This window comes from Triturus cristatus, chromosome 1_2 (assembly GCF_964204655.1).
Source record: "Triturus cristatus chromosome 1_2, aTriCri1.1, whole genome shotgun sequence".
Classification (NCBI taxonomy): Eukaryota; Metazoa; Chordata; class Amphibia; order Caudata; family Salamandridae; genus Triturus; species Triturus cristatus.
This window is the reverse complement of record NC_140580.1, coordinates 642,624,870-642,696,958: the sequence shown is the minus strand read 5'-3', so window position 1 is coordinate 642,696,958 and position 72,089 is coordinate 642,624,870. Positions and strand designations below refer to the sequence as shown.

General features: G+C 46.4%; 1 protein-coding gene across 1 annotated transcript; it reads right to left on the bottom strand.

The window, feature by feature from the left end:
* Positions 1 to 15,587: 15,587 nt before the first annotated feature.
* On the bottom strand, positions 15,588 to 70,571 carry LOC146867772 (uncharacterized). The gene is made up of 4 exons (XM_085615075.1): positions 70,278 to 70,571; positions 58,866 to 58,922; positions 25,868 to 25,924; positions 15,588 to 15,888 (listed from the first exon to the last, which is right to left on the bottom strand). The coding sequence occupies exons 1-4, from the start codon at positions 70,554 to 70,556 to the stop codon at positions 15,757 to 15,759; spliced, it is 525 nt and encodes a 174-aa protein (XP_085471201.1). The 5' UTR covers positions 70,557 to 70,571; the 3' UTR covers positions 15,588 to 15,756.
* Positions 70,572 to 72,089: the final 1,518 nt, after the last annotated feature.

Genomic DNA, 72,089 nt, shown 5'->3' with positions numbered 1-72,089 from the left:
TGTTTGTGTTGCCTTTTGTACTTTTCCTATAAGGTGGTTGACTGCTAGTACATTTGGAGTTTCTTCTTCTCGACTCATGGCTTTCCCTGTGTGACTTAGTATGATGTTGGGATTTTGATTGAGTTGTTTTTTCCCCACTAAGTATTGTAAAATCCCGGTTTGAGTTTCAAGAATTGTGTCTGAATTGTCAAGAGTTTTCTCGAGTAGGGCCAGCATAGGTTCCAAAATTCTCTGTAATGAGAAGAAGGCGCTAGATATTGTTTCTCGGCTATTCGGGCATTGAGGTGTATTGAAGAATATTGATTATTTTGATTGTGAGCAGTTTTCCGTGCAGACCGTAGCATTTGTTGGGGTGCTAGTGAGTGGTTGTAGGGGCTCTTTTCCTATTAATGGAGACAGGTGAGCAAGGCCATATGAAAAGTTTATATCTTGTAGAGTGAAATCGGTATCTAGAATTGCAGGGGGAAGTTCTAGAGCTATATTTAAGTGAGGTTGTCCCTGGTCCCCCCCGCTGGCCGCCTCCTCTTTTTGGTCTGTTTATTATCTTGTTTGTTTATCATTGGGTTGACGTTAATGTCCACTGATTGCGCTTGACCACAGTCCTTTTCCTTTGTCCTGGGTTTTCCTTGTATTTGTGGCCTCTGCTCCACAGGTGCTATTTGGTCACCTGTTCTAGGGGTAATAGTGAAAAATGTAATGTCTACTGATCCTGGGATGGCTCCAATGTGGGGTGCTTTGTATGTACTCTTTCTCAATGATTGTGTAGTACCAAGTCTTTTCATGTGCACTGTATGAGACCTTAGCTTCTTATAGGCCATAATTGTAAATTGCAGAGGAGAATTAAAGAAGTTACCTTGTATGTGATCAGAAAGTAACTGGGAGTGGGGGTGGGAGGGAGTGGGAAGGAAGTGGAGAATGGAGTGGGGCGAGTTCAGCAAGGCAGAGAGGAGGTAGAGCAATGCAATGCAATGACATGGTGTGAGCGCAGTGCAGGATAAGAGAGCAGGGCACACTGGGCACCGCAAGCTGCACCCAACCTAGTTGGGCCGCCTCTGCGGTGCACCTGGGCGCAACACTTCGGGTTGGCCCTAAAGGCAGCCACGGTCTCCCGCAGTCCCGCTTTTATCTCTGCCTCTGCCTCGATGCGATGCGGCTGCGATGGCCTCTCCGTGCACAATTGGCTCCCGTGGCTTCCGGATACCGGACTCCGGATTCTGCAACTCCTCGGCTCTTTGGCTCTTGGGGGTCTCTCCGGGGTCGGCTGCCGGCTGCCGGCTTCTTGCACCACTCGCACAGCACAGGCTCAGGCTCAGCACAACGCTGCGCCTCTGTAGAGGGTATCACTCCAGGAAAAGGCTTCGTATGGGAGGACCAAAACTCATTTTTGTGGAGCATGACATGGTCTTGCTCAAAGGTAAGAAAACAGTGATAAGGGGTGAAATAAAGATAAAAAGATCCCTCTAGAGTGAGAAGAAAGAGAGGAGCTGTAGAGTGGCACAAAGATGCAACTAAGCCACTTTCACATTCAGCAACTTCGGTATCCAGCTGCATTGGAAACTGCTGCCAAGAAAAACATTGATACAACAAATTAAACATTATTAGAACATTTCAGTGTTGAGCGCTCCATTGAAGACAATAGAAGACAATAGAAGCTGGGCTTCTAATGGCCGGTAGAATCCCGGAGCATCAACATTCCAATGTTTATTCACAGCAACAGCTGTGAACAAAAGCATCAGGGAGCCCGAGGGAATTTTAGCCCAAGCGGCCTCCCTGAGGCCTTAGTTTTACAATTTAGAACATTCTGCCCTCTATGGGTGGAAGATTCCTATAGCCCTAGAGGCCTCCAAAGCGGGCTCTACTGGCCAATAAAGGTCTGCTCCCTTGTTAAAGGCCCACGCCTTTGGTTCGGGCCTTTAACTCTAGAGCAGGTCTTTAACCGCTGGTAGAGCCTGCTGAGGTGGGTTCTAAGGCAATAGTAGTCAACAGTAGTCATTATGCATTATTTCTTCCACTCATCTTATACGTAGGCCTGGGTGAAATTTAAATTATGCAAGTGTGATTCAGGTAAAATTTGGTTTTATTCTGTAGTTTTGTATTTCTCTTGTTATGCAACATTCCTGAAATAATACCATTTTGCCACTTCACGGAATTATGTGCCATTCGGTGTAACATTTTACCACGAATGTGCCTTTCAGAGTAAACACATTACTATAAATGTGTAGAAACAACAGAAAGCAATTGGCTGTGTTCTCTGTGCTTTTATTTTTGGCACAATTGTTTGTGCTTAATGTAGTTTCTGCATCACAAATTGAGGCGAAGACGCATCTTGCAGTAAAATATGCCACTAAATAACAGATTGCATTTCACTTAATTAAGCGTGATGTTGCTAAAATGTCACATAATTACGTGAGAGTGAAACGTTTACACCCTTACTTTTGTGTCACATCAATATCACACTTTGGCCATGGTTACATATCCAACATTATGTTACAAAGCATGTATCTATGGCCAGTTGATACCTATTCTAATGATGAACGTCGGTGGTCTATCAGAGTATGGTTTTTCCGCTGGGGATATCTCAATCTCTTTAGGGGGCAGGTACCTGCTCACTTCACTGATAATGAACTGTTCCTGCAGTGGCTCCCTTAGACACTGCTCTTGCTTTCTTTTCACTCTTGTCTTTCTCACAGCACTGTTGATATGTATTCTGTGTGTACTTCATGCGACCCTGTCAGGTCAGTCTGAACAAAGTTGTTAAGAATCTCATGCTATGTTTAGTCCAGGTCAGGTTTCCTCACACCACATTTGGTTTCCATGTGTAGTGGGGAATTCTAAGTTTCAGGCCATTTTCTTAAGTCTGATTCCTGTTTGTCTAAAATGTGACCTCCCCCCAACCAATGCTTTTCAGCTTAGCTTTATCAGCCTCTTCACCAATGTCAGCAGATCTGCTTGTGTTTTCTTATTTTTTGGGTCCAGGAATGAGTCCCAATATGCAAACCTTGGAGGTCTATTCTAATGGTCTATGTCTCACTTCACAACTTTTAGAGTCTCCCTCCAATCCATCTCAATTCCAGGTTTCTCCCAAAGCATATGGTAAAACTCACACTAGCCACATCACACCTAGGACATAGCAATGATGCTCCTGCAAAAAATGTATTAATCTTCTGAGGGTTTATGTAAGTACTTGTCGTACTTTAATCTCTGGGACCGCGTAAGGGACAGGGCCCCACCCCTGTCTATCCTGGTATTAGCAAACCGCAAATGGCTAATGCGGTATGTACAAGTGCTTTGTATAACGTTCTAGCTATGAATGCACTGTGTACACGTTGTTTTACGTTACTTCGCGGGTTCCATTTTGGAAGCGGTGGCCATCTTGTCATTGCCCTCACATAGGCTATAATGGAGCAAATACGGGCCTCACAGTACATGTGCTTTCCTTTGACTTCTCTGTGACCTGGGCAGCTGGCTCTGCTGCCCCAGGTCAAACTGGTCTCACGAGCTCCCCTTCCTCCGTCCACCTATGATTAGCATCAGGGCTTGACCCATCATAAAACCCTTTCATTCTACACGAGCCCCCGGCTAATCACTTTCACACCTGACTGTTCCTGCTTTATGACTTGTTTCTATCAACAGGAGCTGCCCGAGTTTATTGGGGCCTATCGATATCTAATGTGGGATCTGAACCTTACTGTGTAAATCATTGTGGGCTGGCTCAACTGGAATGTGGGATGGTCATCATGACTCTGCTCTTTCGTTTGAACTGTACACTTGTTTATTGCCGTATCATAAAACCTAGGAATGTATGCTTGAGGCAGGAAAAAGCGTATTTAAGGTGAAGTCCGTTTCTATGATTTTCAGCAGTCTCCTGAGAACATACACGCTGTTGTACTTCTAGGATACCTGTAATTGGTCTGCAGCCAATAAACGATCTTTGACTTCACCCAGAAGACTCTGTGTTTCTGTAGGTCCGGAACAGGGAGAACCCAGAAGTCATAGGGTGTGTGCCCCTGCACCGCTGGGACTAAAATACCCAGTACTTCATACTATGCATAAAATTAAATTGTATGTATTTCATATGGCCATTACTAGACTCTCTGGGAATAGCATCTATCAGTCTCTCCCCCTTCCTTGTCTTTGATCGGTTTGCCAATGCCTGGTGACCAAGGGGCATATTTACAACGAGGCGATAAAACATTATCGCCGCTTTAGCGGCCGTTTTCGTCCGAAAAGCGACGATAATTTTATCGCTATATTAGCAAGGTCACGCTAACGCGTGAAACCTTGCTTTAGCGTGGGGATTTCTAACGCCCAACTTTGCATCTCTAATGAGATGCAAAGTGGGCGTTCCTGACCTGGCATGAGAGGAGAAATGTCGCAAAACGACATTTCTCCTATCATCAAGCCCCACGCTATGAAGCATAGCATCAGGAAAAGTAGCGATAACACCTGTTACTTTCCTAACACCTGCTTCAGGACTGACTTAGCCATGATATCCTATGGAAGGAAGTTATCATGGCTAAGTTTGTGAGTCCCTATCAACAAGCTAACGTGAGATTATCGCTGGGTTTCCAGCGATAATCTCACGTTAGCCAGTTAGCGTGAGGCATTTTATCTCTATTGAGATAAGCGTTGCTAATAGCACGCTATCTCAGCGATAAAAATCCACGCTAGCCGGCGATAATTATCCTAGCGCCAAGTGCGCTTTGCGATAATTATCGCCGGTTGTTGTTGATATGTCCCCATGTGTTCCTCAATTCAAGCAAGGAGCCCTTACAGTGGTTGAGCAATGGCTCGTATAGCAACAATACTACTCTTGGTCCCCCAACTAAAGTGTGGAGTAACTGCAGTCCCTTGTTTTTGGCAAGTTCCTTATTGCCTCTCCCACATTTTTGCATTAGTATTGCCACTATAGATCTATGCAGTAAAAAGTGTCCTGCCTTTAAAACAAAGTTACTATTCAAGTGACGGTATTATTAGAGTTTTTCTCCTTCTTATAACTTAAGTCACCCCTTCACCTTCCAGGCCATTACAAATCTCCTCGCTCCCTCTATATTGCATACCACAAAATGTATCGACAACAACATCAGCGCGTAAGGGAGTCTACTTATGAGTACGCCTGAGTCAGCACAACCAATAACATTTGAGGACATTGAGCACTCCCAGCAGGGGTTTCCCACTCCCATTGGGGTTCAGGAGGACAGCAAATATTTTGTTGGCCATTAAGGATTTTGCCTGTCTTTCTTCCCACTGGTCGCTTCATATTCTTAGCCACTTCGAAGCCCATTGTAGTTGTGCTGCAATGTAGTACAACTCATAAAGCAGAACCCCCAGTCCACCCTTCGCTGTTGGAAGTGGAGGTTTACTAAGTGCAACTCTACTTCTAGGTAATCCCCACACCAGGTCTACGAATACTGCATCCAATCTCCTGAAGAATTTCCACAGGATACGGATCAGTAAGGCTGAAAAGTAATAGAATAGCCTCAGGACGGTCTCCATTTTCAATAGTGCTACTCTTCTCACCATGGACAGTGGAAGGGATCTCTATAATGCTAAACTCCTTTGAAATTCATTGAGTGCTGCCCTAATATTCTTGCCCAGTATGTCACTTTCCGTACAGTTAATACATACTCCCAAGTACTTCAATGAAACAGCCTCCAACTCCAGTCATTGACAGATTATCCATTGTGCTTCTGTCCATGTCAGTCTGTGCTGGGAATATACTGCACTTTGGCCAGTTTACTCTGACTCCAAACACCATTCTGAAGTCCTTAAGAGAGGATACACATAGTCCTTAGCATGTGCTGCACCTCTTCATATTATTTCTTGGGGATTGATTGAAATGTGATGTGAGCAAAAAAAGTATTAGCCAACTTCACTTTTATTTGTGTTACTACTGGGGAAAGGAGACTGACTGACCAGAGCACTCTATCAATTCTTACGCCTTGAAGACTCAGAGTAATTTCTTTTAGTCTAGTCTTGGGCATATTTGTGTGCATTTTTGTTTTTCTAAAATAACATTTTGCCTAGTATTGGAAGTCAAGCTTCTATTATATGTACGCTGGAGGAACAGGAATCAGGTTTAATACTTACAAGCACCTGAGTCCTAATTCAAGAAACACTTGTAAGTATTTCCATATTAAATGCAGTCATTTTGTTCAGTAAATAGCTAAGTTGGTTATAAAAGCTCTCAAACCTGTAGCAACGTAAGCCTATGGGTTACAAGTAGATGTGTGCTGCAGACAAATACATCATGAGTTACTCATTGGGAACTCCGTCTCCTCACGATTAGTAGTGGCGCTCGACATGCAAGCCTGATTTCACTCAGCTTCCTCCCATTCCAATAAGTCGCCCCACTGCGACATTAGCTCTCCTGATATTTTGCAGCCAGCACTTAAGTGACACGCCTGGGAGGGTGGTGAGGGGAGGAGGGATAGTTGGGGATGGGAATTTTCAATGGTTGGACAGTGACTATTGCATAGAACTTACTCATGGGTTGTGCCCGGGCAGTAGGCATGGACAGCTTAAGGAGCCATAGATGTGTCTTAAATAACTTGATTTGTCATGTGTTTCTGCTAAACAACTGGGGTATGTAACTGAACCCCCTATTGTCCTTTTTCAATTCTTTTGTTTTCCGTCTTGGAACAATGGGAAATCAATAAAAAATTGATTTAAAAAAAAAAAAAAAAGTTACTCAATGGGAATTGGAATCTTTGGTGACTTGAAGGGTAATGAAATCTAGTAGGTACCATAACAATGTGAGCAATTTTTACTGTACAGGTATATGTAATACACACACACACACACACACACACACACACACACACTACACCACCCCACTTAAGACTGTAGACTAAACTGGTAACTTGCTCAGAAGTCTCTGCAGATGACACTTCCCTTCCCTATCCAAATGTATAGGGTAGGCACACACATACAGATGTCTGCAGCAACTGTATTACCTGACATGCTCCCTTACATGTATGCTTACTGGGACCAGAACATAAATCCTTCAAATTGCAAATTTTTTCATCAGGGGCTTGATGTACGACGCACCAATTTGTGAGTCGCAAATTGCGTCACTTTTGCAACTCGCACATTGGAATGCACAACAGTGTTTGCTACACTGTGTGCGATTACCAATGGGGTTGCAAATTGCATGCTTCATGCATATTAATGAGGCTGTCGCAATTTGCGACCCCATTGGGAATGGCTGGCACTCCCAGGGATGGTGGCCTGCTGGGGTCAGCAGACCACCATGTCTGGGACTGCATTTAAATAAAGCCATTTTTTAAAATACAGCCCGTTTTCCTTAAAGGAAAAGGAGCTGCATTTAAACAATAAAAATAAAGCTTTTCAATTTCATTTTTTAAGGGCAGGCAGCGGTACATGGGACCACTGCCTGCCCTTAAAAAATATTTTTAGAGCCAATCATAAATGGGAAGGGGTCCCTTCCCGTTTGTGAGTGGCTTACCACCCTTCTGTGAACGGTAAACTGTGACTGGTTTGCAAACGCAATTGCGGTTGCAAAACAGTCGTACATAGCTTCAGGAGTCGCTGTTAGGAAGGGACGCCCTTAAAACACCCCTTCCTAATAGCGAGTTGCTAATACTATCTTGCGAGTCGCAAATTGATTTGCGACTCGCAAAATAGGATTAGTACATGGGCCACAAGTTTTTTGCGGTCTAAAACCCATTTGCGCCTGCCAAAAACTTTAGTGCATCTGGCCCCAGATTCTTTAATCCAAAAAGCAAGCCAATGGCATAAGAAATTGTGCCCTGCATGTTACATAACCAATTTCAAACTTCATTTCTGCAACAAAGCCATATATTTCAAAATCTGCAAGATTTAAAACATCATAAAATACACTAAAATTCATTAAAAAAAAGAAGAAAAATATACAGACAAATGTATACAGCTTAGCAGGTACATTTGTTACAAAACAATTAGCAGACAAGACATTATTTTAAGCAGTGGTCAGCTGGAAGAGGCTCTTTAGCGGAGATCTTTTATTCAAAAAGCTGTGATGGTGAGTGCGGGTGTGTGGGACAATGAAATAGTGATTAAAAATACCTTAGGACTACCCAAAAACAGATTTATTCCGGTTCCCCTTGGTAAGGATAAAAGCAATGTCTAAATTGCTAGCTCCAAATGATGAGGAGAAACAATTCAGTAATGAGTGCAGGTAGTGTAGATCGACATGTTTCATGTCTCTGTGTCCAGGAGGGATCCTTGGAGTTTCATCAGGACCAAAACAGAAGTTAAAAGAGTATCCCTACCCTTTCTCAGTGTTGGGAAAATGAGTGCTTGCATCTAATGATCATCAAATTCTATTCACTCACAGTTGTAAATTGAAAAAATACCCAGTAGAGGGTGAACCTAACGCGGTTGTCCTATAATCCAGCCCTACAATTGCAAAATTTGTTAAAGAAGAAGCCTGCATCAATGCTGCAGTGTAAAGTATTATCAGAGCGGTGTGAGGCATAATCACCTAACAATTTTGCAATGCAGTTCAATGAAGTCATATTCAGAGCCTTGGGCAGAGTATCTTCTGGCATGGGAGATGTCTTCCCTGAGTACAGATCTACAGCCTCTTACAGTTGTTTTTTGACTTGTTGGGGCCAGGATGCCTATTGTACTGGGACACATGTTTAGCTACAAGAGGCCACACCTTTTTGGAGATCCTGCAGCTATTATTTAAGCGTTGAGTATCGAGGCCTAGGGAGGGCTGGGTAGCACCTCGATGTGGGTCTCCTCTAAAGTTTAGTGGATTAGGACAAGACCTAGCGTGAAATAGAGTTTGTTTCTGGCCTGAAAGTCATGTGTCCCTGTTGACTACACTGTTCCTAGTTCCCTGGGCTGGCCTAAAGTCTAATCTTTTGTATGATTCTTTGTGCCCTTTTGTGACATTTGGAAAAGTGATTGAGTTTGGTGAGGTCCCCTGAGCTCTCGCTCCACAATTACATGTCCCACCCTTTTTTGATTAGCTAATTGCCACCATCTAATGTATCACTGTATGTATCATGGTTTTAATCCCCCTATCCCCTCTCTCATCTCCTTAAGGGAATCTTAGCAGTAATCGCGGGAAGGTTCTACGAGCCCTGTGATCACCCTCTGGCCGGTCAACTCAGAGGAAGTCCCTAGGATATCTAGGTTGTCTGGGGTGGGTTGAAGAGCATGCAAGAGCTGGAAGCAATTGCTGCAGATTGTAGCTAGCTCTATAAGGGGAATGTGCTGGTTAGGAGCATCACTATTAGATGTTGAGGTTGTGGCATTTGGAAAAGGGCTTTCATTGTTAAATGCTGTAACAGTTTGTTTTTGAACAGATCAGGAGGGTGTGTGTGGCATGCTAGGCTTTTTTGGCACTCTCCCCGATGGCTCCTTGGGTGGATTATTGTTGCCAATGATGGATTCGACCAGCGGGGAAACACAATGGGGAATATTCACAAGGAAGTGGCGGAGAGAGGCGGTAGCCTTCTTGGCTTAACGTCTCTCTCCGCCACTTCGTAAAAAGCAAGGCTGCACCATATTCACAAGGACACGGTGCAGCCTTGCTTTTCCCCCTGCGATGGCGCTAAGTTTCACAACTTAGCGCCAACGCAGGCACCCTTGCACCAGAGTGCAAGGGTGCCTGCAAGCAGGGAGGTTTGTTTATGTATAGGAAGGTGTCCCTTCTTGCACATAAACAAACCTAAAATGCCAGTTTGTAACATACATGTGGGCTGCTTCATGCAGCACACATGTAAGTTACAAAACGGCATTTAAAAACAAAGGTTTGTTTATGTACTGGAAGGGACACCTTCCTGTACATAAACAAACCATGGCATTTTGCATTTTCCATGTGTGCTGCACAAAACAAGGAGAAATAAAGCATTTCTTCTCCTATTGCAAACTTAAGACCAGGGTTTTCCTGGTCTTAAGTGTGGCATTAGCTCCTATTTACGCTGCCCTTGTGAATAGGGGGCAGCGTAAATATCAATGGGTGTTGCGGTGGAACGCCCACCACAACACCCACTGCACGCCCCTTTCACCCTAAACACAGCGTGAAAGGGGGCCTATTCACAATGCAGCGTTAAGCCATATTAAGTGGCTTAACACTGCCTCGAGAATAAGGTGAGGCCCCTATCGCCACCACAACGTCACTGAAAGTGACGTTGTGGTGGCGATAGGGGTTTGTGAATATGCCCCAATGTGCTTAGTAGTGCTACCCAGGGGTTGTGGCGTCCTTCTCTCATGGTTTCGCGTTGGTGCTTCCTAGCGTTGATACCTCTGGGACAGGTAGTCCCCCTCAATAGCATCTCACACCGCGGGAAAACACAATGTACTTTTTAGCACTGCCCATGGGGTCTGGCCACCTTCTCTAATGGTCTTGCCTAGGCGCCTCCTGGCACAGATGCCTCTGGGACAGGCAGTCCATCTAAATAGCGTCCTGCGCATTGGGGAAACACAATGTGCTTTGCAGCGCTGCCCAGGTGTGGGTGCCTTCTTTCACAGTTTCCCATTGGGGCATCCTGGGGCTGATGCTTCTGGGACAGGTAGCCCCCTGATAGCATCCATATGTTACCTAAGGGGCATATATGTAGGAGCGCTTAATGACTTATGAGGAGTCTCTTGCAGTACTTACAAATAATAGATGTTTATTGTTACCCAACTCAATGGTAATCATTTTATTAGCCTGAAAATATGAAATGCAAAAGGCTGAGTGGACACACTGGGTTTGACACTGTGACTACGAGGTCAACACAGATCTCTGGAGTGTATGCATCGGTCCTCTAAGCCACCAGACACAGTTATGCATTAAGTATACCTCTCTGCAACATTCTGAGCTATTTAATTGTGGTTGGAACCTGTAACCCCCTAGTAAGAGATTCTGTGGTAATATATTCAACTCCCTAATACAGTATAACAGCTCATCTTCAATAACAAGCGCATAATGCATGTCTATGTTTAAGGGCATTCACCACTTTCTAACCTACTAGGGTTATGCAGATGAAATGCACATTTGCATAACACGGTCTAAGTGATTTGCCATAAAGCAATTAAATGCATGTGTTATTAACACTATAGTTGTATCACAACTGAAATTAACCCTTCTGGTATTTGAAACTTTGAATGTGCAGGTTGAGATTTGTTAAGTTCACGAACTATTGTATCAGAAAGAGGGTCCAACATGTCCCTCAAGAGACAGCTGCAGCTGAATCACTACAGGCACTGCCAATGCTGCCAAATACCAGTATCCATGTCACCTTCTAACCATTATACTCCAGGAAATAGCCTGCAGTGCCACCATGTGGTGGGCTGTCGTAAATATGTGTCGTGTTAAGAAATAAGTGCTGGTGCCGAGCACTGGAATACATCGCCATAAATCAAGCACCTGTGGGATCCCAAAACACACTGCAAGCCAGAACAAGAGTGTTTTGTAGAAAGACCTCTGCATAGGTCCAATTTTGAGATACAGCAGCGATTGGTTTAGGTCAGCAAATAGGAGCATTTTAATTGTGTTGTAGATGTCACAATACTGTGATATCAATGTAAAGTTGCACTGTGATCGCTCGAGTTCTTTGCAGATGCATAACTATAGCTCAGGGGAGAGTTGCATTGTAGGAATACTGGATGTCTCAGATCTTGGAGATAAGTGCATGGTAAAATTCAGGATAAGTGTTCCATGAACTCTGAGGAAGTCTCAGTTTTGGAATATAGGCAGAGAGGGAGGTTCAGAGCTCATTTAGGGCCTGATTTATATTTTGGAGGTCAGGATACTCCATCACACACTTAATGGATATCCTGTCCACTGTACTACAAGTTCCGTCGGATATAATGCACTTCTAATATGCACTTCTAATACGGCGGGTGGGATATGCATTACGGTTGCCATGGAGTATCCTGTCCGCAGAAGTATACATCAGGCTCTAAGTAGCCAAATTCCCCTTTCCATTTTGGAACATGCTGTATTGTTTATCTGTGATAAACACCGCACCATAGGAAAATTAAAACAAAATTAGACCAGGATGAGTGCTTCACCACGCCTGACATACAACAACCAAGCAGGGATTTTTCAGCCTTTGATCTATGGAAGGGAAGAAGGAGAAATGGACACTCCTCTATGAACTGATCACTGTAGATGATGTTCCATGATAACCAGATTCCACTTTGCATTCTGATGCTTGTAGTTTTATTTTTTGCATGACTGCATGTACCAGAATGCAAACAAAGACAAGACTGGGTGAGTTACAAATGCCTAGCATGGGTAATTTAGAAGGACAGAAGATATTCTGTATTGAGGAAAGGTGCTAAGTGGAGGGATGGGATGATTCTTTGCATGGTAATCTTTTTACAGAGTACAGGAAGAACTACCACGCAGAGAGGTGAGATTCTGGAAACTCTGAGACCGCACGAACAGGAGGGAGAAATAAAACAAAAATGGGTGTTTTCAATCAGTCAATCTATCAAGTGTTTGTATAGAGCGGCAAATCAGCTGTGAGGGTCTCAAAGCACTGGAGTTGCAAAGTGTTTCATGGTGATTTGCTCATTCAAACAGCCAGTTTCCTGAACGGAAGGATCCATGAGGTGGTCCCGAGGAGCAGGGAAGGTCATTCCAAACTTTGGCCACCAGGTCTGAGAAGGAGCATCCTCCGCTGTTACCTTGTGGCTCTGGGGGTGCCTGTGAGGAAGAGGGAAGTGGATAGTAGGTGTCTGTTTAGTTGGTGGAAAGTCATGCAATTGTTGATGTATGCTGGTCCTTCGTGCGTGGTGCAGGACTCTGAATGCGTCTATCAACATCTTGAACTGGCATCTCTTCTGGATCGGGTTTTGGATATGTAAGGACCAACACATAACTCCATATTCACAGATAGCAAAAGAAAGAAGCAAGCACATGTAGGAAATATGGAAATTCCCTTAAATGTCCTGCTTCTTGAGCCCTCATTATTAGTCGCATCTTTATTCCGATAGGGCCACTAATAACAGTTACCCGTCCAATCTGAATTACATACTGAGTCGGAACACAGTGCTATAGTCCACTGGTGGCATTTAATTTACAGCTAATATAGGCCCTGGGCATATGGTATAGCACTTTATAATGACATTTCAAGTAAACTAAATATGTCAATCGTGTATACACCATGTACATTTTTAATAAAAATAAGAAAGCTAAGTTGAATTTATCCTTAAGGTGGCGTAGATTTGCTTCTCCTTAGATAGATGATAATAAATATTAAAGGGGTTCACAATATGAGTGATTGGTATCAGACACACCCGAAGATAATGTGATGTTTTCACCTAAGGTAGGCGATAAATTGATGGATTTCGCAATTTTAATATGGATGGGCCTCACCAATTTGCTGGGGATATTCATACTCTTCATATTTTTGCAACACTATGTTTTTGAATGAATGGGATTTACTCAAAAACACCGGTGGACAGGTTATAATAGAGCATTTACTGCTAATAACATGTTCCAAGAAATGTTTAAAAACAGCCCTGATATTGAGAGTGGCTTGGTCACTTATTTAGTACAGTTGACACTAGTACCTGACCCGTACACTGACTGTAGCATTTTTTACAGGGCCAGTGCCTGAATGGTACGCCTACATGGCAGACAAACATTTATACTGGACAATGGAGTTGCTCAAGGACACATTGTATGTAGGAAAAGAAGGGTGTGCCGTGGGCATTAAACTAGGCCCACAAAAAGAGAGATTATTTTAGTGCCAGCTTCAGAACAACGCATGTCTATAGCGGAAGAAATAGGTTTTATTAAAAAAATGTGGCCCTCATTGTCAATTGCCTTCAGAACTGACAAAGAACTAAGGATATCACATTTCCATTAAGCCTTTTGTATGTGTTGAAAGATGATCAATTATGGTGTTAGACTGCAGTTTGATAAACATGAAGGGAATATGGCTTTACAGATGACAAAAAACCAAGGTTCTAGAACTAGTGAACTGAGAAGTTTGGGGAAAACAAAAAAATACCCTCCCCATAAACTGATATTTGAAAAAAGACTGGTTTGGTGAAAACATGCTGTCCTGATAAAGTGATTACCTTATGAAATTGTGATTCCCCTAGAGCCAATTGTGCCTGAGGCCAATACTATACTATCATCTATACCTGTAGTGGCAGGGTATTTTTCTCTATTCAGTGGTTTTTAGCATTAAAGTCTATCCATGGAGTGAGGACCTTTTTGCCATTGTAATAAAAGATACCCCGTACACCTCCGTCACTGAGAGTCCCAAGGTCAATGCGCAGGCACTAAAGAAAGACTTGGACCACCTATGCCTGGAAGTGGGAACATCATCTTGCTGTATGCTGATAACCTCCTTGTGGGATTTCCATCACTTGAGGCCTGGGAAAAAAAGACACTAGCTCTGCTGATCTACCTCCAGGAGAGAGGACACAAAGCTTCATTGTCAAAATTCCAACACTGCCAAAAAGAGGTGACATACCTGGGTTATGTGAAATCCCAAGGTACTGTCACCTGACAGAATAAAATTGATTCAGGGCATGCTGCCCCTGTCCACCAAGAAAGGAATAATGTCCTTCCTGGAGATGATGAACTATTGCTGTGAGTGGTCACCTGAATGCAGATGATGCCGTCTTGAGACACTGTTCACTAAAAGATACACCAAACAACATTCTATGGACTAATGAACTTGCAAACTGTTTCAAGAATTTGAAAAAGACAATGTGTACAGCGCCAGCATGGGGAGTGCCTGACTACAAACTGCCCTTCAATCTCTATGTTTCGGAGCAAAATGGCATTACAAATGATGGGGTGTTGCAAATGGTGTGCTGACACAGCTAAAAAAACACCTGTAGGATACTACTATGTGATTTTGCCTTCAGCAGTGACTGGGTGTCGGAAGCTGTGATGTTAGAGAGGACGGCTCCCATTGTGTTGGACTATACTTTTATTGTCTAGCCTTTGGTACAGTTGTCATCTGGAGCGACACAACATTTTTGAAAGCTAATCGGAAGAAAGCACAATGGTCTGCAACACCAGATGAAGAGAAAGCGTAGATTGATGCTGGATGTGAGCCGATTGATGAGGGGATTGTGAGTCTATTGGAATGAGATGACGGCGGTCCCAAGCAGTGTATTCCTTTTCCTTACACGGCTTGAGCATGGACCCTCTGATATTGCAGAAGGGGAATCAATGCACAGATGCATGTTGCTTCCCTGTGAATAATTTGAAATACTGTTAGTGTTGGGGTGAGTTTTTAAAATAGGTGGAGGAGTTTCCAACAAGTAAGACTGATGCACAATGGTTGTACAATGCTTCATGAAAGCCATCTCTCCTAGGTTTGGGGTCCACCAGGGCATAAATAGTATTAAAGGCGGGTGACTTTCTGGCTGCAGTTATGCAAAAGATGGCGTGTTTGGGAATAAAGTGAAAACTGCATGTCCCATACCACCCACCAAAATTCAGGCCAGGGGGAGGGGATGAACTCCAAAATAAAAAAATAGATTATTAAAGACAACTGACACAACACTTCTTTTTTCCCCATTTAAATCACTTACTTAACTAACAGAAAGATGAGATAGAGCAGGATAATCTATCGAGTCTATGTTTTAAAGAGACCACAGTGCAACAGTTGATTTGAGTAAGTTTAATACATTAGAAACAGCAGCAGCAAAATCATTTTTTGCAACGGGGAGTTGCTCAGCAATGGATAATGAGGGGTGTAGAAGGCTTGAGTAAGATGTTTTCTCCTTCAGGAAAACAACAGCATGAATTGGTTTCAGTTATCAACTTTTTCATTTTCAGGCACCTGGAATGGCACGTGCCTGTGGTTGTGCATACCCAGTGTGGAGAGTCTCACTTCTTACACCCATCATCACCGTGAGTGCATTTCCCATGGTCGTGATGCTGAGGAGGGCAAGGATGGCATGGATCTACAGATAAGGGAAGAGAAAGAAAACATTAGTCTGCAGGTGCTTATGTATTATATACAGATTTACACAGAGGTATGCATATTCAAAATACTCTGAGAATAGAATCACCCAATCGGATTCAGTCCTAGGGTTGACTTGTCCACTCGTCAGGTAGAAACACACCTCTTCCTAGCAACATGGCGATGTTTAGTTGGTGATCCTGAAGTCTGTGCAAATTGTGCTGGTGTAATATCATGTACATCACTAAGTTTGTGTTGTGCAAAATGTGGAAAATGTGTGGAATTTCAAATCATGTGTAGTTTCATGTGACTTTTTGTGTGCTGGATTGAGACTGGTTCTCCAAAAGTCACTTTCCACAGAACGTGTCTCCTTCTGTTATCTGGCATGACTTATCTATGCGAGGTATGCGTTTGTATGTGTTGGCTGAGATTAGTTATGTGAGATACCAGTGAAATATATTTAGTGTAATACGCATAATTTGGCAAAAATTAAGTGTGTTTCACAAAATGTGTTTTTGCATCTTTCTAACAACCCTAGGGGCATATGTATCAACCGATTTTGTATTCGCAAACGTTGCGAATCGCAAAAAAACAGTGTTTGCGAATACAAAATCGCAAAAGGAGATGTATGAGGCATTTCAGCCTCGCAATCTTAAGGAATCGCTAAATTTGCGATTTCTTAAGTTTGCGTAAGCATTTAAGAAATCGCAAATTGCGATTTCTTAACTGCAATGCAACACGCACCCAAGTTGTGCGATTTCTCCTTAAGAAATCACAAATTACCACCAACTTCAAGTTGGTGGTAAATTGCGATTTCTTTGAAATATGCACTTTTTTGCATATTTCAAAGTGCCATGTGGTGCACATACATGCCCTTAGGGCATGTTTGTGCGCCATATGTGCACAGATGCTGATTTCAGGGGTGCTTCAGGGTGTCATCATGACACCCTTGCACCTTTGTAATTATTCTCAATTTGCGATTAGCAAATAGCGAATCGCAAATTGAGAAGGACTTCCCATTCATTGCTATGGGCCTCCTGGCCCTTAGGAATGAATGGGAACGTATTCCTTAATTGCGATTTCGCAATTTGCTAATCGCAATTAAGGAATTTTAAGAAATTGCAAAAGTATTGCAATTTTTTAAATACATCCCGTTTTGCAATTCTCAAATAGCGATTCTCAAAAAATCGCTATTTGAGAATCGCAAATGGAGATGTTGATACATATGCCCCCTAGTCCTTCCTGGCCATGTTAAAAGTCTTGTTTGTCCTAACATTAAAAGTAGGCACACTTTTAATTAAAAGAAGACTGGCATTCAAGCAAACGCATGTCTTGTGGACTCTACTACTTCAGAGGTTTATATAGGAGACTTTTGAGAGCTTACATAGAGAACAAAGTACACTTCAAGTTTAGCGGCATTTTGAATAATATTGTGTGGCTGTCTGAGGATATGAAATCTCCCCCAGTACTGGATATGCTTCTGCTACATTTTAGAATGAATACAATTGAACAGGTTTTAAAAGAGACAAAGTAAAAGTAATATACAATGATGAATTCTAGGTATAAACACACGAGTGGGAAGTGTGATTAAGTATCTCTCCCAAATAGCTCATCATAACATCTATCGTATATATGTAGATCCGGAAAGTGTTATGCACTCTTAGCATGCTTGCCTGTGGCAATAAGCCATGACTCACAAGTGGAGAAGCTTTAAGTGGGCCATGGGCCCTTCCCTCCCTCAAAAATTTTAATAAATAACATATTACACTGGACATTTGCTTGTTGAGTTTATTTAATGGTGTGTTTTATGTGGAGTTGTATTAAAAAAGGCATTTACCAAAATCAGGATGCAAATAATTTTTTCTGTGAAATGTGGTTTAGAGGCCTTGTGACTATTAGAAGACACTTAAGAGGCCTTGTGACTCTTAGAAGAGTTGTTTCTAAGAGTAGCTGTAACCCGCACCCTGTGAGGAACTAAACTTTGTTTTTCTCTAGCCAATTTTGCTGTAATGCCCTTTTAAATTGCAGACCTTAAGAATGAAATATCACACTATCTCCATTGCACAGCAGTTTTTACAATGAGGCATGTAAAATAAAACAACAACAAACTCTCACTAAAATAAACAAATGCTAATCCTGCACTGAATGAATAGTTTTTGCGAGCCTATATATTAAGGGCATCGTTTAGAGCAGGAGTTTCCAACCTTTTCTGTAAAAAGAGCTACCCATATTTAATTAGTATCATCCAGAGCTGCTAATATTATTAGTGTTGTAATCAGGACCACATCAGACAAGATTACATAAGTGAGCACTCCAGGCAAGATTATCCACAGTGTTCACCTCAGTACACTAGACTGCGGCGCAAGTAGTAATGTAAAATTGCTTTATCGATTTGGAATTCTGTACATGGTTAATACATTATAGTCATAGCTGCACTCTAACAAGGTAAAAATTCTCCCCAAAGTCACATAATTTATCACTTCAATATCAGCTTTAAATATAACATAACATGTTTATTTGTGAAGCACGCAATTCATTTTAAAAGATATCTTGATACTGAAATAACTTGTTTATTGGTACCCAACTCAATGGTTGGAATGGAAATTCAATTGAAAAGTCAACCAATTTTCTACAAAAAGCAGCTTATGAAGTCTGAAAACACACAAATTTGTTTCTTGACTAAACACTTTTTAAGGTAGGTATATATATCAACTCAACCGAACAGAAGCTTCTAATTTAGTAGACTGGGCTGCACACAGGAGAGCTACTTACAGGTGGCTGAAGAGCTACTAGTAGTTCACCAGCAACTCGTTGGAGAAGCCTGAGAGGTTGGCATTATCAAGGCATCAGACAAACATTGGCAGATGCCTCATATATCAACTTCTCGGATTTCCATGTCTTGCATACAGATAGGGAACTACCGCAAGAGTAGCTTAACGCAACTCTCAGCATCGCAGCCTATCGCGTGAACATTACGCCGTGCCAACCAAGTATTCACAACGCGCCAGTAGCATGCGATAGTCACCAGATAACGCGTCAAATGTCAGCGTTAAAATCAACACCACGCCGCCAAAATGCGAAACGCGAACGCAAAACATCATGCGATGAGGCCAATCGCGGTACAAAAAGTAGCTAAAACCAGCCACAGGCGTGCAAATCCCACACGTCTGGCGGAAAAATGCACCATAAAAACCTCAGAAACAACACACCAGAAACAAGCCAAAGCACGTAGCAAAATGGATGCACCCTGACCGAGCGCAGATGCAAACGCGAACCCCACAACCCCCACAGACCACCAGCAAGGAAAAATGGGGACGGGGACGGCAGAGGAGAAGGGGGTGAGGAAGACGGGGTGCAGTCCTCAGCAAAACCAGATCAGCGTCACGGAGATGACAGAACACTACCATCAACTGACCCACAAGTGGATCACCTGGAATGCAGTTGGAGTGCCGAGGAGGCCAATTGAGGAGACCAAGAGGCGCTGGCATGATGTGACAAACTAAACCAGGCACAAACCCGCTGCCAACAGGAACTGCAACGGCGACAAGAGGTGGCAGTCCTGTGCCACAGGAGGAGCTGGAGGAAACCGAGACCACAGTCATCAGTGTGGAGACGGTGCAAGGAGTAGGGAGTACGGACACAGCTCGAGAGGACCTGACACAACATCAACAGGGTGAGTAATGACCAGGGACTGGGGGGACGGAGGGAGATGGGCACAATGGCACACATGCACAACGAGGTGTAGCACACTGCACGCCCACAATTACCCAGGATCATGTCCCTGATCCCCTTGGCACACATAGCAAGAACAGCACACCCACATTGACAACAACGTGGCAAAGCCGACACTCCAGAGGACACAACTGGATCCGCACATGCACAGAAACATGCCTACTACATCTGACAGAGCAGGAAACTGTGAAATGCAAATGTATGCGTGCGACCTCACATCCGTCATGTAGTCCAAATGTACCCTGTCCCGCATCAGTATTCAGCACCTCCCAAACAATCACAATGCACATTGTCATACAGTCTGCATGTAAACCAGAACAATGCGCCAACATACATGTCAACACAATGTCAACATGCATCTCCCCTTCACATTGCAGAGGGGCACACAATACCTCCAGCAGAGCACAGAAGGCAACACATCTGTGATGCCGGAGAGGACCACCACACCTTAGACACCGACGCCCTAAACAGCCCATGGACATCCCACGCAACCCACCACCAGGACCCGGGCAGCAAAGCTACTTAGAGGAGAACACAGAGCCTGCAACAGATCACACAGCAGGAAGCACCCGCAAGCACAGCTGGCTCACAACACCACACATGGCACCCCAATGCCATGTGTCAGCACGCCAAAAGGAGGAGGCGGAACGGGTGTGGGTGGGGTCTGAACCCATGGAAGGCGAACTAGATCACATACGTTGGTGTCTATTACCCTTCAGGGACCACCTACACCCCACCAAGGAGACCCACACTGCCACACTGCCATAGAGACACATGCAGATGCACATTTACAGTAAAGAACCACGCCCAGGGGCACGCAAATAGCAGTCACACACCCACGTTGGCTCTGCGTACGATGGCCCAGGCCACTCCTCTTGCGAATTGAGTGGGTGATGACAAAGCTACATGTCCAAGCTCTAACCCGCTGCCTGCGGTGACATGTCTGCATCCGCTGTACACAGCACAATGTAATGTCGTAGGGCCCAGGGCCCTCATGCATACAACAAGACCACAGGGACACACACAGATATTATGTTGAACTGGCTACGGGCACGTGCGCCTGGCCCCTTTATTGGCAGGGCCACATGTACAGTGACGCCTGTGCTGGATGTGTGTGGGGTGAGTGTAAGACAGCTTGGTGCTGGCAACCACTTGAACAGTGGACACCAGTTTAACGGAAACTGAAAACACCTGCATAACAGTGTCAACTGCTGAGCAATATGGAGGGAGCCGGAGAAAGTTCTGAGGACACCCAACATGCAAACAGAAGTGTCCGTGAGTTGCAGTGCACAGAGGTTAGGGCACTACAGCTGAGCGCGCCCATGTGAAGAAAAAGTCTCGGATTGTGTACCTTTGAGATATTCCTGATGCAGATGCAGTGGTGTGTGTTAGACCTGCATCATCTTGCTCATCAACGTCCCAGGTCTCCCACACTGCTTCAGGTGTCATTGCTGCGCAAACTCTCCACAGCACAAAACTCAATCAGTAACGGACGATGGCTTGCGGTGCACTGAGTCAGTGGCACCTGGAGTGCCGAGCAGGGTATCAGTCTGATGATGGCATCCACGACAGGTGTGAGCAACTCCGTAAGTTTGTCAGGACCACCGTTTTGACTCTGGCAGATGGCGGTTGGAGGTGATCCTGGTGGTGGTGGCGTGTGCCTCCTGCGGTGATGCTACGTCCGGGCCGGTCAGGTCTCGATTTGATGTGTGAGCCCTGGTGAACCGCAGTTGAGGCCGGAAGCAGCGGACAGCGCAGGGCCACAGACACATGGCGTTGATGACCCTAAGGCCATTGCCTCAGAGGCCATCCAATATCTCAGAAGAAGGGGTCCCGGACCTGACCAGCACAGAGTTAGTGGCCCCGGATGCACAGCGGCCGGCACAGGCACCCTGCCATGGGACGGTGACTTGCAGTGCACTGAGGTAGGTCCACGCGCAGTGAGCGGGTCCTTATCGATATCGAAGGTGAATGTGGCAGAGGATTGCGGGGGACAGAGGAAGGTGTCCTCCAGGGCATGATGCGGAAGGTCTGATGATATCCGGAAGCAGCAAATGGTGGAGTGGAAAGTGACAGCTTCGTTTTCACCACCAATTCGGTATCAGCTACATGAGGATGAAAACTAGCCCCTAGTCCATAGACTCAGACGCCACCAATGTACGACCAGAGAGTGTTCATGAATGTAGGGGAACAGACTTAGTGGCACCGGTGCTGAGAGGGGATGCAGTCTGCGATGATGCCAGTACACTGATATGATCTCCGCCATCACTAAATCAAGACTAAGTGACCTACTGGACCGCAGTGGAGGCCGGAGGCAGGGGTCAGCAGTGGCCCACACCCACCTGTCATTGGCTCGCGATGCACAGAGTTAGCGACACCAGGGCAGTTGTCGGTAGTGTTCGATCACCTCCGTAACGATGATCCTATTCCTCCGGACTGCAACACGTCATCCTCTTACACCTCTCCTTGCATGCGATGATATGTATTCTGCATGTTCAATTCCAATTATGTGACCTACTCGTGCGCAGCGTAGGACGAGGATAGTAGTCCGTGTAGGCCCACAGACATGTGTGGTTGTAATGCTATGCACAGACTTGGTGGCACCAAATCGAAGGGAGTATAGTGACATGAACCCTGCCTTAAATAATGTTCACTGCCATGGTGTAATCAAGCATCAGTTCCAAATGTGTGACCTACTTGACCGTGGTGTAGGCCGGAGGCAGAAGTAGAGTACGTCAACGAGAAAGGACTAAAGCGGGCCTGTGTCATAGAGGCGGTGATGGTCTGAGGAGGCTGCCAAGGTCACGGGCCTCGGGCTTGGAGCTTGCGCAGGCACGTGGTGGGCCCTCCTTGACACACGGCAGTGTCGGAAGGTGATCAGTGTGGCCTGGCTGTGCAGGGGCGGGCCTGACGGGTTTGGGTCCAGTGGGCTGGGGTACGGCAGGTGCACAGGATCGCAGGCAACTCCGCTCACGAGGTCAGCGTCGGCCTCTTGGCATGGTGAGAGGCGCTGCCCTGGCAGAGACATTGGGCTTTCCGGAAGAGGACCACACCCAGGGCTATGCGCTTTTAATTCACACCCCTACTGGTGTATGCTGGGCCATCCCACTCCACTCACGCTTACGGGGGGGGGCGTAACAGGCAACATTTCGGCAAACTCCCCCACTGGCTGGGGTGACATGGTTGCGTCCACTGTCCACTACACTCCATACACCAGAGGTGTATGTCGCCATGGATATGGGTGTGTTCTGCATACTGCGGTCTGTCCAGCACATCTCCGCCACTCTTGGCATTGTGTACTTTCCCAATCATGGTTCTCCTGCCTCCTTCACACATGCCTGGTTGCCACCTCTCCCCACATTCGGCTAGTGTGTGGCTGAGGTGCCATGCCGTTGATGGCTCATGTTCACAGCTTGCCCAGGTTACCATTGTGAGTTGTTCTTTCGTGTCTTGGGGGTGGGCATGTTGTTTTGCATGTTGGTTTTGATTTTGTGACGTGTGCATTGCCAGAGTTGTGAGTTGAGGTGAGTGGGGTGTTCATTTGGAACTTGCCAATTTCCCTTGGTGCCATCCTGGGAACGCTGGTTGCTGATGGACTGTCGGAGGATGAAGGAATCATACACACTGGCTGGGCATTTGGAGGTGACATTGGTGGAGGTTCCACGGTGTTCGGATGTTGCCTGCACATTGAAGTGAGACGTGTGCTTTCTGTTGCGGTGATTGTGTGCTGTGTCACCAGGGGGCACAGGTAGGACATGTGTACTGTGGATTGCCACAACACGTGCGTGCATCCAGCTATGGTGTATGGTCCTTGCTTGGTCTCCAGCGGATCATGCGCATTGTGTTGTACGTATAGGGACTGGGGTACCAGGCTGATGGTGATGTCCAGAACAGGTGTGAGGGACTTGGATGTGGCTGGCTGTGAGACTACTCAGACTCTGGCCGGTGTTGGTTGGGGGGGAACCAGGGGCCAACAAGTGCAGCACAGCCAGCAGCTTTGTGTGGGGTGGGATGTTGGTTGCCCGCTGTGTTGGTGCAGTCTGCCTGTTGGGCGATGTTGGTCAGGATGCATACGATGGTTGTCCTGTAGTGGGCAAAGACATTGTCAGGTGTTGGGTCTGTGAGGCTGGTGCGTTTTCTGGGAGTCCACTGTCTTTGTCTGCGCTGCCTCTGTGGTGGTCCGCGGGGGGGTTCAGGGTGGGTGTTGGGGTCCTGGGGTGGTGGCGGTGGGTGTTGTGGCCCTCTTGGGTGTCCGGGCCGCATGACCAGTGGCTCCATGGCATCTGTTGCCCTTCCAATGTGGCTGTGGGCTGGGCTCCCTTTGGTGGTGCAGGCTGTCGTCTGACTTTGCACCAGGTCTGAGCAGGTGTTAGTTTCCGGGTGCTAATGCGCCTTATTGCCTGTTTTGTGTTCTTATCATCGATTTGGCTGGTCGTTGAGAATGTTGAGGTGTGGTGTTGTCGCGGCTTTTCGCACGGGAACGCCTACTCTGCATCTCATTAGCGATAGTTGCGGGGGTCATCTGTGGCGATTTTTTTTGCGGGTGCTATCTTAGGTATACTGGTGCTATGGGCTGTTAACACCAACTTGTGATTGTGGCGTTACGTTTATCGTAACTTTGGCTGTGATAAAGTGCCGTTAACTCAGTGAAAGATCCTTGTGAATATGCCCCTTAGTTTCCGATGAAAGAGTTCAGCTGGCTCTGCCTTTGGAAACTCACTGGCAGCTTATGTGCATTTGAAGACAAGCTAATAAAGGCAGGCCTTCTAACACTGATTCTTAAGCTTGACATTATCCAAGACCTTCTGATTTTATTTAAATGATATGTATAATATCCTTCATTTTAGGGGCTTTCAGCCAGCAGTCTTAAACCACTGGGCTTTTAGTGGGCCACTTTCATTTTATTTCAGTCCAATACAGCATAAATTGGGATAGCCCACTTCAGATATTGGCTAACTTCATCACAGTGAGTGATGGCATTCTGCCCTTTCGAAAGGAGTACAACCACACACAAAGTAGATTCCTTCAGAGCAAGGGGCTTCTATGACACTGTGTGCTTTTTGAGACCTAAAAATTATATTTGCTTTTAGTCAATTTTCTGGGCTTGGCAAGGGCTTGGCAGCTTCACCATATTAAAGCAAGCACTGCCTAATCCAAAAGGCTTGCAGCTGATGCCAGACCTCTTAGCTTTGCCAATGCTTGTTCATCTTTTTGCATGCCACGCAAAAAATGCTGACCAAGTTGTCATGAAAGGGCATGGCCAGCACTACATTTACACTGAACGTTTTCCGCCCATGTTGGGGAGAACTATGGGCAGCCCTTCTCCTAGGAAGGAGGATGATCAGGGCAAGCTTTGGCAGGAAGCCTTCTTGTGCCTATTTCTCTGGATTTGCTAATGTAACAACTGATTTGATTTGATTTGATTTAAATTATTTCTAGAGCGCACGTATACCAGCGGTTTCTTGGCGCTAACTCTAACCGGATCCGGGGCTAATAGGCAGGGAGGGTTGATGGAGGATTATTCAAAAGACTTCGTGAAAAAATAAGTCTTGAGGTGTCTACGGAATTGTGAGTAAAGAGTAATGGTACGAAGTTCAAGGGGAAGGGAGTTCCAAAGGGTCGGGGCAAGGGTGGCAAATTTAGAACCTCCCCACTTCTTTCTCCGGAAGCGGGGGACGGTGAGGAGGGATTGGGAGGACGAGCGTAGTTCCCTGGTGGGAACGTATGGAGTAATCTCAGAAGAGATAAAGGCCGGAGCCAGGCCAAGTCGGGCCAAGAAGGTGATGGTGGCGAGTTTGAATTGGACTCTGGCTCGCACGGGGAGCCAGTGTAGAGATTTCAGAAGAGGGGTAGAGTGGTGAGATTTAGGATCTTTGAGAAGACCTGAACTCTGAGCAGCTCTAGAGCTGAAGGTTGGGCTCTCCTCAGCTGGTTTGAGATTCATCTCCATGGGAGGGAAAATGTATCCAGGCTTCAAAATCTGTGATTCTCACTTGCCTAAATGAGACTTGAATTTCCTAGGAGCATATAGCCTTTTTCTTGACAACACCAAATTCTCTAAAGTCATTGGTTGAATCAGCCACTTTGAAAATTGTTCTTACACATAAACACAGTAGGTTGGGCTACTGGTTGGGATACACATTGTAGTATAAAAAGGATATAGTGAGGAAAAAACATTACATGCAGATTGCTGTACGGTGTCATTATTACATGTTGTACTTGGGTTACTATTTCTTCACACTCCATACCTGGTTTGTCACACTTGTGGCCGTGATCATGGCAGTGGTCGTGCCCCTGTTTGCATGCTGAAAAACAAGATCAAAACTTTGAAATGCATCACTTGCTACATTATCCATTTCTTAGTCACATTGCAATATCAGCTTTACAATCTTGAATAATAATGCATTGTTTGCCTTATTAAAAACGAATGTAATTGTGAGATGAGATAGCTCACCCTAAGCTGACCCACTATAAATAGAGGGGCAGATTTACAAGCCCTGTGCGTCATTTTTGCGCCGCAGTTGCGTCACTTTTTGTGACGCAGCAGCAGCATAAACAAGGGGCCAATTTACAACGTGACGCATCTAGGGAGATGTGTCACGCTGTCAAGCCCTGTGTCAGGTATAATGTATGCAGGGTGGGCGTTCCAATGCCAAAAAGCCTCATAGAAGTGACGCAGTGAAATTTACAAGATTTCACTGCGCAACTTCTAGGACGCCACTGCGTCAAATTCTTACGCCTGCTTGAAGCAGGCGTAAGGAGTGACGCAGCACAAGGAGGATAGGCATCCCCCTGCATTGCTGGAGTTGCGTCGTGCTAGCGACACGACTCCAGCAATGCGCGACTTTTGCGTCAACAGATGCGTCAGAATTTCTGACGCATCTGTCAATCCTTGCGCCATGGTGCACCGTATTGTAAATACGGCGCCTCCATAGTGGCGCAAGAGTTTCTCAAAGTGGCGCAGGGAAAGTGACGCATCTTCACAGATGCGTCACTTTCTTGTAAATCTGCCCCAAAATCTGTAGTGCCAGCAATACGGAGACTGTAAAGAATGGTGTCTTCTCTGTAAACACAGGCAGGAGACCACAACACAGAAAAATTATCGAAACAACTTATCTGATTCGATAGAAGAGGTTTTATAGAAATGAAGGAAAAATGCATCCTTTAAACAGGATTCTGATAGTAATGGGCAGGGAAGAAGATTTTTTGGGTTTCACCGTGTCCTTTTCGCATGGTAACTTTCTTGGAATATCAAAATGAGCTTGTGCAAACAAAATGAAATCGAGGGACCTCATGATGAGGATAAAAATAAGACTTGCTGTAGAGTAGTGATCTTCCACATATATGAAGCACTCGGACAGACCATTTTTATTTTAGATAAATATGATGTGACAGATAAATACAGTTATAAACATATATATTTTTGGTATTTGTGACCTGGCTAACATTTGTAATAGGGTAAGAATAAGGGTAAGCATAGGCAGAGAATTAGGGTTAGAAATTGCTTTATCGTTAGAAATACAGGGGCATATTATCAAGGACGGCGTTAAAATTATCTGGGCTTCTATTGGAATTCTATGCGGCATATTCTTAAGCCCATTATCGTCGCTTTAGCGGCAGTTTCCTGCCGCTAAAGCGGCGATAATTTTAATGCCATCCTTGATAATATGCCCCACAGGTAGTTCAGGATGAGAAATACTGGCAAAATGTGACAGGAAGTGTACCAGAGGAAGAAATGTGTTCTGCTAGGGTGGATTTCACAGAAATTGAAAAGTTTCATGATATTTTCTGAGCTTTACACCCACCCCACATTTGTGGCACTTAATTTGTGAAAATGTGCCTGGCCCAAGGTATTTTTCATGAGGCCACTACACCTTGCACTGTCTGCCAGTGCTGCCACATCTTAGTACAATCACACTCCTAAAAATATGACAACTTGAACTAGTTCAATTCACCCAAAACTGTAAGAATGGCATTGACGTGCAGGCGTTCTTGATTTTTTAGGATCAGTCAGTCAAAGACTTTACTTAGTCAATCGCTCATAAAAGCACAAAAAAAACCACAATAACAACAGTGTCAAAAAAGCATCTTATCATAGTAAAACTATAATACATCAAACACAAAATTTCTGTACTCCCCCATTACAAGACGCAGAGAATACAAATTCATGGTCAAAAAATAAAGAAAATTCATTAAAAACATCATAAAAGGAGCTAATGCCAAGTATTCTTCAATATTAAAATACTAACATCACTCAAATTAGACAGCATATTTTCTGTTCACTTTCAGAGCTTGCGTGCTAAATTTCAGAATTGAATAACACATGGCCGGAGATTCAAGACGCTGAAAGAAAAATAAGCCAACCTGATGATTATTGAAAGATCTCCCACTTAATATGGGGCGGAGAAATCGTGACCTAAAAACAGAATATAGAGAGCAAAACAGCATAAAATGCATGGTACACTAATGGGATCTCCCATCACAAGGACAGCATGATAACCTTGGAAACCAGGTACCAGGCCACGAAAGTCCACTAGAAAGTGGATCTTATTCTTTCGGAGCCAAGTGAGATAAAACCTGAACTCTGAATCCTTTACCCATGCCAGGTAGGGCTCCAACCATTCTGTTGGTAACAATGGAACATATGATTGATCCATGATTGACCCATAACAGAGGTAAGCATATCTTCTAGCCAAGCCTCCTCCTTGTGCGCCATAAACTTCTCCTTTACTTGGTCTTTCAAAAGAGGGGGAGACCTTGCAGGGTCCATGAACTAATCGGTCAATCCTATCTCACACAGGATATTTTTAATAGGTGAGCCAGGGAATCGCTAGCATATTATTCTGAAACAGGCAATCCTTAACTATGCTTCAAGTGAAGCCTAATTCTTCAGCAGGCCAGATTATTGTCCATAATTGGATGGGGGGCGAGACCTGCCCTGTCTTCCAAGACCCCTACCTAGAGTTCATTATGAGTAATAAAACTCAGGGTAGGTGTTGGAATCCCTAGTAATCTATTCAAAAATGTGTTCTATACTCTCTGCAAGGCCTTAGTTGCAGTATACCCCCAGACTCCGGCGTCCATATATGCTCATGCTGAGAGCTTTACTTTTGTATAACATGACTATTTCTACAAAAGGTGTATGTCCTAGCTTTCTGGTGAAACTAGAAGTTGTAGCACAAGAAGCCTCCATTCCGTTTCTTGTTGAACAAGTGTCCTAAATAAATAAAATCTTTAGTTTTTTAAATTTCTGTCCCCCCCCATTAAAAAATGTCTTTGAGCAGGTATTCTTTGGACCATATGTCATTACATATGATTTCTTGCGATTCACCTTGAGCTCCAGCTCTTGCATGAATCGGCTAAAACCATTTAAAAGTAATTGTAGGCCACTTGCGGGTGGTGCGATTAAAACCTCGTCATCAGCATACAATAAAACAGGGACTAAACGTGAGCCTATTTTTGGGACTTCACAAGTACATGTAGTTAAAAAGTGTGAGACCGGCCTCGTGGCGTGGGCCCTCCCGACCAGCAAGCCACCCCGCAACCGCACCTGCTCCCCGATGTCACAGACTTCCGGCCACCATGGCCCAACATCCCGATGGCCGGCCGGGCCCCAGCAACACCCAAGACCCCACCACGCATGCCCGGCCGAGGGAGAGAGAAACCCCCACGCCAGACCAGGAGGCGCCGTCCCTGTCACACCTCTGGTCTCCTCACCAAGGAAGGTTTCGATCGGCCACCAGGCCCCCGGTGAGCGGTCACCTCGCCTGCTGGGCGTCTGGAGTCCCTCCCAGACCCACCTGAACAGATCAAAGGGCCGAGCGACAGGAAATCCCGACACACCGCCCCTAGGCACCAAGACCCCTCTCAGCGAGGACTCCGGACTTCAAAGAGGAGGGGGAGTATAACAAGGGGTGCTGAAGGGACGGGAGGCGGAGAAGACCTGGACCACGAGAGCCTGCTGACCTGGTCGCGGCTCGATCGCTCCCCGAACCGAAGAACGCTACCCAAACTCTGAACCCCCTGAGCCCTGCTGACGCTGTCGCGGCTCCCCGAACTCTGAACCATCTGAGCCCTGCTGACGCTGTCGCGGCTCCCCGAACTCTGAACCATCTGAGCCCTGCTGACGCTGTCGCGGCTCCCCGAACTCTGAACCATCTGAGCCCTGCTGACGCTGTCGCGGCTCCCCGACTCCGAAACCACCTGTGCCTGCTGAGTGACTCGCGGCACTCTCCTCTAGGAGAATCGGCAGAGATTGCCGAGAGAAACAACATTCCCCAGCTCGAGGATTGAGAGCTGTGCGAAGGATACTCCACAGAGACACTGAACTCAAAGACTGTCCCGCTACCCCCATACCCCCATCACGAAATCGCCGTCGCTTGTGGCACTGATTCAATACCTGCATTTCGGATCATAAAGATCCCTTAAAACTAACGATAAAGTATACTGTCTTACGAAGAACTACTGTGTGGTGTCCCTCTGTCCGAGAGTGCAAGTTCAGCGTGTGCGATCCTAGGTACGAGACCCTCCCAGGAAGGGCCTCCCTACCCTTGCTCGGCCTAACTCTGGGAGAGGTGGGTCAACAGGTGGTCAGGAACGTATTCCGAAGCCCCCCGGAGAACGCCTTTCCAACATTTGGTGGCAGACGACGGGATCCGAGCCGACACCTAGAGATCGTGCAGTAAACGTCTGACGCACTACCGAAAAGAGATGGAAGGAGAAACCTCCCTAGGTGCCGCAGGTACCAACACAAGCCCGACATTCCGAGAGGACCAGTTGGAATATTATACGCATCGAGAATTAAAAGAATTCTGCAAAGACCTTGGAATTGCTACCACCGGATTAAGCACGAAAGAGGATTTCCAGGGAGCATTGAAGACCTGGGTCGAGGCAGGAGCTTCCCGGGCCCAAACAGAAGGAGAGCCGCAAAACGAACCACGAAGCATCCCGGGGAGGAGCAGCGCCCCAGAGGGGGGCCTATCCCCGGAGGAGCTAGCGGACCGAGAAAGGGGCCGCAACCACGAACTAGAGGTAGCGAAACTGAAAATCGAGGGAGAGCTAAAACTGGCCGAGAAAAAGTTGGCAGTAGAACAATTACGCCTACAAGGAGAACTCGACGAAAAGAAACGTCCAACTAGAACATGAACGCAGCCTGAAAGAGATCGAGCTCAAGGCTAAAAGTGAGGAGTCCAGACCCTCGGGAAATCAGCCACCCTCCTCCACCGTGGAACCAAAGGTCCACATCCCCAAGGATGTGGTGCAAGAATATTACAAGAACGACGACATCCAGCAATGGTTCAAGGCCTACGAGGTGGCCATGACCTCCCACCGAGTTCCACAGAAAGACTGGGGGGCTGGTTTGTGGGGCCGGTTCCTGAGCGAGGGGAGAGATACCCTGCTGGACCTGCCCTCCACGATGCTGAACTCCTACAGTCACATGAAAGAGGCCCTAGTAGCCAGATATGGGCTCAGCCCCAAAATGTACCGGCAACGGTTTCGAGACTGCAAAAAGATACCCGGTACCACCTGGGTGGAGTACGTGAACTTTTACAGCCGGGCCTTGGACAGGTGGATCAAGGGCAGCAAGGTCTCCACCTTTGAGGAGCTGTTCGACCTAATCGCGTGGGAACACTTGTCCGCCAATTGCTTTGTGGAGTTACGCCAGCACCTCCTGGACAGCAAGCTCACTGACCCTCGAAAACTGGCCGTCGAAGCTGACCGATGGGTGAACACCCGGGCCTCCCGGGGTCACGTGGGAGACTACGGTCACCACAATCAGGGACCAAGGCCGACCGAGAGAATTCCCGGGGGGCTCCCAGCACAGTCCCCCCAGAGGCCAACCTCCGCACTTTCCAGCCCCACCTCCAGCCAGCACCGGGCCACCGGGGAGGTCGGGACCCCGAGTCAAGATCACCTGTTTCTGCTGCCAACAGACCGGACACTATGCCAGTGACCCCCAGTGTCCCATGTACCAACGACCCGCAACGACATTCCCTCCGGCTCGACAAATGGCCTCCGTAGCCCTAGGAGAAGAGATGGAAGACTCCGAAGAGTGGGAACCAGCCGCCATGGCCCTGGTCTCCCTAGGGGACCGAGAGATGGTCCCCGGAACACCCCTACCCGCCAACACGAAGAAGTACCGACAGCAGGTGACGGTCAACGGTCACCGCGTCGACGGCCTCCGCGACACCGGGGCGAGTGTCACAGCGGTCCACTGCCACCTGGTCTCCGAAGACCAGATCCTGCCCGACGCCTTTTGTCCAGTCATATCTTCGGACAATTCCGAGAGCCTATGCCGGATGGCCCTGGTACCCTTCGAATGGGGGGGAGTCACCGGTAAATTGAGGGTGGCAGTCCGAACCTCCCAACCCGTAGACTGCCTCCTGGGCAACGACCTTGAGAGTTCCCCGTGGGGACAAGTGGAACGAAGAGCCCATCTCGAGATGATGGGCCTACCCAAATGGGTATGCGCCACCACGCGCTCTATGACTATCCGATTGCCTTCCTCCGAGGGAGTTGAGGCCACACCGCTGAACACCGTCGCCGTCCCCGAGGTCCGGGACGCACTACCCGAGTCCGACAACCCTCTTCCGGAAGAAGAAACCATTCCCGATGACGGGTCAGTGCATCCAGATCCTGAACCACTGACCGAGCTCGGGGACCTGCCCGAGATGGCCCAGTGGCACTGCGAGGGAGGTCCCTCCCGAGAAGAATTCTGCCAGGAACAAGCCACCTGCCCTTCCCTCATTGGACCCCGGCAACAGGCCGAAGCCCAAGCAGCAGGCGACCAGTCCGGAACCCACTGGATATACTGGGAAAACGGCCTCCTGTACAGCGAACAGAAGTCGGCCGAGCTGGGATCAGCCCGAGTACTGGTGGTACCCCTGCGCTTCCGAAGTCTTTTCCTGGCCTGGCCCATGATGTACCCCTGGCAGGACACTTAGGCCAAGACAAGACCTACCAGCGACTAGTTACCCACTTCTATTGACCCAAGATGCGAGCGAATGTGGAGGCCCACTGCAAGTCATGCCTCACGTGCCAGGCCAGCGGAAAGAGTGGGGGGAAGCGCAAGGCTCCGCTACAACCCTTCCCTGTTGTTAGTACCCCTTTTGAGCGGGTGGGGATCGACATCGTGGGACCCCTGGATCCCAAGACCGCCCAGGGCCACTGATTCATCCTCGTCCTGGTGGACCATGCCACCCGCTACCCCGAGGCCATTCCCCTCCGCACCGTGACGGCCCCCATGGTAGGCTGGGCCTTGATGGGGATCTTCTCCTGCGTGGGGTTCCCTCGCGAAGTCGTGAGTGATCGTGGCACGAACTTTATCTCCAAATACATGAGGTCCCTATGGCAGCAGTGCGGGGTATCATACAAGTTCACCACCCCCAAGGGAATGGCCTAGTCGAGCAATTTAACAGGACCCTGAAAGGGATGATCATGGGCCTCGAAGAACCCCTACGCCGGAGATGGGACGTCCTCCTCCCTTGCCTACTGTTCGCCTACCGAGAGGTTCCCCAAAAATCTCTGGGGTTCAGCCCGTTCGAATTACTGTACGGACACCCCGTCCGGGGACCCCTGAGCCTGGTCAAGGAGGGCTGGGAAACGACTCTCTGGGGGACCCCTCCTGATGTGTTCCGCTATACCCTGGCGCTCCGCAACCAGACCCGGAAATTCAGAGAACTCGCAGAGGCAAAACTCGAGGCTAGCCAGGAAGAGATGAAGTGCTGGTATGACCAGAATGCCACGCTGGTCGAGTTTCAGCGGGCCAACAGGTCTGGGTCATGGCCCCAGTGAAACCCTGCGCCCTCCAAGACAAATGGACTGGTCCCTTCAAGGTGGTCGAGCGGAAGAGCCAAGTTACCTATCTAGTTGATGTGCAGTCCCCACGGAACCCCCTCCGGGTCCTCCACATGAACCTCCTCAAACCCCACTTTGTGAGGACCGAGTTGAGTTTGCTCCTGGCCACCGACGATGGGACTGAAGAAGACACAGAGCCCCTTCCAGACCTCCTGTGCGCTAAAGAAACAGATGGCTCCGTAGAGAAGGTGAGACTGTCAACCACCCTCACCCCCCAACAGTCCGACGACTGTCGCCGGCTACTAAGACAATTCACGGACCTCTTCTCCCTAAACCCTAGGGTCACCGACTGGTGTGTCCATGACGTAGACACCGGCGACAGCCCGCCAGTGAGACACCGAGCCTACCGGGTCCCTGATCGGGTCCGAACCTGCATCCAGACCGAAGTAACCAAGATGTTGGCCCTCGGGGTGATTGAACCCTCTGACAGCCCCTGGGCCAGCCCGGTAGTCCTGGTCCCGAAAGCAGCCGCCCCTGGTGTCGCCCCCGAGCTGAGATTCTGTGTGGACTACCGGGGACTCAATGCGGTCACCCGAGCGGACGCTCACCCTATCCCCCGCGCAGACGAGCTCATCGACCGCCTCGGGCCGCTCGCTACCTCAGCACCTTCGACCTAACCTGCGGATACTGGCAGATTGCGCTCACTGAGGGAGCCAAGGAGCGCTCCGCCTTCTCCACCCCGGACGGGCACTACCGCTTTAGGGTGATGCCGCTTGGAATGAAAAATGCCCCGGCCACCTTCCAGCGACTGGTGAACAGGGTCCTGTCCGGACTAGAGGGGTTCAGCGCTGCAACCCTCGACGATATAGCAGTATTCAGCTCCCAATGGACCGAGCACCTCCAGCACCTCCGACAAGTACTGCTGGCCCTGCACCAGGCCGGCCTAACCATCAAAGCCAGCAAATGTCAAATTGGACAAGGCTCCGTGATCTATCTGGGGCACCAGGTGGGAAGCGGGCAGGTCGCCCCCCTCCAGCCGAAGAGCGACGCCATCCTGTCCTGGGAACCCCCAACGACCCAAACGGAAGTCCGGGCCTTCCTGGGCCTCACCGGTTACTACCGGAGGTTTATTAAGAACTATGGCAGCATCGCAGGCCCCCTCACAGAGCTAACCTCCAAAAAGCACCCGAAGAAAATACAATGGACTCCCCCATGCCAAAAAGCGTTCGACGCCTTGAAAGCCGCTATATGTACTGCTCCGGTACTCAAAGCCCCCGACTACTCTCAGGAGTTTGTGGTCCAGACGGACGCCTCGGAGCACGGCATCGGGGCCGTCCTCTCACAGTTCAACGACAAAGGCATAGATCAGCCCATAGCCTTCATCAGCGAAGGTTGCTACCTCGAGAACAGCGGTGGAGCACCATTGAAAGAGAGGCCTTCGCAGTAGTCTGGGCCCTCAAAAAGCTACGGCCCTACTTGTTCGGAACCCACTTCCGAGTGCAAACGGATCATCGACCCTTGCGGTGGCTGATGCAAATGAGAGGAGAAAACCCCAAGCTGCTACGATGGTCAATCTCCCTCCAGGGGATGGACTTCACTGTGGAGCATCGCCCCGGGACTGACCACGCCAACACGGACGGCCTGTCCCGATTCTTCCGCTTCAGCGAGGAGAACCCCCAAGTGGATGGGTAGTTCTCCCCGCCTTTCAGCTGGGGGGGGGCACGTGTGAGACCATCCTCCTGGCGTGGGCCCTCCCGACCAGAAAGCCACTCCGCAACCGCACCTGATCCCCGATGTCACAGACTTCTGGCCACCATGGCCCAACATCCCGATGGCCGGCCGGGCCCCAGCAACACCCAAGACCCCACCATGCATGCCCGGCCGAGGGAGAGAGAAACCCCCACACCAGACCAGGAGGCACCGTCCCTGTCACACCTCTGGTCTCCTCACCAAGGAAGGTTTCGATCGGCCACCAGTCCCCCGGTGAGCGGGCGCCTCGCCTGCTGGGCGTCTGGAGTCCCTTCCAGACCCACCTGAACAGATCAAAGGGCCGAGCGACAGGAAATCCCGACACACCGCCCCTAGGCACCAAGACCCCTCTCAGCGAGGACTCCGGACTTCAAAGAGGAGGGGGAGTATAACAAGGGGTGCTGAAGGGACGGGAGGCGGAGAAGACCTGGACCACGAGAGCCTGCTGACCTGGTCGCGGCTCGATCGCTCCCCGAACCGAAGAACGCTACCCGAACTCTGAACCCACTGAGCCCTGCTGACGCTGTCGCGGCTCCCCGAACTGTGAACCATCTGAGCCCTGCTGACGCTGTTGCGGCTCCCCGAACTCTGAACCATCTGAGCCCTGCTGACGCTGTCGCGGCTCCCCGAACTCTGAACCATCTGAGCCCTGCTGACGCAGTCGCGGCTCCCCGACTCCGAAACCACCTGTGCCTGCTGAGTGACTCGCGGCACTCTCCTCCAGGAGAATCGGCAGAGATTGCCGAGAGAAACAACATCCCCCAGCTCGAGGATTGAGAGCTGTGCGAAGGATACTCCGCAGAGACACTGAACTCAAAGACTGTCCCGCTACCCCCATACCCCCATCACGAAATCACCGCCGCTTGTGGCACTGATTCAATACCTGCATTTCGGATCATAAAGATCCCTTAAAACTAACGATAAAGTATACTGTCTTACGAAGAACTACTGTGTGGTGTCCCTCTGTCCGAGAGTGCAAGCTCAGCGTATGCGATCCTAGGTACGAGACCCTCCCAGGAAGGGCCTCCCCGCCCTTGCTCGGCCTAACTCTGGGAAAGGTGGGTCACGGGTGGTCAGGAACGTATTCCGAAGCCCCCCGGAGAACGCCTTTCCAACAAAAAGGTTTTTAATAATAATAATAATCCATAATTTGTAAAGTGCGAACAATCACCCGTAAGGGTCTTTAGGCGCTGGGGGCCGTCGGAAAGATTAAACAAGCTATTGCCCCGAGTCACATGGTGCTGGGCTAATCTGGCGCCGGGGATCTTACCGAGATCCCCAGATTCCAGAGTCAGTCGCCCTGGCCGCGGCACCACACCTCTTCTTAAAGCATTTAAATAAGATAAAAAAACAAAAGGGGCTAAAATGTGACCTTGCTTGATACCTCGCTTAAACTAGATAGGGGGGAACACTCTCCCTGTTGGTAATATCAAACCCTCATGTGGGTATGTTGGTGTAAACAATTTAAAATGTGCAATAATGCGGGATCAACCCCTGCACGACCCAAAATGTCCTATAGGATGTCCCTGTCCACTAAGTCAAAGGCACAGGAGAGGTTGATATACACAATGTGAGGGGCTCCTCTCAAGGCCTTGACAAATTTTACAGAGGTTTAACGTAAGGTTCAAGGCTTGCTCCGTTTTTCCTAAACCTGGTCAAAACCCATATTGTACTTCAGTAAAGAAGAATTTGTCCACCGCCCCCTCTTCTAGTTATGCCAAGATTACCCTGCAAAATCTTTTACCTGGGGTATCCAGCAGCGAGATCGGCCTATCATTGTGGGGGGCTTGGGGATCACTTTGTCTGTTTTTAGGTCTCGCCTGATCCAGCGCATGCCCTGGTCTGGCCGAGACATTTAGTGCACGGGTTTTGAAAGTGCTGCCACACGGCTTAGCGCTTGCGTTCACGCGCGCAGCCGGCAGCTTTCACTTTTTCCAAGCTTTGGCCACGCACGCACACAACTCCCGCTTCTCCCCCTCCCCACCACATATGGCGTCTCGCGCACGCGGCCAATGCTTGTTTCCTTAGTGACAAAGTCCATCAACAATTGGTTGTTTCTCACAAGGAAACCCCGACAGATCAAAGGGTTTCACTTAAAGGTGGTTGCAAAATTAGTCTATGAGGCGAAACACCTGCTATAATTATATTGCAGGTGTCTGCTAGCAGCCTCTTTAATAGAACTTACTGACCGCCCAACGAACCGTGACTTTCATATGAGGGCATATCGTCCAGCTGGCGTTACACTGGCCGGTACCAGTACGCAGCTGTGCTATCGCCAGCAGACATCCACAGCACCTGCGAAAGAGCTCAGCTGCTGGCCGACCTCCTAAGTGGCAGCCATAGTGTCCTCTAGTCAAAGTCTCCTCCATCTAATCAACGTCAAAATATCTTGTAATAAAGTAAACCGGAAGTGAGGTGGGAGCAAACAAGATTTATTCTCTCCATTACGGAGGTTGGCACTCGTGTGAGGCACCGACGCTCAGCTTAGAATCCTACAGTCCCAAACATTTGGAGTCAATGAGAGGTGGATGCAACCATTTTAAGCACAAATATGGGGGGACAACAAGGAAATAATAATAATTTACAATACATTACAACAATAAAGTTATGCATGAATATAGCAGGCGTGTTTTTTTTCTGTGTTCTTTTCTCTTTCCCCACCAGTCATCCATGGTTTTGAAGGCTAAACCATTCTGCTTTTGGCTTCAACAGTGTCACCTAATGAGTAATCATTGAAAGGTCTGCATGTTGAAAAAGATGAAGATGCTCTCACATTGAAGTGATCCAGATGTGCTTACAATATGTCCCAAACATAAACAGGAAGTCGACGGTTTAGCTCTCCTTTGCATTCCATGGATGCTTTAAAGTGACAGTAACCCCTGCAATGCCACAGCAGCCTTCAGAAGACCCTCTAGTTTATGAGAGCCTGCTTTTACTTTTAAGAGTCAAAGCAGAGCCAATGGGGCTGCCTGAACTTCAAAGCACGAGCTGTGTCTTCTGGGCACACTTTTAGTTGAACCAATGGGCCTAATTACCAGACAGCACTAACTAGAACACAAATGTTATTGCTAGGAACACAGCAGCACACGTGCCTGTCAATTAACACACAGAATGCGCTTGTGTTTGTATTTAGAGCCAGAACTCAATCGACAAAGAACAGACTGCTATTTGCCAAATTGTTGCACGTGTGGACATTATACCAGCACACAAATAACAACAAGCATTGGCATAGCCAATAGGTCTCGCTTTTGGGACTTTATAAGTATTTAGTTAGGCAGCACAATATCCTTGGTGCAACAACATCAACCGTTACATGGCTAAACACTTATAAGGTCCCAAAGCCGAGACCAATTGGCTATGCCAATGCTTGTTGTATATAGGAGCTACTATAGATTCACTCCAAGTCTCTAGGGGTCCCGTCATAAAAATCACTCAAAACATATGTTACCAGAAGTCTCCAAAGTCAAGATTGTTTTTAAAAAGATGAGCTGGGACCCCATCTGGTCCTGCTGCTTTTCCTAATGTATATTTATATGTCAAACAAGCTGCTGATGTGCTCAGTTGAAAAATAGTCCAACACCACCATCATGTGATGAGCAGGATAAATATGTTCTGGTTTTAAGAATTTAGTGCTGGTGCCAAGCACCGTAAACAGTCACAATTTAAGCACTACCACATGCTGATCGGAAAACCTCTGTGATCCACCACAGACCATGAATGGGTGAAATTTCACTTATGTGGCGAAAATTGCTATGATTAGAGTTCAGGTTGCTGCTAGACATAGCACTTAATATTCATTATAAAAAAAATCTAAAGCAAGTGTTCCTCATAAATGGTTTGTCCATGTAGCTTTCCTCATTAGTGAATTCTTCGTTACTGCAGTTCTCTTTTTCACACAGATCCCGCGAATTTCTTTTAATGGGACATAATATCGAGAGTCTTATTTTAATGTCAACCTTTCTCTACTCTAATTTTTATCAGAAAAGATCTCTTTCTTCATTGCCTCTCTAAAACATTTTTTTGTTCAATCTGGGTCAGTCCAGGCCAAAGGAATTTCGCTTCAATATTGAGAGTTTTGTATTATAATAGTAATAAGAAAATTATTATTTTCTTCTCCATCTTTTTCTTCTTCTTCTTATTCAGTCAAGACTAATCCTGAAGGGTGCCACTAATGACATAAAAAAGGTAGCCTGAGCACAGACAGAGTTGTAACATGGATTTCAGGAGCGAGGCAAGGGGTCAGATCAATTATGAGCACTGCTAAGGACAAGGTATCCAAAGGTTGGGAGGGGCGAGGGGACATTATGCCTCAGACCCTACACCTTCCAGGGCCCCATGCTCCTTAAGCAAAAGGAATAGATTTTTTTAATGAATGCACCCTATTTTCTTTATTAATATAGAGGCAGTTTTCTATGAAGTCAGGTGCCATGTTTCTCTACTTCTCGGTACAGTTCCCTTTCAAAACCGAGAAAGAAGTACTTACGGCACCTGGCAAATTTGGAATACGTTTCCAGAAGACGCCGCATTAGGTTTTTGTCCCGGGCCTCACAAACACTACTGCTGAGCTTAGCTAACTGGAAGGGAGCACTTGGGTCCACTGAGTATCTCCAGACTGAAGAAAGTGAAAGTTACAAGATCTGAGTTGGAGGGCCATCCTCGGCACCTCCCATTTCCATGAGGGTGGTATGAAATGGGTAGTTAAATTACATCTTAGAAGTGCTTAGGCGAGCAGGCTACACACAAGCAGGGAGGGTTCTTTCTTGGTATCTTAAATTCCAATTATACATTGGTAAGTTTTGTTTTTTAAAACGAAGGCTCCCTGCTTTCCGTTTTTACTGATTTTCACAGATAGATACATACAGAAGAACATTTATTTTCTTGTCGTGTTTATTTTGAAATATGGATAAAAACAGAAATTGGGTTGCTTTTTGAGTGATTCTAAATACTATTTGCCATGACTACCAGGTCAATAGCTAGCAGATTGATTAGTCGGGGTCTTAAAAAAGAAATAATTTGAGTAAAGAGGCTTAAACTGCAGTAGATATGCACAAGGTTGATACTGAAATGTGCATATTTTCATATAAGTGCATTGACTAACATTCTGCTGGTGTTCATAGCACTGAAAACTAAAAATTATCGCCGGTTTAGCGGCAGAAAACTGCCGCTAAAGCGGCGATAATGGGCTTGATAATATGCCTTTGAGAATTCCAATAGAAGTCCATGTTCTGGTGTGAACATGGACTTCTATTGGAATTCTCCAGGGCATATTATCAAGCCCATTATCGCCGCTTTAGCGGCAGTTTTCTGCCGCTAAACCGGCGATAATTTTAACGCCGTCCTTGATAATATGCCCCTTAATTATTTTCCCACTCACTACACAGGGAAATAGTATTCTCTGATTTGAGAATTATGTATGTGCCATGGTGGGTCCTAATGGCCAAAATGCAGTCTCCGACATCTGACACTTTGGGTTTGAATCCTGACTTCATACGATTGACCACTTTAGCTCCCTGGGCCACAGTTCCCTTTGCAGTAGGATTTGAATTACAGTTCTGTGGACACAGTGCTTGAACTGGAAAAATAGAATTACAGGTACTCTGTACCAGAGTACCTGCTTGTTTCTGAGAAGTGCTGGTACTCTCCAATTAAAAGTATTATATTTCTCTTGAGAAGTGCCAGTATTCTCCCTTTCAAAATAAAAAAGTGCCGGCACTGGACAGTAACAGCCCATTTCAAGCACTTTTTGGACACTAAAACTTGATTGTACTACTGCACTGTAGGTGATGCTTCGAGTGACTGTAACTTAAATTTCAAGACCAGAGTTAAATTCTTGACTTTATTTTAAAGTACCATTTTCCTGAAACTAAACTACTGGATGAATGGACTTATGATAAGAAGAAGTCTTTTTATTCTGAAGACAAACCTCTATTGAGCACAGGTTTACTCTTTGCTATCACATGATGAGCTCTCGAGGCTGTACCCGTTACTTGTGAACAGTCCATTTATTATGTGGCATTCAGGAGGGTTCCTGTGTACTTTTCACATGTCCGATACAGTGTACATGAAATGCTAGTAATGCATCTGGGCTTAGATGAGGAAATGCGGGCTTGGTTCTTATACCACTTTAATGGTATATGGTTTGGTATGCCCCTAGGGCCCAAACGCGTATTAGTGCTATTACTGTTGATTGCTAACTTGTAAATTAAGTACTTTGAACTCCAGTCTCATAAAGAGACTAGAGGGGTGTGTTTTATCTTAAATACATATATTTTAAATATATACCTGGTGTGGTTGTCCTTTCATTTGGTCATTCAAGAGATTATAGACTGGTAAAACAAGCTGCTTTACATTCCTTCAAGACTTAGCCTGAAGGATGCTCTCCATAGCTACCACTAGGATAGCTTTCAATAAAGGTTGTCTTTGACCTATTCACCATAAGTGGTTGTTTGGACTGATACAAGGTGCGCACTATAATTAGTGGACAGTATATATCAGGCCAACTTCTCACAGTGCAACAGGCCCGGTTCTAGCGGGTGGGCCGGGTGGGCCAGGCCCACCCAAACATGAGCCTGGCCCACCCAAACATGAACCGTGGCCCTCGCAGTGACGTCAGGAAGGCCAACAGAAAATGGCCACTGCAATTTAAAATGTTACTCTGAACGCTATTTTTCTAGGAGCTGCGTGATTGGGCCTGGGATCTTTCTCACAGGCATTCCCAATCACGCATCTCCTTTTAGAAAGGTGGGTTGTGTCCCGCCCACTGGTGCAGGTACAGGGACATGGTGAATAGGAGAAATCCTCTTTGGTACCTGTAATCTGTGCGTACCGTCCTGCTGCGTGGATATATCCTTCTTTTCAGAGCCGGAGAAAAGGAGTTTGTTGATCCTGATTCACCTTTCCAGACCCCTTCAGCTGTTTATCAGCTGTGACAGAGTTTGAACGTAGCTGTGGCTATTGTTCTGTTTTTTTAATTTGCACAGGCCTAGGTAGATACATACTTTGTTTATGCTTCGAGGATGTGTGTATATTAGTTAATATTTTAAAAAATCTGTGAGGGCCCAGCAAGACACATACTTCGTGTATGCCGTGTATATTTAATTTATATCATTGTATCGTTATCATGACGGATGCAAGACACAACTACTAAAATGTCCAGATAACTGTGGCAATTAATGATCCTGCTGGAGAGCAATATTTTGTATGTTCGTAATTTTTAAATGCAGATAAACTGTATTTTATGTGGATAGCTCAGTGGGTTACTTGCAGTACAGAAGTTACAATCCTAAAATAGGACAGTGACCTATGAACTGACATCAAAGAGCTGCATACAAACATGAATGGTATAATTAGAACGTATTTTTTTTGTGTTGCAATATAGTTAGAAATTTCCCAGTCTTTCATTACTCTAATGTTGCTATAAAGAGTTTTTTTTGTCAGATATACATTTTAATCAGTAAAGCCAACCCCGTAACCACTGAGGTATGCTTTAAATCCTGCGTTTGTGCGTCTCCAGACCAAATCCTCTTAAAACATACTGCCCACCAGTATGGATGACATGTGATTCCTACACCTTGTAATCCTTATTGGCTTATGTGACATTCCCCATAGGCTGATTTACATACTTGTAGGATTCATTGTCTCTGCATAATGTGTGCATGATGTAAGTACTGTGACACCCTACACTACGAGTAGCGCTATACAGCAAATTAATTTAGAGATGAAGAACACTGTTGGAGGATGGCAGTGAGGGAATCCAAGGAAGAGGTCATGGGGGGGGCTACGGAAAGATGAAGTGCACTGTTGGAGTGTGGATTGAGGGAGTCTGAGGAGGAAGTGATGAGGGGGAAAGGCTATGGAGGGATAAGGGGCACTGGTGGAGGGTGGTAGTGAGGGAGTCTGAGGAGGAGGTCATGAGGGGGCGGGGCTATGGAGAGATTGTGAGGGGCACTGGTGGAGGGTGGTAATGAGGGAATCCGAGGAGGAGGTCATGGGGGCAGGGTGGGAGAAACGGAGAGATGAGGGGCACTGTTGGAGGGTGGCAGTGAGGGAATCTGAGAAGCAGCTCATTGGGGAGGGGCTACAGAGAGATGAAGGAACCTGGTGGAGGGTGGCAATGAGGGAATCTGAGGAGGGGGTCAATAGGGGGGAGAGGCTATGGAGCAATGAGGGGCACTGGTGGAGGGTGGCAATGAGGGAATCCAAGGAGGAGGTCATGGGGGGGCTACGGAAAGATGAAGTGCACTGTTGGAGGGTGGTAGTGAGAGAGTCTGAGGAGGAGGTTAATAGGGGGAGAGGCTATGGAGCGATGAGGCACACTGGTGGAGCATGGCAATCAGGAAATCTGAGGAGGAGGTCATGGGGGGACGGTGGGGATTACGGAGAGATGAGGTGCACTGGTGGAGGGTGGTAGTTCGGGAAACTAAGAGGGAGAAAATTGTGGGAAGGGTTACGGAGGGATAAGAGGCGTTGGTGGAGGGTGGTAATGAGGGAATCTGAGGAGGAGGTCAATATGGGGAGAGGCTATGGAGCGATGAGGGGCACTGGTGGAGGGTGGTAGTGAGGGAATCCGAGGATGAGGTCATGGGTGCAGGGTGGGAGATGCGGAGAGATGAGGGGCACTGCTGGAGGGTGGTAGTGAGGGAGTCTGAGGAGGAGGTCGTGAGGGGGAGGGGCTACAGATAGATGGAGTGCACTGTTGGAGGGTGGTAGTAAAGGTATCTACAGAGAAAGAGGTCAGTGGTGGGGCGCCAAAAAATAACTCTCCACATGCTCTGTATACACACAGAAGCAATCCTTGTATCATAGTGACTGTAAGTAGATATGATGTAATCTATGGATTGTAGACTACCTCCTGAAGCGACAAATTGGGCCAGTAGTGGCCCACCCAAATGCCCCCTTGGCCCACCCAAACAAAAATTCCTGGAGCCGGGCCTGAGTGGCAAACTGTTGTTGTTGGAAAATGCGATCTTGCTCAATTTTACCTTCCTGACGGCACCAAATGATGTGATCCTGGGCAGATCACTTCATAACCTTAACACTCTGCTTTTATCTGCTAAACATCAACCTCACCCAGAGAAAAGTCAGCTCACAAAAATGCTTTATAAAAAAAATGCATCCATTCACGCAATGTGATGATAAGAACACAGTAACAGACCATATGGAAGTGTACACATAGTGTACCTTATGAGAATAACCCCCACTGCAATGTGTGCAGGGGTTTTGTAAATCTCTACCATGTCATGCTGCTGTAAAAAGCCTCAAAGCTGGAGACAGATCGTTGCTGCTTAAACAGTTTCTGGTACTAACGCATAAAAACATTCACCGCAGCCCTGCAGCCCAGCAAGAACGCCACGGGGAAGCTAATGGCGACCAAATGCGAAAAATGGCGCAGTGATAAAGAAAAACAGCGACCACAACCCATGAGGGGCTGGATTCTCGCTTACATCAACACTTTACGATTGTACCAAGAAAGATCTCGCTTACATCCACACTATACTGTTGTACCAAGAAAGAGACTGGAATGGTTCAAGATGCACATGTGGGAAAATCTGCACACGCTGCTGTATTCCAGATCTGAGCAATTGGCCATTGGCTGGCCTCTGAAATGCTGGTCAGCCATTGGAGAAGAGGTTTATCTCTCCAAACAATCCCCGTCTCTTTGCGATTCGGGGGCGTGTTTTTTTCGAATCTTTCTCTGGGCGTGTTTTTGTTACTACATGCCCACAAGACAGCATGTCGTGCTCACGCTGCCCACACGCGCCAGTCGGCTCTCTGATTGGTTGGCAACTACCAAATAAGCACTGTGATTGGTGGACCTTGTCAACCAATCAGAGAGCCTACTGGGACGTGCAGGCAGCGTGAGCAAGACACGCTGTAGACTCGCGTGGTGCGATGCAGGGCTGTATTCCGTGTTGACGAAAATGCGTGCTCAGGTAGGTCTTCCCCTCCTCGCCGTCGCTCTGCATTGCTTCGGGCCGGTCTAGGGCCCCTGCAGGCTCTGGGAGCCGAACTTGCGCAGCGCCTCTTGGTTCCAATTCCACTTCCCCACGCCCACCCTCCCCCCCGCAGTGTCTATCGCCCCCACCCCCCCCACACCCCCGGGGATCTCGGTAAGGTTTCAGCTCAAGTATTTCCAATCCCCTGTCCTTTGCTTCAGCCTCCACGCCCCCTCACACCGCACCTGTATGATGTCGAAGACCCGTGCTGCTCGGCGTACACCCCCAGCTCCAGGGGCACCTGCAGGGGTCAGGCGCAGACGTCCATGGGGCCGGTGCCTGGTTGGGGAGGGCGAGGGCAGAAGCCGCCTTCAAACTTCAGCACAGAGTGCAGCCGCTAACCGCCCCTAGCAACCGTCGTCTCCAAGGACTCTGCGACGTCATCAGCGTGCGCCGCGGGAGCCGGCGAGAGCGGAAGAGAGGAACGAGTCGAGGAGCAGAGCCTGGAGGCCAGGCAGCCGTAACCTCAGGCGGCGAGGCAATCTAGAGTCTAGGCCGGCCAGGGGCTCTTCAGAACAAGCCACGCCGGCTCAGTCGATGGAGACCCAGCCTCACCTCTCCAGCCCTGTCCTTCCAACTATTTCCAATCCCCCACTCCTGTCTACCCCTGTCTCATAGTCCATCACAGGCCCCTGCTCAATCCACCACCAGTCCAGCCTCTCGATGCACACCCATCCTACACTTCAGCCACACTCCTCCGTAGCGATGGTTGCCCCCTCCTCAGAGAATAAAGTGCCCATTTGTCCACACTGTGCAACTTCCCCTCCACCACGAGCCCAGCCTCGCAGTGTAGTGCAGCCTCCTAGGTCCAGCATCAGCCACCAGTGCAAACTCAGTCTAATCCAGCCCCTGTCCTCTCAATAAAGCCTAACAGCTCTTCACCACCCCTTCAGTGCAGCCTAACAGATATCTCCCCTTATCTTTAATCTGAAACTCCCTACTGCGAGTGGCGTTTTTCTTTCTTATTTCTTTATTCTATTGTATATAGCAGGAACTCCAGCCGAAGGTACAAGAGCGCTATACATTTGCGCTACTTACATTATAGAAGGTCACATTCATTTTGGTAGGTACCGGGGAGATTGAGTGATTTGGCCAGAATCACAAGATGTTGAGCCTAATGCCAGACTCGATTTCAGTTTCAAAGTTGGCAGCTCTAGCTGTTGCGCCACATCCTCTATACTTTCAGGCTAGACAGAAAAGACAGACATGGCATGGTTACATATCTGAATTTATCCATGCTTATAGGTTGAGCGGATCGGGCCAATGTTCATCTGGGGTCTTTTACCCAGCATGCCATTTTAGATGACCGGCCATATGCAAATCACCCTGCTCGAGTGAGAACAGTCTAGCAGCTCTGATTGGGGCTCGCCGGCTGTGTGTAGCTTGGTTCCAGCGGCACAATTGTATTGTAATTGCATTTATATAGTGCTTACTACCCCTGACAAGGCGTCGAAGCGCTTGAGCACAGAACCCATGGCATACCCTTGCCACTTCAACCGGTACATCAAAGACACAACATGAGATGGGATTGAAGAAGGCTTGTAATCCGTCTAAACCCTTGCTAGCATTCCTACTCGTCACACTCTTGTCCCCCATGCATTTCATTTTCACTTAAGACCCATCCATATGCAAATCAGTCTTGACCCTGCTCCAATCGGAAGAGTCCAGCGGCTGGGACTCTGCTTGGAAGTCCGCCCACCAGGGGCTAAGTGAGCCCCTTCACTCCAACGCGCCCCAGCTCCCTTAGATGCTAAAATCAGGAGCCTATAATGACAGGCTTATTAGGGATCATTGGTCCGGCCCACAGCCATGATAGGCCGGGAAACTGCGGCGGGGCCAGCTACCAGCAAGGATCAAGGCGCACGGCGTGCGCTGGAAGACATTCCAGGTCTACCCCACTCTCTCGACTGACAAATTAATAAAACAATGAACATTAAAACAAAGTTACCGGGCTTTTGCTAACAGACGGAGAAGATGTGTTCTCCAAATTAAAACGGAACACTTCCCGAAATATTCTTTTGCGCCATTTAATAAAATATATTGAACAAATATGTAATGCAAGACAAACACGCCTCGGTGCCTGGCTGATCAGTGTGAGCGGAAGGAGCCGAGCTGTAAAATGTTCAACTCGCTGCTCGGAAGATTCCAGCATCTCAGTCAATCTCTGCTATTTGCACTGAGCGCCAGCGCCAAGCTTGAAAGGCGGCTTCTATGCGCCAGCTCATTTAAGAGTGTGGCGCTATACCAGTGTTGGTACTCGTGCGGTCAATGGAAGGTCAAAGGTCACCTCAGTGGCGTAAGGCAAAATGATGGGTGTTGCCCTGCAGAAGTGATGAGGGACCCCGGAATCTCCGAGACTGCACATATGTTCGTTGGCCTTGGCCTGGATGGGGGTCCCCTGAAAGGTTTTGGGCTCCCGGAAAGGTTGGTGGGGGGGGAAGGTGTTCCTGCTCCGCAGTGCCCTGCGTTACTCCACTAGTGCACCTACGTCACAGGCTTTACATACATCTGCATACATTTGTACTAGGCTGCTCACGTAGGGAGCAATATACAGAGATTAGAAAAAACCTAAACTAGGGTCTGTGTAACTCCCACCTACGAATGCACGAGGAACACATGATTTACGACTGGTAATCCTCTATCGGGTCCGGGTGGGTACTTTATGGAACCTCAGATCTCTCCTTTACAATAATCCCAGGCACCAGACTGGGTCCAGTGTCCGTGTGCTGGGAGATGGGGCATGGACTCCATAGTGGCCTGAGGCCACAGGAGAACGGACAGCGCTGATGATATGATATGCTAAGAGCTATTTATAGCGCACTGTCACTCATGACTGAGCATCCTGGCGCTAGGACAGCAACAAACACAGTAAACCTCCACCTAACACATAAGAATGTAGTATGAAGAACCAAGGAGAGAAAGCAGAACCTAAAACTCCGTCGGTCGAACGCCTACAGGAATCATCAGACAGAGAAACAAGCCACGTTTGGGGACGTTTCCTGAAATCCGTTTCACTCTTGGTAAATCTGAAAGGGACAGGGAGAGGATTCAGATGTTGGCCCCCATTACAGAGAGATTCGTTTAGGGTGTGAAAACAGGGATGGCTAGCACATTAAGGTGGGAAGATTTCAAGGTGACTTCTATTGGATTGTCAATTACTACCTTTTTCCTATTTCACAGTTATGCCCTCCCCCCTCTAATCATCTTATTGTGTTATGATCTTTTTATGTGGTATTCTGTGGAGAAAAGAGCTAACCTGCTTTGTGCATCCCCAAAATATGTACATATAGGGTGCATCGGTAAGGAAGAGGGTTTTTTACTAAAACACCCCTCTTCCTTATTGATGCACCCTACATGTACATATTTTGGGGATAGATGGGTGAAACATCCCCCTCACGTTGTCAGCACCCTGTGGGAGAAAGAAAGGGAGCATTACTCTGTTATCATGCACACATATGGGGAGGTTGAATACTTTACACACTTTTTAGGCATAGGAGGGTTGGAGCAATCCCTCATAGAAACTGTAGGCACACCTCTGACGGCTGAAAGCATTGAACAAACCCACCTCCAGCCTCCGCACCCTTCAAAGAAATCTGAAGACTGGATGAAGTATTCCATTGAGAAAACATAAGTTGAATTGAATTCATGATTGAAGAGGACAAGAAGGGTTAATTATCTTACATGTTTTCCAAACCCGCTCACCCTGCACGCATTTTATATACAGTAGACGGGCAAGCAAAGGAGGAAGTGGTAAGGAGATGTTTGTGTGTGCCTCTTCATTCGTATGAGTTTCCAGAGTGTGGGCATTGTGTTTGTGTGGGCACTCATCTATGCATATTAGTGTGTTCGTAAGGATGTGTGTATATGCGTGCTTTGCAGTGAATGGCTATACCGGTTGTGTTTGTGTATTTAGAGCAGACGATTGTCACGCCATCATAAACACCTTTTAATAACTGTGTGTGTGTGTAGGTGGCTCTGTGGGTGGCTCTATTTGGGTGTGGGTTTCTCTATGTGAGTGGCTCTCTGTGGGTGGCTCTGTGTGTGTGGGTGGCTCTATTTGTGTGTGTGGCTCTGTGTGTGGGTGCAAATGCAATAGGTCTCGCATTTGAGAGTCATTAAGCTATTGACATTGTAAATAACAATGCCGTTTCTTTAAATGTTTTAAAAAATAAAACATAAACAAAAATAATGTCATGAGCAATGCCAATAGCTCTAACTTTAACAATGCTGAGACCATTGCATTGTAAATGCTTGTTAAAATGGCAGACCTTAAGAATTAAATATCACACGATCTCCATTTCACAGCAGTTTTTACAATGAGGCATGCAAAATAAAACATCAACAAACTCTCACTAAAATAAACAAATGCTAATCCTGCACTGAATGAATAGTTTTTGCTAGCCTATATATTAAGGGCATCGTTCAGGGCAGGAGTTTCCAACTTTTTCTGTAAAAAGAGCTACCCATATTTAATTAGCATCATCCAGAGCTGCTAATATTATTAGTGTTGTAATAAGGACCACATCAGACAATATTACATAAGTGAGCACTCCAGGCAAGATTATCTACAGGCTGCGGCGCAAGTAGTAATGTAAAATTGCTTTATCGATTTGCAATTCTGTACATGGTTAATAAATATTAGTCATAGCTGCACTGTAACAAGGTAATAATTCTCCCCAAAGTCACATCATGTATCACTCAAATATCAGCTTTAAATATAATATGTTTATTTGTGAAGCACGCATTCTTACTAAAAGGTATCTTGATACTGAAATAACATATTTTTATTGGTACCCAACTCAATGGTTGGAATGGAAATTCAATTGAAAAGTCTACCAATTTTTTCCAAAAAGCAGCTTATGAAGTCTGAAAACACACAATTTTTTTTTAAAACACTTTTTAATTTAGGTATATATATATATCAACTCAACCGAACAGAAGCTTCTAATTTAGTAGACTGGGCTGCACACAGGTGAGCTACTTACAGGTAGCTGGAGAGCTACTAGTAGCTCACCAGCAACTCGTTGGAGAAGCCTGAGTGGTTGGCATTATCAAGGCATCAGACAAACATTTGCAGATGCCTCATATATCAATTTCTCGGATTTCCATGTCTTGCATACAGATAGGGAACAAAACAGGGGTATATTCACAAGAACGTGTGATAACTACCGCAAGAGTAGCTAAACGCAACTCTCAGCATCGCAGCCTATCGCGCGAAAATTACGCTGTGCCAACTAAGTATTCACAATGCGCCAGTAGCATGCAATTGTCACCAGATAACGTGGCAAATGTCAGCATTAAAATCAACACCACACCGCCAAAATGCGAAATGTGAACGCAAAAAATCATGCGATGAGGCCAATCGCGGTACAAAAAGTAGCGAAAACCAGCCACAGGCCTGCAAATCCCACGCGTCTGGTGGGAAAATGCACCATAAAAACCACAGAAACAACACACCAGAAACAAGCCAAAGCACGTAGCAACATGGATGCACCCTGATCGAGCGCAGATGCCAACGCGAACCCCACAACCCCCACAGACCACCAGCAAGGAAAAATGGGGACGGAGAAGGCAGAGGAGAAGAGGGTGAGGAAGACAGGGTGCAGTCCTCATCAAAACCTGATCAGCGTCACAGATGTGACAGAACACTACCATCAACTGACCCACAAGTGGATCACCTGGAATTCAGTCAGAGTGCCGAGGAGGCCAATGGAGGAGGCAAAGAGGCGCTGGCATGATGTGACAAACTAAATCAGGTACAAACCCGCTGCCAACAGGGAGGCTACAACGGCGACAGGAGGTAGCAGTCCTGTGCCACAGGAGGAGCTGGAGGAAACCGAGGCCACAGTCATCAGTGTGGAGACAGTGCAAGGAGTAGAGAGTACGGACACAGCTCGAGAGGACCTGACACAACATCAACAGGGTGAGTAATGACCAGGGACTGGGGGGACGGAGGGAGATGGGCACAATGGCACACATACACAATGAGGTGTAGCACACTGTACACCCACAATTACCTAGGATCATCTCCCTGATCCCCTTGGCACACTTTAGCACACACACATAGCAAGAACAGCACACCCACATTGACAACAACGTGGCAAAGCCGACACTGCAGAGGACACAACTGGCTCCGCACATGCACAGAAACATGCCTACTGCATCTGACAGAGCAGGAAACTGTGAAATAGAACTGTACGCGTACGACCTCACATCCGTCATGTAGTCCAAATGTACCCTGTCCCGCATCAGTATTCAGCACCTCCCAAACAATCAAAATGCACATTGTCATACAGTCTGCATGTAAACCAGAACAATGCGCCAACATACATGTCAACACAATGTCAACATGCATCTTCCCTTCACATTGCAGAGGGGCACACAACACCTCCAGCAGAGCACAGAAGACAACACATCTGTGATGCCGGAGAGGACCACCACACCTTAGACACCGATGTCCTAAACAGCCCATGGACATCCCACGCAACTCACCACCAGAACCCGGGCAGCAAAGCTACTTAGAGGAGAACACAGAGCCTGCAACAGACCACACAGCAGGAAGCACCCGCAAGCACAGCTGGCTCACAACACCACACATGGCACCCCAATGCCATGTGTTAGCACGCCACAAGGAGGTGGCCGAACAGGTGTGGGTGGGGTCTGAACCCATGGAAGGCAAACTAGATCACATACGTTGGTGTCTATTATCCTTCCGGGACCACCTACACCCCACAAAGGAGACCCACACTGCCACACTGCCATAGAGACACATGCAGATGCACATTCACAGTAAAGAACCATGCCCAGGGCGCACAGATAGCAGTCACACACCCACGTTGGCTCTGCGTATGATGGCCCAGGCCACTCACCTTACGAATTGAGTTGGTGATGACAAAGCTACATGTCTAAGCTCTAACCCACTGCCTGCGGTGACATGTCTGCATCCGCTGTACACAGCACAATGTAATGTAGTAGGGCCCAGGGCCCTCATGCGTACAACAAGACCACAGGGACACACGCAGATATTATGTTGAACTGGCTACGGGCACGTGCGCCTGGCACCTTTATTGGCAGGGCCACATGTACAGTGATGCCTGTGCTGGATGTGTGTGGGGTGAGTGTAAGCCAGCTGCTTGGTGCTGGCAACCACTTGAACAGTGGACACCAGTGCAACGGAAACTGAAAACACCTGCATAACAGTGTCAACTGCTGAGCAATATGGAGGGAGCCAGAGAAAGTCCAGAGGACACCCAACATGCAAACAGAAGTGTCCGTGAGTTGCAGTGCACTGAGGTTGGGGCACTACAGCTGAGTGCACCCATGTGAAGAAAAAGTATTGGATTGTGTCCCTTTGAGATATTCCTGATGCAGATGCAGTGGGGTGTGTTAGACCTGCATCATCTTCCTCATCAACGTCCCAGGTCTCCCACACTGCTTCAGGTGAGGTTGCTGCGCAACCTCTCCACAGCACAAAACTCAATCAGTAATGGACGATGGCTTGCGGTGCACTGAGTCAGTGGCACCTGGAGTGCCGAGCAGGGTATCAGTCTGATGATGGCATCCACGACAGGTGTGAGCAACTCCATAAGTCTGTCAGGACCACCGTTTCGACTCTGGTGGTTGGAGGTGGTCCTGGCAGTGGTGGCGTGTGCCTCCTGCGGTGATGCTACGTCCGGGCCGGTTAGGACTCGATTTGATGTGTGAGCCCTGGTGGACCGCAGTTGAGGCCGGAAGCAGCAGACAGCGCAGGGCCACAGACACATGGCATTGATGACCCTAAGGCCATTGCCTCAGAGGCCATCCAATATCTCCGAAGAAGGGGTCCCGGACCTGACCAGCACAGAGTTAGTGGCCCCGGATGCACAGTGGCTGGCACAGGCACCCTGCCACGGGACGGTGACTTGCGGTGCACTGAGGTAGGTCCACGCGCAGTGAGCGGGTCCTTATCGATGTCGAAGGTGAATGTGGCGGAGGCTTGCGGGGATAGAGGAAGGTGTCCTCCAGGGCATGATGCGGAATGTCTGATGATATCCGGAAACAGCAAATGGTGCAGTGGAAAGTGACAGCTTCGTTTTCACCACCAATTCGGTATCAGCTACATGAGGATGAAAACTAGCCCCTAGTCCATAGACTCAGATGCCACCAATGTACGACCAGAGAGTGTTCATGAATGTAGGGGAACAGACTTAGTGGCACCGGTGATGAGAGGGGATGCAGTCTGCGATGATGCCGGTACACTAATATGAACTCTGTCATCGCTAAATCAAGACTAAGTGACCTACTGGACCGCAGTGGATGCCGGAGGCAGGGGTCAGCAGTGGCCCACACCCACCTGTCATTGGCTCGCGATGCACAGAGTTAGTGACACCAGGGCAGTTGTCGGTAGTGTTCGATCACTTCCGTAACGATGATCCTATTCCCTCCGGACTGCAACGCGTCATCCTCTTACACCTCTCCTTGCATGCGATGATATGTATTCTGCCTTTGAATAATCGATGTTCAGTTCCAATTCTGTGACCTACTCGTGCGCAGGGTAGGCCGAGGGCAGTAGTCCGCGTAGGCCCACAGACACGTGTGGTTGTAATGCTATGCACAGACTTGGTGGCACCACATCGAAGGGAGTATAGTGACATGAACTCTGCCTTAAATAATGTTCACTCCCATGGTGTAATCAAGATTCAGTTCCAAATGTGTGACCTACTTGACCGTGGTGTATGTCGGAGGCAGAAGTAGAGTACGTCAACGAGAAAGGACTAAAGCGGGCCTGTGTCGTGGAGGCCGTGATGGTCTGAGGAGGCAGCCAAGGTCGCGGGCCTCGGGCTTGGAGCTTGCGCAGGCACGTGGTGGGCCCTCCTTGACACACGCCAGTGTCGGAAGGTGATCAGTGTGGCCTGGCTGCGCAGGGGCGGGCCTGACAGGTTTGGGTCCAGTGGGCTGGGGTACGGCAAGTGCACAGGATCGCAGGCAACTCCGCTCACGAGGTCAGCGTCAGCCTCTTGGCGTGGTGAGATGCACCACCCTGGCAGAGACATTGGGCTTTCTGGAAGAGGACCACACCCAGGGCAACGTGCTTTTTATTCACACCCCAACTGGCGTACGTTGGGCCATCCCACTCCACTCACGCTTACGGGGGGCGTAACAGGCAACATTTCCGCGAACTGCCCCACTGGCTGGGGTGACATGGTTGCGTCCACTGTCCAATACACTCCATACACCAGAGGTGTATGTCGCCATGGATATGGGTGTGTTCTGCATACTGCGGTCTGTCCAGCACATCTCCGCCACTCTTGGCATTGTGTACTTTCCCAATCATGGTTCTCCTGCTTCCTTTGAACCACAGAAAGGACCGTCCCTAGTTGTGTCTAAGAGATGCCCAATTTAGTGGGGGCAAATCACAAAAATTGACGGACTGGCATCACACACCACCAGGTGTCATGCTTCATCATCTGCCAGTCCTCGCCCTCTAAAAACCACGTTTGATAGAGGGCGGGCATACACCTGAAGACAGGGATGCACTTCTAAACTAATTGGGGGCCCAAACAAAAAAAGGAGTGAGTGAATTTAAAAACCATCATAGTATACCTGAAGAATTTTTATTCTATGGGGTTACTATGTGGGATTAAAATATATAAGTGCGGTGAGTGGGGACCTTATCATCCCATCGCCGCTGTGAATCAGTGATTGTTAATAGGGGGTCAACATGTTTCTGCTTGTATTGTCCACTTGGGTACGTGGCATTCGTCAGGACCTTAAATATTGGGCTCCAATCTTACCACTGGGGGCATAGGCCTATAGCCAGCTGCCACCTGTTTAGAGAAACCCTATTGGAAAAACATATTTGCCCCATGGGAGGGGTAGGGGGGAAATCCTTGTGGCCACATTAGTTCAAGGCGTACTCCCCGCTAGAAAACCTAGTGCTGCATGCGTCCAGCCTCCTCCCCGGTGACCGGGGGCAAATAGGTTTTTCCAATAGGGTTTCTCTAAACAGGTGGCAGCTGGCTATAGGCCTACGCCCCCAGTGGTAAGATTGGAGCCCAATATTTAAGGTCCTGACGAATGCCACGTACCCAAGTGGACAATACAGGCAGAAACATGTTGACCCCCTATTAACAATCACTGATTCACAGCGGCGACGGGATGATAAGGTCCCCACTCACCGCACTTATATATTTTAATCCCACATAGTAACCCCATAGAATAAAAATTGTTCAGGTATACTATGATGGTTTTTAAATTTACTCACTCCTTTTTTTGTTTGGGCCCCCACTTAGTTTAGAAGTGCATCCCTGTCTTCAGGTGTATGCCCGCCCTCTATCAAACGCGGTTTTTAGAGGGCGAGGACTGGCAGATGATGAAGCATGACACCTGGTGGTGTGTGATGCCAGTCCATCAATTTTTGTGATTTGCCCCCACTAAATTGGGCATCTCTTAGACACAACTAGGGACGGTCCTTTCTGTGGTTCATAGCTTTGGTTGGAGGCTGACCGTTCTCTAGTGCCCTAACGCCTCTAGTTCCCTCCCCGGGCCAGACCCTGGGTGTAACTGTGGTTCTTTTCTCCTACTTCCTTCACACATGCCTGGTTGCCACCTCCCCCCACATTTGGCTAGTGTGTGGCTGAGGTGCCATGCCGTTGATGGCTCATGTTCACGGCTTGCCCAGGTTACCATTGTGAGTTGTTCTTTCATGTCTTTGGGGTGGGCATGTTGTTTTGCATGTTGGGTTTGATTTTGAGACGTGTGCATTGCCAGAGTTGAAAGTTGCATGGTTGTGGAGTTGAGGTGAGTGCCAATTTCCCTTGGTGCCATCCTGGGAACGCTGGTTGCTGATGGACTGTTGGAGGATGAAGGAATCATACACACTGGCTGGGTATTTGGAGGTGACATTGGTGGAGTTTCCACGGGGTTTGGATGTTGCCTGCACATTGATGTGAGACGTGTGCTTTCTGTTGCGGTGATTGTGTGCTGTGTCACCAGGGGGCACAGGTAGGACATGTGTGCTGTGGATTGCCCCCAACACGTGCGTGCATCCAGCTATGGCGTATGGTCCTTGCTTGGTCTCCAGCGGATCCTGTGCATTGTGTTGGACGTATAGAGACTGGGGTACCAGGCTGATGGTGATGTCCAGGACAGGTGTGAGGGACTTGGATGTGGCTGGCTGTCAGACTACTCAGACTCTGGCCGGTGTTGGTTGGGGGGTACCAGGGGCCAACAAATGCAGCACAGCCAGCAGCTTTGTGTGGGGTGGGATGTTGGTTGCCCGCTGTGTTGGTGCCGTCGGCCTGTTGGGCGATGTTGGTCAGGATGCGTACGATGGTTGTCCTTTTGAGCCTGTAGTGGGCAAAGACATTGTCAGGTGTTGGGTCTGTGAGGCTGGTGCGTTTCCTGGGGGTCCGCTGTCTTTGTCTGCGCTGCCTCTGTGGTGGTCTGGGGGGGGGTTCAGGGTGGGTGTTGGGGTCCTGGGGTGGTGGCGGTGGGTGTTGTGGTCCTCTTGGGTGTCCGGGCCTCATGACCAGTGGCTCCATGGCATCTGTTGCCCTTCCGATGTGGCTGTGGGCTGGGCTCCCTTTGGTGGTGCAGGCTGTCGTCCGACTTTGCACCAGGTCTGAGCAGGTGTTAGTTTCCGGGTGCTAATGCGCCTTATTGCCTGTTTTGTGTTCTTATCGTCGATCTGGCTGGTCGTTGAGAATGTTGAGGTGTGGTGTTGTCACGGTTTTTCGCACGGGAATGCCTACTCTGCATCTCATTAGAGATAGTTGCGGGGGTCATCTGTGGCAATGTTTTTTGCGGCTGCTATCGCGGGTATACTGGTGCTGTGGGCTGTTAACACCAGCTTGGGATTGGGGCGATACGTTTATTACAACTTTGGCTGTGATAAAGTGCCGTTAACTCGGCGATAGATCCTTGTGAATATGCCCCTTAGTTTCTGATGATAGAGTTCAGCTGGCTCTGCCTTTAGAAACCCACTGCCAGCAGTTTGTCCCCTTCAGGGCCGGCAGCTTATGTGCATTAGAAGACACGCTAATTAAGGCAGGCCTTCTAAAACTGATTCTTAAGCCTGACGTTATCCAAGACCTTTTGATTTTATTTAAATTATATGTATAATATGCTTCATTTTATGCGCTTTCAGCCAGCCCTCTTCAACCACTGGGCTTTTATTGGGCCATTTTGATTTTTCTTCAGTCCAATACAGCATAAATTGGAATAGCCCACTTCAGATAATGGCTAACTTCCTCACTGTGAGTGATGGCATTCTGCCCTTTCAAAAGGAGCACAACCACACACAAAGTAGTTTCCTTCAGAGCAAGGGGCTTCTATGACACTGTGTGCTTTTTGAGACTTAAAAAATATATTTGCTTTTAGTTAATGTTTTGGGCTTGGCAAGGGCTTGGCAGCTTCACCATATTAAAGCAAGCACTGCCAAATCCAAAAGGCTTGCAGCTGATGCCAGACCTCTTGGCTTTGCTAATGCTTGCTCATCTTTTTGCATGCCATGCAAAAAATGCTCACCAAGTTGTCATGAAAGGGCATGGCCAGCACTACATTTACACTGAAAGTTTTCCGCCCATGTTGGGGAGAACTATGGGCAACCCTTGTCCTAGGAAGGAGGATGATTGGGGCAAGCTTGGCAGGAAGCCTTCTTGTGCCTATTTCTCGGGATTTGCTAATGTAACAACTGATCTTTGAGAAGACCTGAACTCTGAGCAGCTCTAGAGCTGAAGGTTGGGCTCTCCTCAGCTGGTTTGAGATTCATCTCCATGGGAGGGAAAATGTATCCAGGCCTCAAAATCTGTGATTCTCACTTGCATAAATGAGACTAGAATTTCCTAGGAGCATATAGCCTTTTTCTTGACAACACCAACAGGCACATGCATCAAAGCAAAAAACGGTTGCAAACGGGCAGATTCTCAGAATCTGCCCCTTTGCAACCGGTATTTTTGCATTTGGGATGCATCATCCCAAATGCAAAAATTGCAATTTAAGTAATCTCTAAATTGCGATTACTTAAATTGCGATTGCATTTAAGGAATCTCAAATTGAGATTCCTTAAATGCAATGCATTAAAGTAAAAATATTAGCGATTTTGCTAATAGGGGGAGCAAATTACCATGAAGTTGAACTAAAGTGCATTTTTCAAAGTTCCATTTTACACACACACATGCCCTTGGGGCATGTGTGTGTGCAAGATGTACTCATATGCAGATTTCAGGGGTGCAACAGGGTGTCCTTTTGACACCCTGGCACCCTTGAAATTGCATGAGCAATTTGCGATTCTCTAATTGAGAATCGCAAATTGAGAAAGTCTTCCCATTCATTCCTATGGGCCTCTAGGCCCATAGGAATAAATGGGGAGGTATTCCTTAATTGCGACTCGCAATTAAGGAATGTTTAGAAATCGCTATTTTGTGAGCGATTTCTACATGCATAGCCTTTTGCTATTCCTTATTAGCAAATCCTTATTTTTCGCTAATAAGGAATCGCAAATGGCATTGTTGATGCATGTGCCAGCAAATTCTCTAAAGTCATTGGTTGAATCAGCCACTTTGAAAATTGTTCTTACACATAAACACAGTAGGTTGAGCTACTGGTTGGGATACCCATTGTAGTATAAAAAGGATAGAGTGAGGAAAAAACATTACATGCAGATTGCTGTACGGTGTCATTATTACATGTTGTACTTGGGTTACTATTTCTTCACACTCCATACCTGGTTTGTCACACTTGTGGCCGTGATCATGGCAGTGGTCGGGCCCCTGTTTGCATGCTGAAAAACAAGATCAAAACTTTGAAATGCATCACTTGTTACATTACCCATTTCTTAGTCACATTGCAATATCAGCTTTACAATCTTGAATAATAATGCATTGTTTGCCTTAAACACGAATGTAATTGTGAGATGAGATATCTCACCCTAAGCTGTCCCACTATAAATAGAGGGGCAGATTTACAAGCCCCTTGCGTCATTTCTGCACCGCAGTTGCATCACTTTTTGTGACGCAGCAGCAGCGTAAACAAGTGGCCCATTTACAACGTGACGCATCTTGGGAAATGCGTCACGTTGTAAAGCCCTGCGTCACATTATACCTGCGTCAGGTATAATGTATGCAGGGTGGGCGTTCCAACGCAAAAAAGCCTCATAGAAGTGACGCAGTGAAATCTACAAGATTTCACTGCGCCACTTCTAGGACGCCACTGCATCAAATTCTTACGCCTGCTTGAAGCAGGCGTAAGGAGTGACGCAGCACAATGAGGATAGGCATACCCCTGCATTGCTGGAGTTGCGTCGTGCTTGCGACACGACTCCAGCAACGCGCGACTTTTGCTTCAACAGATGCGTCAGAATTTCTGACGCATCTGTCAATCTTTTCACCATGGTGCGCCGTATTGTAGATACGGCGCATCCATAGTGGTGCAAGGGTTTCTCAAAGTGGCGCAGGGAAAGTGACTCATCTTCACAGATGCGTCACTTTCTTGTAAATCTGTCCCAAAATCTGTAGTGCCGGCAATACGGAGACTGTAAAGAATGGTGTCTTCTTTGTAAACACAGGCAGGAGACCACAACACAGAAAATTATCGAAACAACTTATCTGATTCGATAGAAGAGGTTTTACAGAAATTAAAGAAAAATGCATCCTTTAAACAGGGAAGAAGATATTTCGGGTTTCATCGTGTCCTTTTGCCATGGTAACTTTCTTGGAATATCAAAATGAGCTTGTGCAAACAAAATCAAATCGAGGGACCTCATAATGAGGATAAAAATAAGACTAGCTGTAGATTAGAGATCTTCCACATATATGAAGCACTCGGACAGACCATTTTTATCTTAGATAAATATGATGTTACAGATAAATACACGCATATATTTTTGGTATTAGTGACCTGGATAACATTTGTAATAGGGTAAGAATAAGGGTAAGCATAGGCAAAGAATTAGGGTTAGAAATTGCTTTATCGTTAGAAATACAGGTAGTTCAAGATGAGAAATACTGGCGAAATGTGACAGGAAGTGTACCAGAGGAAGAAATTTGTTCTGCTAGGGTGGATTTCACCTTGCACTGTCTGCCAGTGCTGCCACATCTTAGTACAATCGCACTCCTAAAAATATGACAACTTGAACTAGTTCAATTCACCCAAAACTGTAAGAATGGCATTGACGTGCAGGCTTTCTTGATTTTTTAGGATCAGTCAGTCGAAGACTTTACTTAGTCAATCGCTCATAAAAGCACCAAAAAAAACACAATAACAACAGTGTCAAAAAAGCATCTTATCATAGTAAAACTATAATACAGCAAACACGAAATTTCTGTACTCCCCCATTACAAGACGCAGAGAATACAAATTCATGGTCAATAAATAAATAAAATTCATTAAAAACATCATAAAAGGAGCTATTGCTAAGTATTCTTCAATATTAAAATACTAACATCACTCAAATTACACAGCATATTTTCTGTTCACTTTCAGAGCTTGCGTGCTAAAATTCAGAATTGAATAACACATGGCCGGAGATTCAAGACGCTGAAAGAAAAATAAGCCAACCTGATGATTATTGAAAGATCTCCCACTTAATATGGGGCGGAGAAACTGTGACCTAAAAACAGAATATAGAGAGCAAAACAGCATAAAATGCATGGTACACTAATGGGATGATAACCTTGGAAACCAGGTACCAGGCCATGAAAGTCCACTAGAAAGTGGATCTTATTCTTTCGGAGCCAAGTGAGATCAAACCTGAACGCTGAATCCTTTACCCATGCCACGTAGGGCTCCAACCATTCTGTTGGTAACAATGGAACAGCAAAAGGGTCAACAACAGAATCTGGATTCAGTTTCCACTGCGATATAAAAAGCATGCTCAATTTAATTCTTGAGGAGATCAGAGAAATGAAAGTTACCCAGGCAACTGAAATTGCAGCATTGCATGCACGATTATCCAAAATTTAAGAGGTGGTGGGGGCTATGCCGATTCGACAATAGGAAGCCGAGTCTCGAATTTCCCAGCTAGAAGATCAGATGACCTCAATTCATCAACAGGTCTCAGAGGATAAAAAAATTAAAGAACACTTTGGAATTGAAACTGGAAGAATTGGAAAATCATGCTCGTCGGACTAATCTTCGCCTGGTTGGTGTTCCGGAGGGATGTGAGGGATCCCAACCAGTTCAATGGGTGCAGGCCTTCATAAAAAATACAGTTCTTCCTGAGTTCACTGGGGACCTTACGATCACCCGTGCTCATAGAGTTCCAGCTCAGCCCTTCCCTAACTCCAAACTTCCTAGAACTATGTTAGTGAATTTTTCAGATTATCGTATAAAAGAGCAAATATTGACCAGGGCTATTCAAAAAAAGCTATTTTCTTCATCTGAGGTCCCCCTTTGCCATATGTTTTCAGATATGAGTGCTTCAGCGGCATGACGCCGAAAGGAGTTTGTTAAACTCCTTTATCTATTCAAGGCACAGGGGGCACAAGCAGCTATCGCCCAGCAGTCAAAACTGAGAGTCCTGGTCCATGGGAAGTTTCACTTGTTCTCAAATCTAGATGAAGCTCAGGAGATGCTGCAGCGAATCATGAAGGACACGTAATAGGAATCAACAGCTTTTCATATTGTTATGAGCTGTCCTTACCGGTTTTCAATGGTTTTTCTGGATGTTCTTTTTTTTCTTTTTTTTTTTTTTTTTAGGGAGGGGTGGGCAGCAAATCACTTTAGGGTGCAATACCTCGGCACCCGTTAAGCAGGGTGGGGCCAGCAGTGGGTAGGGCGGGCAATGCCCCTACTGCTAAGGGCCACGGGGTTCTTGGGGAGGGTTGGGTTTGGGTTGTGACACAGGGAAAAGGTGGTGGTGTAAATAAAATGAATGAGCAGAATAGTTTATATATAGAAAGTAAGCTAAAAGAGAAAGGGAGAAGCAATAACCAGAATTTTGTTAAACAATATAATTTGAAAATGGGTATGTTTACTGGTGTAATTTTGAATAATAAGCTGAAAAATGGGTACTAATGCTCGTATTATTCCCATTAATGTAAATGGTATTTCGAATAAGAAAAAGTATGGTGGTTTGATAAGATGGTTGGCAGCCTTCTCTCCCCAAATTTTATTTTTGCAAGAGACCCTTCTCAAAACGAATCAACCCAAACTGTTTATTCCAAGATATTTTTCTAGGGCCTATTTTGCTTCAGCTCAGGCAGCAATTCGAGGGGTGGCTATCTATCTTGGACATGGTTTAAATTGTGAAATTGTTCAAGTTGATAGAGATCCTTATGGTAGATGGATCTGGATGCAGGTAAAGATGGAGGGTAATTTGGTGAATTTGGTCAATTATTATGCACCCGTTGTGGATGACTCTGTGGCGCTCAAAAGTATTAATGATAGAGCAAGAACGGCGCTAGGCCCTATCATTTTAGGAGGAGATTTCAATTTTATTCAGGATCTGCAATTAGATACATCTAACAAGACTAAAAGGCAGATGAAACCTCGGACTAAGAAGTTGATAGATATTATTAAACAGGATCATCAATTGGTGGATCCTTGGAGAAGGGCTCATGGTGCAGCAAAACAGTTTACTTATTACTCCAGCCAATTTAGGTCAGCTTCCCGTATTGATTTTTTTCTAGTATCACGCTTTCTGGGCTGCTCAAATACGGAGATCATGGCTAATTCTTTCTCAGACTATTCTTTAATAAAAAATAGAAATTGATTTTGGATTGGGGGCTAGAGAGAAATCCAGGTGGCAGATGGATCGACTTCTCTTAACCAACCAACAGTGGGTAGGGGATATGAAGGAATGGATTGGGGATTTTTTTTTAATTAACAGAGGAACAGCGAGTCCTTTTTCAGTTTGGGGGGCATTTAAAGCAGCAATTAGAGGACAAATGATAGCTTTTATGGCTGCGCAAGTTAGAGAGCGTAAAGTTCGAATTGAAGAACTCCAGAAAGCAGTGGAGATGGCTTTGACAAATAAAAGGAGAGGCTGCTCTATCAGGGGTCAGGTAAACGGAGAGGAACTTAACAGGGCCAAACGGTAATTGAGGGGATTTTTCATCATGGAAGAGATATCCAGTACTAAAGCATATCAGCAAAAAACTTATGAAGAAAGCCAGATGGTAGGGAAATTACTGGCATGGTCAACTAGGGTTAAACAGAAGCCGCAATAATTAATGAAGTGCTAATTCCTGGAACCCGGAATCTAGTTTCGGGACAAGATAATATTTCTAAAATCTTTATAGATCATTATAAAGACCCAACTGACTACCAGGTAGCTAATCATGCTGTACAGTTTTATTTTGAAGATCTAGCTCTCCCTCAACTTTCAACAGGTCAAAAAGAGGCCTTAGTGGCCGACTTTTCGGTAGAAGAAATTTCCAGGGCTTTAACTTCGATGCCTGGAGGTAAGGCTTGCGGGAATGATGGTTTGCCGACCGAATTTTGTAAAGTTTTCTCGGCAGAATTACTTCCTTTTATGCTTGAGCTTTTTCACTTTGTTAGTGCAGGAGGGGAAATTCCAACAGCCTTTAAGGAATCATCAATAGTCAGCTTCGTTAAAAAGGGTAAAAATCCTAGGGAAGTTTGCTCTTACAGGCCAATTAGTCTCCTAAATGTAGATTATAAAATTTGGATGAAAATTTGGGCAAATCGATTTACATCTATGGCTGAGTATGCAATTCACAAGGATCAATCAGGCTTTATAGCAGGCAGATCAATGTCTTCAAATACAAGTTTTCTTATTCAAGCAATTGACTATTTTAATACTCATCGAACTCCTGCAATAATAATGATGGTTGACGCCGAAAAGGCATTTGACCTTGTGAAATGGGGAGCACTATATTCGCCTGTTTTGTTTACTTTCTTTATAGAGCCTTTAGCAGTAAAGATTAGGGAGAACTTAGATATAAAAACTCCTATAGGGGGGATGTCCAAAATTGAATTATTTGCTGATGATGTGATACTCTACCTTAAACCGGAAAAGCATAATGTTGATCAAATCTTGAAGGAGTTCGCTCAGTTTGAAGCAATTGGAGGATACAAAATATAACCACCAAAAAACTGAAGTATTGGCACTTAACGTTTGTTGTAATTTTCTTCCGCATATTTTGAAACAACAAGCATGCTCCCCTGAACCGATCCGTTATTTAGGAATCTATGTATCAAACCGATATGCGGATCTTTATAAGCTAAACTATGAAGCTACATTGAGTAAGATCAAAGATTTATTGGGTAAATGGGGCTTCCTCCCTCTTTCCTTGATAGGACGGGTTGCCCTGATCAAGATGTCAGTACTACCCTCCAATGTCCTGATTAAAGTTAGCGCAGCATATTTTGGATAACAGCAGCGAGATCGGCCTATCATTGTGGGGGGCTTGGGGATCACTTTGTCAGCTTTTAGGTCTCGCCTGATCCAGCGCATGCGCTTGTCTGGCCAAGACATTTAGTGTAGGGGTTTTGAAAGGGCTGCCACACGGCCTAGTGCTTGCTCTCACACGAGCGTGCACGCGCGCAGCCGGCAGCTTTCACTTTTTACGCCCGCGTCGCGCGGCCAATGCTTGTTTTCCAAGCTTTGGCTGCGCGCGCACACAACTCCTGCTTCTCCCCCTCCCCACCACATATGGTGTCTCGCGCATGCGGCCAATGCTTGTTTCCTTAGTGACAAAGTCCATCAACAATTGGTTGTTTTTCACAAGGAAGCCCCGACAGATCAAAGGGTTTCCCTTAAAGGTGGTTGCAAAATTAGTCTATGAGGCGAAACGCTGCTATAATTATATTGCAGGTGTCTGCTAGCAGCCTCTTTAATAGAACTTACTGACCGCCCAACGAGCCGTGACTTTCACATGAGGGCATATCGTCCAGCTGGCGTTACACTGGCCGGTACCAGTACGCAGCTGTGCGATAGCCAGCAGACGTCCACAGCGCCTGCGAAAAAGCTCAGCTGCTGGCCGACCTCCTAAGTGGCAGCCATAGTGTCTTCTAGTCAAAGTCTCCTCCATCTCCTCAACGTCAAAAGTATCTTGTAATAATGTAAACCGGAAGTGAGGTGGGAGCAAACAAGATTTATTCTCTCCACTACGGAGGTTGTTACTCGTGTGAGGCACCGACGCTCAGCTTTGAATCCTACAGCCCCAAACATTTGGAGTCGATAGAAGGTGGATGCAACCATTTTAAGCACGAATATGGGGGGACAACAAGGAAATAATAATAATTTACAATACATTACAACAATAAAGTTATGCATGAATATCGCAGGCGTGTTTTTTTTCTGTGTTCTTTTCTCTTTTCCCACCAGTCACCCATGGTTTTGAAGGCTAAACCATTCTGCTTTTGGCTTCAACTGTGTCACCTAATGAGTCATCATTGAAAGGTCTGCATGTTGAAAAAGATGAAGATGCTCTCACATTGAAGTGATCCAGATGTGCTTACAATATGTCCCAAACATAAACAGGAAGTCGACGGTTTAGCTCTCCTTTACATTCCATGGATGCTTTAAAGTGACAGTAACCCCTGCAATGCCACAGCAGCCTTCAGAAGACCCTATATTTTATGAGAGCCTGCTTTTACTGTTAAGAGTCAAAGCAGAGCCAATGGGGCTGCCTGAACTTCAAAGCGCCAGCTGTGTCTTCAGGGCACACTTTTAGTTGAACCAATGGGCCTAATTACCAGACAGCATTAACTCGAAAACAAATGTTATTGCTAGGATCACAGCAGCACACGTGCCAGTCAATTAACACACAGAATGCGCTTGTGTTTGTATTTAGAGCCAGAACTAAATCGACAAAGAACAGACTGCTATTTGCCAAATCGTTGCACGTGTGGACATTATACCAGCACACAAATAACAACAAGCATTGGCATAGCCAATAGGTCTCGCTTTTGGGACCTTCATGTGATGAGCTGGATAAATATGTTCTGGTTTTAAGAATTTAGTGCTGGTGCCAAGCAACGTAAACAGTCACAATTTAAACACTACCACGTGCTGATCGAAAAACCTCTGTGATCCACCACAGACCGTGAATGGGTGAAATTTCATTTATGTGGGAAAAATTGCTATGATTAGAGTTCAGGTTGCTGCTAGACATAGCACTTAATATTCATTATAAAAAAATTCTAAAGCAAGCGTTCCTCATAAATGGTTTGTCCATGTAGGTTTCCTCATTAGTGAATTCTTCGTTACTGCAGTTCTCGTTTTCACACAGATCCCGCAAATTTCTTTTAATGGGACATAATATCGAGAGTCTTATTTTAATGTCACCCTTTCTCTACTCTAATTTTTATCAGAAAAGATCTCTTTCTTCATTGCCTCTCTAAAACATTTTTTGTTCAATCTGGGTCAGTCCAGGCCAAAGGAATTTCGCTTCAATATTGAGAGTTTTGTATTATAATAGTAATAAGAAAATTATTATTTTCTTCTCCATCTTTTTCTTCTTCTTCTTATTCGGTCAAGACTAATCCTGAAGGGTGCCACTAATGACATAAAAAAGGTAGCCTGAGCACAGACAGAGTTGTAACATGGATTTCAGGAGCGAGGCAAGGGGTCAGATCAATTATGAGCACTGCTAAGGACAAGGTATCCAAAGGTTGGGAGGGGCGAGGGGACATTATGCCCCAGACCCTACACCTTCCAGGGCCCCATGCTCCTTAAGCAAAATGGATAGATTTTTTTAATGAATACATCCTATTTTCTTTATTAATATAGAGGCGGCTTTCTATGTAGTCAGATGCCATGTTTCTCTACTTTTGGGTACAGTTCCCTTTTAAAACCGAGAAAGAAGTACTTATGGCTCATGGCAAATTTGGAATACGTTTCCAGAAGACGCCGCATTAGGTTTTTGTCCCGGGCCTCACAAACACTACTGCTGAGCTTAGCTAACTGGAAGGAAGCACTTGGGTCCACTGAGTGTGTGCAGACTGAAGAAAGTGAAAATTACAAGATCTGAGTTAGAGGGCCATCCTTGGCACCTCTCATTTCCATGAGGGTGGTATGAAAAGGGTAGTTAAATTACATCTTAGAAGTGCTTAGGCGAGCAGGCTACACACAAGCAGGGAGGGTTCTTTCTTGGTATCTTAAATTCCAATTATAAATCGGTAGGTTTTGTTTTTTAAAACTAAGGCTCCCTGTTTTCTGTTTTTACTGATTTTCACAGATAAATACACACAGAAGGACATTTATTTTCTTGTCGTGTTTATTTTGAAATGTGGATAAAAACAGAAATTGAGTTGCTTTTTGAGTGATTCTAAATACTATTAGCCATGACTGCCAGGTCAATTGCTAGAAGATTGATTAATCGGGGTCTTAAAAAATAAATAATTTGAGTAAAGAGGCTTAAACAGCAGTAGATATGCACACGGTTGATACTGAAATGTGCACATGTTCATATAAGTGCACTGACTAACATTCTGCTGGTGTTCATAGCACTGAAACCTGGCAGGCACTCAAGCATAAGTACATATTTATCAGTTAAATAAATGTGGAAATATACTAATTTCAGCTTCATGTTTTCACAAAACCTAAAATAAATATGGATAAATACAGACGGAAATGTTCCCCCTAAAAATACCATAAAACTGGGAGCCCTATTTATAACCTACTTCATTATTTTCCTACTCACTACACAGGGAAATAGTATTCTCAGATTTGAGAATTATGTATGTGACATGGTGGGTCCTACTGTCCAAAATGCAGTCTCCAACATCTGACACTTTGGGTTTGAATCCTGACTTCATACGATTGACCACTTTATCTCCCTGGGATGCAGTTCCCTTTGCAGTAGGATTTGATTTACAGTTGTGTGGACACAGTGCTTGAAATGGAAAAATAGAAGCACACCAGAGTACCTGCTTGTTTCTGAGAAGTGCTGGTACTCTCCAATTAAAATTATTACATTTCTCTTGAGAAGTGCCAGTATTCTCCCTTTCAAAATAAAAAAGTGCCGGCACTCAGTACTGGACAGTACCGGCCCATTTCAAGCACTTTTTGGACACTAAAACTTGATTGTACTACTGCACTGTAGGTGATGCTTTGAGTGACTGTAACTTATATTTCAAGACCAGAGTTAAATTCTTGACTTTATTTTAAAGTACCATTTTCCTGAAACTAAACTGCTGGATGAATGGACTTATGATAAGAAGAAGTCTTTTTATTCTGAAGACAAACCTCTATTGAGCACAGGTTTACTCTTTGCTATCACATGATAAGCTCTCGAGGCTGTACCCGTTACTTGTGAACAGTCCATTTATTATGTGGTATTCAGGAGGGTTTCTGTGTACTTTTCTCATGTCCGATACAGTGTACATGAAATGCTAGTAATGCATCTGGGCTTAGATGAGGAAATGCGGGCTTGGTTCTTATACCACTTTATTGGTATATGGTTTGGTATGCCCCTAGGGCCCAAACGTGTATTTGTGCTATTACTGATGATTGCTAACTTGTAAATTAAGTACTTCGAACTCCAGTCTCATAAAGAGACTAGAGGGGTGTGTTTTATCTTAAATAAATATATTTTAAATATATACCTAGTGTGGTTGTCCTTTCATTTGGTCATTCAAGAGATTATAGACTGGTAAAACAAGCTGCTTTACATTCCTTCAAGACTTAGCCTGAAGGCTGCTCTCCATAGCTGCCACTAAGATAGCTTTCAAAAGGTTGTCTTTGACCTATTCACCATAATGGGTTGTTTGGATTGATACAAGGTGCCCACTATAATTAGTGGACAGCATATATCAGGCCACCTTCTCACAGTGGCAAACTGTTGTTGTTGGAAAAGGCGACCTGGCTCAATTTTACCTTCCTAACGGCACCAAATGATGTGATCCTGGGCAGATCACTTCATAACCTTAACACTCTGCTTTTATCTGCTAAACATCAACGTCACCCAGAGAAAAGTCAGCTCACAAAAATGCTTTATAAAAAAAATGCATCCATTCACACAATGTGATGATAAGAACACAGTAACAGACCATATGGAAGTGTACCTATAAGTGTACCTTATGAGAATAACCCCCACTGCAATGTGTGCAGGGGTTTTGTAAATCTCTGCCATGTCATGCTGCTGTAAAAAGCCTCAAAGCTGAGATCGTTGCTGCTAAAACGGTTTCTGGTACTAACGCATAAAATCATTCACCGCAGCCCTGCAGCCCAGCAAGAACGCCACGGGGAAGCTAATGGCGACCAAATGCGAAAAATGGCGCAGTGATAAAGAAAAACAGCGACCACAACCCATGAGGGGCTGGATTCTCGCTTACATCAACACTTTACGATTGTACCAAGAAAGATCTCGCTTACATCAACACTATACTGTTGTACCAAGAAAGAGACTGGAAGGGTTCAAGATGCACACGTGGGAAACATGTGCACACGCTGCTGTATTCCATATCTGAGCAATTCTCGGCGCAAATACAATATTCATATTTAACAATCAATTTTCAAACCCACGAGGTATAACCTCTTTGCTGACACCTGTACTTGTATACAGATTAAGCCTGTGCACATTTGTTACAAAAAAAAAAATCGACTACAAGCTGCATTACTCCCACCATCCCCTAACACGACCCGGTCCCGCACCGCCTCAAAACTCAAAGCTTTTTGCCTCACATTCACAAGTCCCCAGTACAGCACGTCGATGCCACTCACGTGGTGTACAACGCTATATATGACAACATTAATACATTAATTCTGCAAATTCTACTCCATCGTCTATGATATCACCAGCAGGGCTACCTGTTAGCTATTCTCCTTCTGAATATAGAGTTACACAGCAGGGATGGCCACTGTTGACAGCAAACGTCTAAGCGCAAAAGTGCACTCACATTTTCGTATTATGCTTTTTCATCTAAATAAGTGCGTATATTAAATGTGTGACCATTTACAGCGTTGTCAGGCACAGGATCGTGGCAGGGAGGGTTACAGAAAATCAAGTAGCAAGAGAAAGTTAAGAATCTTCACAATCGTACCCAGAGTACATATTACTGACCTATGACTATGAGTGGGGTAAACCATCGTAAAAGCCCTCGGATGTTTTTTCATGACACAAATATATTTGTTTAAACTGCGCCAACAGGACCGTAGATGGCGCACTCAGCGCTATACAAAGGAACGCAAAGCAAGAGAACATAGCAACATAGAGGCGCCACTTACGGTCATGACAGGGCGGGTGCTCCTTGTCGCAGGGGTCCTGGGTGTGGGGGCCGTGGTGATGGTGGTGTCCTTGGTGCGACATTGCTGCCTCGGTGGAGCGCGGCTGATCGAATTCCTCAGCAATAAAAAGCCAGCCTGAATGATTTGCTTGTCCCGTTTGTGGCGTCCGACCTCCGGTGATGCTTTATAATAATCGAGCTGGGGGCCGGCGCTAGAGCTCCCTGGGCCTCTGGAGGCAGTGCTCACCCAATCAGATTGCGGTACGGGAAGAACATTCATTGCGTACTCCGTCCTTTGTCTATCGACGTGCTCCCTGTAATTTATTTTTGCATTCTTTTTTACTGTTTTGCATCTACGTGGACCTTGCCTGGCTGGAGGCTCTCAACACTATCCAGCATCTAACTAAACAGGGGCTTCAGCTTTAATCATTCTTGATGACTAGGTAGCAAGCCAATTTTTTACGAGGTGTGACAGTTTTGAAGTGGCATGCTGTACAAATGTGGGGTTTGTGACGCAGTTAGGATCACTAACACATTCAAAAGGCAAGAATTCACATGCAGTCGGAAATAAACATTGCAAATCATTCTCTGATTTCAGGAGAAATTATTATATTTAATCATAATTCTTGTCTAACAAAAGATCTAAAAACAGTGCTCTCTAGCAGTTGTCTATTATGCGTTTTAGAAATCAATTTACCTGAATATAAAAGGTATTTCTGTTTATTTTTCTATTTCGTTTGCTCTCCTAGTCTCCTTTTCTGCATTACAATAAATTAAATTTCTCATAGTGCGCAGGAGATACGCAGTTTTTCGTTTGGCTCCAATGTCTTACACATAGAGAAATGAGCGGCGTCAATGTCTCAACTGCATTAGGAGGAATGGCTGAGGCAATCTGCAGTGATTTGAAGCTGTAGTCTGCAGGACCCATATTGTTATAAATCTGCCACAGAAGAACTGGATTTGGTAAAATGGTCTTGTCTGGATGATTGTTTCAGTGGTGCAGATGGTGGGCACTGGTACTACCTTTTTAGGGAAAGGGATCTATGGTTCATCATCACTATGAGCCAGAGCAAGAGAGGGAAAGACAGAAAATCTTGGTAGTCGCTCTGCCGGTGATAATTCCAACCCGGCTGGCAAAAAGAAGTCCTAGAGTGGTGGACTGTATCGGCAAAAGCCACTGTAATGTCGGTGATTCAAAGATTAGGTCTGCCGTGAGTCTCTTCAGGCTAGAGATGCGGTCGGGTACAAGAAAGAGATCGATAGCGTGTGCGCTCGGATTCCTCACGGCAGTTCACTGTGTTTCGGCACTCTAGGACTTCTTTTGGCCAGCCGGGTTGGAGCGACTACCAAGATTCTTTGTCCACCATACAGCCCTGAGGAAGTTGCAGAATTATTTTCCACATGCGACGAAACACGTGTTGGCTGGTGTCTGTTTTACCCTAATGAAAATGTAATAAAAGACAAAGCAACTTACTACCAACAAGAACATTGACCATTGTTTTTAATTCACTAGGATTGCGTGAATACATACACACTGTTATTTTACTTTTATGTGTGCCTAGGTTTATGTTGAACTTTGTAATTGTGTAGGCTTTTCCTACTCAAAATTGAGGGGTTATAGGTCGTAAACCCTTACCTGGTTGCACCATATACTTCTGTGCTCACTGACACATACGTATACTAGCAGAGCGCCACATTTCCTGAATTACTAAAAACTCTCCATCCCAGAACTGCTCATAAGAGCGGTGGGGCCGGCTGGAGGGTTTTGAGAGACGACCATGAGAGAAAATCAATAATTTATTTAATTTTCCCT

What these genes read in the sequence shown, in the direction of transcription:
- LOC146867772 (XM_085615075.1), bottom strand. Translation starts at nt 70,556, where the DNA reads ATGAATGTTCTTCCCGTACCGCAATCTGATTGGGTGAGCACTGCCTCC. An exon ending in GCACCCGCCCTGTCATGACC is followed by an intron (nt 58,923 to 70,277) that starts GTAAGTGGCGCC and finishes CTTGTTTTTCAG; the next exon opens with CATGCAAACAGGGGCCCGAC. An exon ending in CCACAAGTGTGACAAACCAG is followed by an intron (nt 15,889 to 25,867) that starts GTATGGAGTGTG and finishes CCTTATCTGTAG; the next exon opens with ATCCATGCCATCCTTGCCCT.